Raw genomic sequence first — 72,089 nt, forward strand, 5'->3', positions numbered from 1 at the left:
ACCAAAAATCCCAGAAACTTACCAGAGCTGACCCTAAATGCGCATTTCTCGGGATTACGTTTCATATTATGCTTCCTTAGGATGTCAAAAGTTTCTTGCAGATGTTTAAGGTGATCACCTGCATTTAAATACTTAACGAGCATATTGTCTATATAAACTTCCATAGTTTTTCATATTTGTTTTTCAGATATCTTATTCACGAGCCGTTGATATGTGGCTCTGGAATTTTTCAACCCGAAGGGAATTACATTATAACAGTATGTACTGAAACTCGTAATAAATGAAGTCTTTTCTTGATTCTCCGAGTTTATCCTAATTTTATTGTACCCCGAATAAGAATCGAGGAAACTTATTAACTCATGCCCGACCGTAGCATCAATCATTTGATCGATGTTTGGCAGTGGGAACGAGTCTTTCGAGCACCTCTTATTTAAATCTTTATAATCTACACACATGCAAAATTTATTTTTCTTATTAGGAACTACTACTACATTAGCTAGCCAGTCTGGATATTTTACCTCTCTAATCGAACAGATATTAAGTAAGCGAGTTACCTCTTCCTTGACAAATTTATTCATGGCTTCGGCAATAGGGCATTTCTTTTGTCTTACCGGAGGTACGTTGTGATCCAAACTTAACTTGTGTATGGTTACCTCCGTCGAGATACCTGTCATATACGCATGCGACCATACAAAACAATCGGCATTAGATTTAAGAAATTTAATAAAACCAGACCTGAACTCGGGGTGCACTCCTGTACTCAAGTTCTTCTGTTGTGGATTTCGTTGCATCCATCTCTTCTGGAACCTAGAAATATCTCATCACCTGAAAAAATTCTGACGCTTCTACCCCCAGGCTAACTTCATCTAGTTCGGGAGCGGGTGCTGGTAATTGCTATGCCACGTGTTCCTTTCCTTTGCTATTAGAGATTGAAATTGCATTCGACTCCCTTACCGCCGGTTGGTCACCCCTTATCTGTTTAACTCCTTCAGGTGTTGGAAACTTCAAGAATTGATGATATGTTGATGGTACAACTTTCATCTCGTGCAACCACGGCCTTCCCTGGATAATGTTATATACCATATCACCATCTACCACTTCAAAAGGAGTTGTTTTCATTACTTCTTTAGCATTTGTGGGTATCAAAATTTCTCCTCGAGTTGCCACGCTCGCGAGGATGGATCCGGTGAGGAGTTTTGTGGCCGGAATGATGCTTCTGGTGAGTTTAGCTTGCTTTAATACTCTTCATTGTATGATATTGGTCGAACTTCCTGGATCCAATAGAACACATTAAATCTTAAAATCTAGCACATTTAAAGAAATTACTAGTGCGTCGTTGTGCGGTAGCAGCAATTCTTTTGTGTCCTCCTCCGTGAAAGTGATATTGTCTTCGGCGACTTCCTGGAGCCTTTTGCTATGGGTTACTGACACTTTTGTAATTATTGCTACCGAAAAGGTGACCCCGTTAATCACGTTTACCCCAAAGATCATGTTTATCATTTGGCGCGGGGGATCTTCTCCTTCTTTCGAGGGTTCTACGTTATCCTGGTTATGACTATAATTGTTCTTAGCTCGGTCACTCAAGAATTCTCTGAGATGACCATTCTTTAATAGTGTTGCCATTTCTTCCCCGAGGTGTCGGCAGTCCCTTATCCGGTAGCCATTCATCCCATGGTATTTACACCACAAGTTGGGATCCCTCTGCTGGGATTAGATCTCATTGGTTTTGGAAACCGTGCTCCTTTGATGTTTCTCATGGCTGACACCAACTCCACTATACTGACATTGAAATTGTATTATGACAAATTGGGGTAAGAAGGATCCCGCGCCCCCGACACTTCTTTATCCTGCAATGATCTATTGTTCCGACCGCGATCAGTCCTTTTTTTCGATCGCGAACCTGTCTGCTGACCGGAAGCCTCTACCGTGTCCTTCGGTCCGTTCATAGGGAAACAACCGCCCCCTCAAAGACTGTTTATCCGTATCGAGATCGTCTTTTGATTTTTCTCTGTTCTTCTCCCGTCCTTTTATCGATGATGGAAAACCAACCTGATCATCTTCGATCCTTATCTTTGATTCGTACCGGTTGTGGACATCCGCCCAAGTCGTTGCTTGAAACTCAAGCAGGATTTCCTTCAATTTCTCAGAAGCATCTGAATTTCTCGAATTCAGTCCCTTGGTGAATGCTTCAGCCGCCCATTCATCTGGTACAGACAGGAGCAACACTCTCTCCTTATGAAATCGGGTAACGAACTCTCGTAGAAACTCAGACTCTCCTTGTGAAATCCTCCTGTACTTTTCTGGCCCCGGCATGAGCCTTGATGAAAGAGTCTGCAAGCATCTCAAAGGAGTCTATGGAATGCTCGGGTAACAATGAATACCACTTTAAGGCTCCCCTCGTGAGAGTCTCTCCAAATTTCTTCACCAAAACAGATTCAATTTCGTGAGGAGCTCAATCATTTTTTTTCACCGCCGTCATATAGGTGGTAATATACTTCTAAGTGTCTGAAGTTCCGTCATACTTTGGCACATTAGGCATTATAAACCACTTCGGGATAAATTCTGGTGTTGCACTTGGCTTGTATGGCAATTGAGAACACTTCTTTGAGTACGGACCTTTCAACACTAGTGGTGCGCCTGGGATTTGGTCCTTGAGTGCATTCACTTCCCTCATAAACTGTAAGAGTTCATTCTTAAAGGGATCATTTTCATTATTGATGTCGGATTCGATCCCTCCGGTCCTATCGTAGACAACTTTGCCCCTCGGGGTGTTGTTGTCGACCCTCTGTGTGGTTTGATTCGTGGGAGCACCGGGAGGAATCAGATCTCGTCTATTCATATTATTTGAAGCCCCCGACAGTGCATGCTTCAACTCCATCATAACCTTATCATGTCGCATGATGTGGCCTAGAATGATCGCATGTTGTTCTTATAGGACCCTTATAGCGTCAACGACATGTTCCTCCTCAGCATCATCAGGAGCTGTAACGACTCGGCCGGTCGTTTTAAGTGCTGTAGCCCTGTTCCCCTATTTACTGCTCATTTTATGCTTATTGGTTGCTATGTGACTTTTTGGGGTAGTTGGTTTGATTCCAGGGATGTTTCGGAATAAGTTGACACACTTAGTCTCAAAGTTGGAAGCTTAAGTTAAAAAGGTTGACCGGATGTTGACTTGTGTGTAAACGACTAAAAATTAGAGTTTTGATGGTTTTGTTAGCTCCGTTGGGTGATTTTGGACTTAGAAGTGTGTCTGGATAGTGATTTCGAGGTCCGTAGTTGAATAAGGTTTGAAATGGCGAAAGTTGGAAAATTAGAAGTTTTGGAATTTAAAAGTTTGATCGAGAGTTTATTTGTGGTTACTGGGCTCTGATTGGGGTTCCGGGAGTTGTATAGGTCCGTTGTATTATTTTTGACTTGTGTGCAAAATTTAAGGTCAATCAGACTTGATTTGATAGGTTTCGGCATCGAATGTAGAAGCTGGATGTTCATAAGTCCATTAGGCTTGAATCGATGCGCGATTCGTGGTTATAGCATTGTTTGATGTGATTTGACGCTTCGAGCAACGCTTTGAGCAAGTTTGTATGATGATTTAGGACTTGTTGGTATGTTTGGTTGAGGTCTCGTGGGCCTCGAGTGGATTTCAGATGGTTAACGGAATGAAATTTTGACTTGGGAGACTGCTGAAGCTTGCTGGTGTGGAGTGTCTGGCTTCCTTCTATGCGATCGCGAGGATAGGTGCGCGATCGCGAAAGGGTGTTGGCCACTGATGGAATTATTCCTCTATGTGTTCAAGAGGGGGGTACGCGATTGCGTAGCTGGAGCAGTCAATGCATCGCGAACGCGTGGGAGGAGCCACATTCGCAAAGAGGAAAGGAAGAGGAGCTGGTCACATGCGTTTCTCTTTGCGAACGTGTGGGAATTCGCGTGTACTTGTACGCGTTCGTGTAGGGTCTGAGTTGGGCAACATAGGATTTGTCTTTCATGAACGCGAAGCATTTCCCGCGATCGCGAAGAAGGTAATCTGGGCAGACTTAAATATTTCAAAAATGAGGGTTTGAGCCTATTTCAAATATTTGATTTTGGGAGCTCGGTTAGAGGCGATTCTTGGAGAGATTTTCAAGGGAGTGATTGGGGTAAGTGATCCTTACTTAGTTTTGCTTAAATTACATGTTTATATCTTTGATTTTATCACTTAATTAATGATTTGGGTTGAAAAAATGGGGGAAAATGGAGGAAAGTCCTTAGGCCGAATTTTGGTATGGGTAGACTCGTGGTTGAATGGGTGTTCGGATGTTTTGACTTTTATCGGATTTCGAGACGTGGGCTTGGGGGTTGACGTTTTAGTTGAATTTTTGACTTTGGATTAAGAACTTAGTATTTTCATATGGAATTGATTTCTATAGATTGAGCTGATCGTATCGAATTGTTTGTGGCTAGATTCGAGGCATTCAGAGGTCGTTTCGCATGGCAAGGGCTTGTTGGAGTAGAGCTTTGCACAGTTTGAGGTAAGTAACACTTCTAAACTTACTTCTGAGGGTATGAAACCATGAATTACGTATTATGTGATTAGTGTTGAGGTGACGCACATGCTAGGTGACGAGCGGGTGGGCGTGCACCGTAAGAATTGTGACTTGGTCGATTACATGTAACTGTATAGTTTAAAAAATCTTGTTGTTACCCGTATTTTCACCATGTGTTAGAGCATTCAAGCTGCCAGTCGTGTTAGAAATCCTGCCCAGGCTACGTGTTGGTACTGTTGAGACCTACATAGGTCGTGTTACATGTTGAACTATTTTCTTAACCTGCGATTTTATACTCTGACATAGCTAGTATTTGCATATCATATCTTAGTCTCTATTGTCCTTTATTGATACATCATATCATCATTATTTGGGCTGATCATCATGATTCTTGTGAGCCCGAGAGACTGGGGAGATTAATGACTGAGTGAGGCTGAGGGTCTATTGTGAGTAATATTCATGGGATCGGGCTACACGTCATAGAAGTCTTTATTGATTCATGCCAGGATTTGGATTATTATAGCGCTTGGGTTGGATCGACTCCTCCGGAGTTTGCACATCCACAATGGACGCAGATACTAGCAATTAATTTACATTTGGGATGAGCTACCCTGGTTTTATTTGCATTTGGGCTAGACTCTCCTTCCCTATCTTTCAATTAATTATTTATTCAGTTCTACTTTCCAGATAGTGTACCAGACTATGTCATTATGTAGATGCTCATGTACTCAGCGACACCTCGGTTTTGGGAAAACTTTTGTATTGAGTTATGATATTCTATTCCGTTTTATGAGATTTTTATTTATTTAAACTATTTTAGTATATTTCAAAGTTGAAAGTGTTGGAAATGTCTGAGTATCGGCTTGCCTAGTGCCATGATAGGCTCCATCACGATAGGTTGGGTTTTGGGTCATGACAAGTTGGTATCAGAGCCTAGGTTACATAGGTCTCACGAGTAATAAGCAGGTTTTGGTAGAGTCTTGCGAATCGGTACAGAGACGTTTGTACTTATCTTCGAGAGGCTGCCGAACCCTTAAGAAACGTCACATTCTTGTATTCTTGTCGTGCGGATTTGTTGCTTCCCAAACTAAACTTCTGTTATTCTATTATCTCACAGATGGTGAGGACACGTGCTACCAGACGGGACGGACAACCACCAGTACAACCAGCTAGGGCCACGAGAGTCCGGGGTCACGGTAGGGGACGCGGTAGGGGCAGAGGTGTAGCTCGTACATCAGCTAGAGTAGTGCCTGCAGATCCACCAGTTGATCCAGCTCAGGGGCCTGTTCCAAATGTGGTTGAGTCAGTAGGGCCAGCTCAGGCACCAGCTATGCCTATTGTGATTCCAGGCCTTCAGGAGGCTTTGGCTCAGATTTTCACTCTGTTCACTAGCCTTGCTCAGGCGGTTTCTGTTCATATACCGCGCCAGCCAAATCTCAGTCCTAGGGAGGTTTTCAGACTCCCGCCGCTCGTACTCTAGAGCAGGTGATGTAGGGACTTCAGAAACCAGGGCTACTACCAGCCCAGTCGGTTGCAGTTGCTCAAGCCCTGGTGGGTCACCCGTTATGACTGATGATGAGCAGAGGAGACTAGAGAGATTTGGGAGGCTCCAGCCTCCATCATTCAGTGGGGATGAGTCAAAAGATGCCCAGGACTTCTTGGATAGGTGCCAGTATATTTCTCGCACGATGGGTATTCTGGAGATCAGTGGGGTCTCGTTCACTACTTTTCAGTTTACTAGGGCTGCCTTCAGATGGCGGGAGGCCTCTGAGAGGCGCAACCTAGTTGGTGTAGCACCATTTACATGGCATGAGTTCTCCGTTCTTTTCTTGGAAAAGTTTGTTCCACAGACTCGCAGGGAGTAGCTGTGCAGACAGTTCGAGCAGCTATGTTAGGATGGCATGTCTGTGACCCAGTATGAAATGAGGTTTTCAGAGTTGGCTCGTCACACAGTTTGGTTGGTTCCCACTGAGAAGGAGAGGATTAGGAGGTTCATTGATGGCCTCTACTATCAGTACTATTTTGTTATGACTAGGGAGAGTGTATTAGGTGCTACATTCGATGAGGTAGTTAATATTGCTCGGCGGATAAAGATGGTTCGTAGTCGGCAGCATGAGGATAGAGAGGCCAAGAGGCCTCGTGGTTCGGGTGGTTTTAGTGGTGTTCCTTCTAGGGGACAGTCCGACCACATGAGGGGTCGTCTTTATAGGCCCGCTCAGATGTCTTGTCCAGTTCATCGTGGCACATCATCTAGCCATGGTTCATACAATGCTAGACCGGGTCAATCATATCTCAGGTCTCTCCCAACTGAGAGTTCATCTCGTGCACCTTCAGTTCAAGGATCATCTGCACTAGGTTCTTCTGGTAGTTATTCTGGTTCTCCCGGTTCGCCTTAGTATTTGCCACCATTTTCCGATAGGGGATGTTTCGAGTGCGGAGAGTTGGGTCATGTGAAGAAGTTTTGTCCTCGCCTTTTGGGAGGTCCAACTCAGCAGAGGAGTCAGGCCACAACTTCAGCACCAGTTTCTTCACCACCCACCCACCCAAATTGGGGTGGGGCTCAGGAAGCTAACAGTCGCCCAAGAGGGGTAGGTCAATCAGGTGGCGGTTAGGCTCGATTCTATATTATTCCTGCCAGGCCAGATGTCATTGCTTCAGACATAGTGATAACAGGTATTGTCTCAGTATGCCACAGGGATGCTTCTATATTATTTGACCCTGGTTCTAGTTACTCGTATGTATCATCATATTTTGCTCGATACCTGGATATGACCTGTGAGTCCTTAGCTTCATCTGTTCATATATCTACACCAGTGGGTGATACTATTGTTGTGGACCGCGTATATCGGTCATGTGTAATAACTATTGGGGGATTTGAGACAAGAGTTGATCTCTTATTGCTTAGTATGGTTGATTTCGACGTGATCTTGGGTATGGATTGGTTGTCTCCATGTCATTCTATTCAGGATTGTCATGCTAAGACCGTGATATTGGCGATGCCAGGGTTTCCAAGGATCGAGTGGAGAGGTTCTCTAGATTATGTTCCCATCAGGGTGATTTCATATTTGAAGGCCAACGGATGGTTGGTAAGGGATGTTTGTCATATCTGGCCTTTGTGAGGGATGTTGGTGTTGATACCCCTACTATTGATTTTATTCCAGTGGTGCGAGACTTTCCAGATGTGTTTCCTGCAGACATACCAGGCATTCCACCCGACAGGGATATTGACTTTGGTATTGACTTGGTGTCGGGCACTCATCCCATTTCTATTCCTCTGTATCGTATGGCACCAGCTGAGTTGAAGGAATTGAAAGAGTAGCTTCAGGAACTTCTTGATAAGGGGTTTATTAGGCCTAGTGTGTCGCCTTAAGGTGCACCGATTCTGTTTGTGAAGAAGAAGGATGGTACTATGCGGATGTGCATCGACTACAGGCAGTTGAACAAAGTTACAATAAAGAACAAGTATCCTTTGCCGCGTATTCATGATCTATTTGACCAGCTTCAGGGAGCGAGGGTGTTCTCTAAGATTTATTTGAGGTCTGGATATCACCAGTTGAAGATTCGGGACTCGGATATTCTAAAGATGGCATTTAGGACCCGTTTTGGTCACTATGATTTCCTTGTGATGTCTTTTGGGTTGTCCAACGCCCCAGCATCATTCATGCATCTAATGAACAATGTATTTCAGCCATATCTTGACTCGTTTGTCATAGTATTCATTGATGATATCCTGGTGTACTCACGTAGTCAGGAGGAGCATGCTCCACATTTGAGGATTGTACTACAGCGGCTGAGGGAGGAGAAGCTTTATGCCAAGTTCTCCAAGTGTGAGTTTTGGCTTAGTTCTGTGGCATTCTTGGGGCACGTTGTATCCAATAAGGGGATTAAGGTGGACCCAAAGAAGATATAGGCGGTTCAAAGTTGGCCCAGACCATCCTCAGCCACAGAGATTCAGAGCTTTCTCGGCTTGGCCGGTTATTATTGTCGCTTCATGGAGGATTTCTCGTCTATTGCATCGCCTTTGACCAAATTGACCCATAAAGGTGCTCCTTTCAGGTGGTCGAATGAGTGTGAGAAGATCTTTCAGAAGCTCAAGACCGCCTTGACCACAGCTCCAGTTCTAGTTTTTCCTTCAGCGTCAGGCTCTTACACAGTGTATTGCGATGCTTCTTGGATTGGCATTGGGTGTGTCTTGATGCAGGGGGATAGAGTGATTGGTTATGCTTTGCGTCAGTTGAAGCCTCATAAGAAGAACTACCATGTTCATGATTTGGAGTTGACTGCCATCATTCATACATTAAAGATTTGAAGGCATTATCTCTACGATGTATCTTGTGAGGTATTTATGGATCATTGGAGTCTCCAGTACTTGTTCAAACAAAAGGATCTAAAAATGAGGCAGCAGAGATGGTTGGAGTTGCTAAAGGACTATGATATTACTATTTTGTATCATCCCGGGAAGGTCAATATGGTAGCCGATGCCTTGAGTAGAAAGGTGGTGAGTATGGGTAGCCTTGCATTCATTCCTGTTGGTGAAAGAGAGCTTGCAGTTGATGTTCAGGCCCTGGCCAATCAGTTCGTGAGATTAGATGTTTCGGAGCCTAGTCGGGTTCTAGCTTGTGTGGTTTCTCGGTCTTCCTTATATGATTGCATCAGAGAGCGCCAGTATGATGATCCCCATTTGCTTGTCCTTAAGGATACGGTTCAGCATGGTGATGCCAAGGATGTTACTATTGGGGATGATGGGGTGTTTGCAGGGTCAGATTTGTGTGGCTAATGATGGGCTACGTGAGTTGATTCTTGAGGAGGCCCACAATTCACGGTATTCCATTTATCTGGGTGCCGCGAAGATGTACCAGGACTTGAGGCAACACTACTGGTGGAGGAGGATGAAGAAGGATATAGTGGGGTTTGTAGCTCGGTGCCTAAATTTGTCAGCAGGTAAAGTATGAGCATCAGAGACCGGGCGGATTTTTTCAAAGGTTTGAGATTCCGGAGTGGAAATGGGAGCATATCACCATGAATTTTGTAGTTGGACTCCCACGGACTTCGAGGAAGTTTGATGCTATTTAGGATATTGTGGATCGGTTGACCAAGTCCGTGCACTTCATTCCAGTTGGGACTGATTATTCTTTAGAGCGGTTGGCGGATATTTACATCCGCGAGATTGTTCGCCTTCACGGTGTGCCGGTATCCATCATTTCAGATTGGGGTACGCAGTTTACGTTGCAGTTTTGGAGAGTCGTGCAGCGAGAGTTGGGCACACAGGTTGAGTTGAGTACAATATTTCATCCTCAAATGCAGGGGCAGTCCGAGCGCACTATTCAGATATTGGAGGATATGCTACGCGCTTGTGTCATAGATTTTGGGGGTTCTTGGGATCAGTTTCTGCCGCTCGCGGAGTTTGCTTACAACAATAGCTACCAATCGAGCATTCAGATGGCTCCGTATGAGGCTTTGTATGGGAGACTATGTCGGTCTCCGGAGGGATGGTTTAAGTCGGGTGAAGCTAAGCTATTGGGTACTGACTTGGTTCAGGATGCTTTGGACAAAGTTAAATTGATTCAGGATTGGCTTCACACGATGCAGTCTAGACAGAAGATTTACACCGATCGAAAGGTTCGTGATGTTTCTTAGATGGTTGGGGAGAAGGTAGTGCTCAAGGTTTCACCCATGAAGGGTTTTATGAGGTTTGGAAAGAAGGGCAAGCTGAGCCCTCGGTATATTGGGCCGTTTGAGGTGCTTCAGAGGATTGGAGAGGTGGCTTACAAGCTTGCGGTGATAGCAACACAAATCAACTATTGATTTAAACAGCAAGGCAACAGGAATACCGTAAATATTACTCAAACGAATAATAAACACAGGTACAACCAATTAATCAAGTCCTTTCAATATACATCTTTATCTATAAGTTTTTCAATAAAATTCTCTAGAATATAATCCTTTTCAATAAATATATTTCGAATATACTTCCTTCAAATAAATATCCTTCCATTACAATTCTTTCAAATAAATATCTTTCGAATATAATTCTTTCAATTAAATATCTTTCAAATATAATTCTTTCAAGTAAATATCTTTCAAATATACTTCTTTCAAGTAATTATCTTTCTAATATAATTCATTCAAATAAATATCTTTCTAATATAATTTTTTTCAAGTAAATATCCTTCCAATATAATTCTTTAAGTAATTATCTTTTAAATATACTTCTTTCAAATAAATATCTTTCCAATATAATTCTTTCAAGTAAATATCCTTCCAATATAATTCTTTAAATAAATATCTTTCAAATATACGTCTTTCAAGTAAATATCTTTCCAATATAATTTTTTCAAATAAAAGTCACCTTGTGACACCTCATTTAACTTTCCTAGCATGAGAAATATATTCAACATATCATATCAAATGGCACGGCAATACCTTCGTGCACTTGTCTCATTCTCACCCAATACATATATGTAGATCAAATCAATTGGCACGGTAACACCCTTCGTGTATTTATATCTTTCTCAGTGTGCATACATATAACAGTACCAACTAGGTGGGAGAAATGCCAAAAACAATAAAAAAAATAATGTGGAGGCACACAGGAATCAACAATGACTACAAGTCAAATAGAAAACATAGGTGCACAATAACATCTCAAGATAAAGGCATGAATGTACACACAACAAAACGATATCACAATATAATGTATGTCTCTCGTCCTTGCCTACACGGAAACACCCTTCATGCCATGAATATATTATAATATAAAAATAATTGCACAGCATCACCCTTCGTACTTTTACTCTCGTCCTCACCTGATAATATAAATGAAATAGTACGGTATCACCCTTCGTGCTTTTACACTCTCAATGGCACGGCATCACCCTTCGTGCTTTACACTTTCAAATGGCACGACATCACCCTTCGTGCTTTACACTCTCAAATGGCACGGCATTACCCTTCGTGCTTTACACTCTCAAATGGCACGGCATTACCCTTCGTGCTTTACACTCTCAAATGGTACGGTATCACCCTTCGTGCTTTACACTCTCCCTCATATGATAATATAATTCAAATGGCACGGCATCACCCTTCGTGTTTTTACTCTCAAATGGCACGTTATCACCCTTCGTGCTTTACACTCTTCCTTACCAAGCACATGTATATCATTAACAAGCAAGGTAGGAAGCATAAATAACATCAAGGAGAGTGTTTAAACCACAACACAATACAACAATTCCAATACTGTCAGGCATTTGACTAGAACTGGATCTGATCATAGGCCATTATTGATGAAGAATAGCAATAATAATGTTCACAGTATTAGCTACTTTAGATTTCTGAACTTCTGGACTCAACAACCTAGTTTTCATCATATTGTGAAGGAAGTTTGGGATACTCAAATACATGGTAATCCTATGTGGAGATTACAACAGAAATTAAAGAGTCTTAGCAGAAAATTGACTATATGGTCCAGAGAAGATATTGGTAATATATATGATCAGGTTGCTAAATGGGAACTTGAAGCTCAAATTGTGGAAGAAGCAGACATAATGCAGAATACAGATCAGAGTAGAGAGGACAACAACAAATGCCATGCTGAATATGTTAGATGGATCTCTATGCAAGAATCCCTATTGAAGCAAAAGTCTCAAATCAAATGGTTTGAGGAGGGAGATTGTAACACTAAATACTTTCATAGTGTTATTAGGGAAAGAAGAAGGAAATTGCAGATTCACATAATTAAGAACCGCAAAGGCAATTGGGTTACATCTGAGGAGAAGATCACTAAGGCTGCTATCAATCATTATCAAAAGTTGTTCAATTTACCTCACCATGAGATAAATTTGGACATTCTAGAATGTCTTCCTAACTCCATCACTAAACATGAAAATGAAATGCTCACTGCTATACTTGTGTAACGACCCGACTTGTCGTTTTAAGAATTAATGCCCCGTTCAGTGACTTAAGGTCTCGAGCAGCTTCGCAATATGTATTATGACCCGCGGGTGTAGTCGAGTTTGAATTACTGGACATTCAAAATTAAATTAAAAAAATAATCCTTATTTAGAAGCTTAAATAGAAAGAGTTGACCGGAGAGTCGACTTTTGAGAAAACAGCCCCGGAATAGAATTTTGATGATGTCAATAGCTTTGTATAGTGATTATGGATTAGGAGCATGTCCGGAAAATAATTTGGAGGTCTGTAGTGGAATTGGGCTTGAAATGGCAAAAGATGAATTTTTGGGAAGTTTGACTGGGAGGTTGACTTTTTGATATCGGGGTCGGAATCTGATTCTGAAAATTGGAATAACTTTGTTGTGCCATTTCTGACATGTGTGCAAAATTTTAGGTCATTCGGACGTGTTTGGGAGGTTTTGGCGTCATTTGTGGAATTCGGAAATTTCTAAGTTCATTAGGCTTGAATCCGTGTGTAATTCGTATTTTTGGTATTGTTGAAGGTGCTTTGAAGGTTTGACTAAGTTCGTATGATATTATGGGACGTGTTGGTATGTTTGGTTGAGGTCCCGAGGGCCTCAGGTGTGTTTCGGTTGTGTTTCGGATCATTTTGGGCTAATTTGGATGCTGATTTTCTGATATCTGGTGTTGTTCTTCGCATTCGCGAGGAGCCTCTCGTGTTCGCGAAGAAGGATTTGGCTTCTGGGAATTTGTTCTTCGCGTTCGGGAAGAAGGAAATCTCTGTTGCAATAGTCTGATTTTGGAGGCTCATATCTCATAATTTATAAGGAATTTGGAGATAAAAAATAAAATAAAAGTTGTAGCCCTTTGTGTCTAGTTTTCAGAAAGGTAAACCATTTGTCATTTGGAGTTGTGTACCCAAAGTTATAGTGGATGCACTACAGGCTGTCTGGGAAGAGTTTAGACATCTCTGTTGCACAGGGCTGACTTTGGAAACTTATATCTCGCAATCTATAAGGAATGAGGAGATGAGAAACGAATGAAAGTTATAGCCCTTTGAGTCTAGTTTCAAGAAAGTTAAATCATTTGTCATTTGGAGTTTGTTATAAAAGGTTATGACCATTATACTAGAAACTATTTGAGAAGAGTTTGAAAATGGTTGTTGGAGAATTTGTTCATCGCGAACGCGAGGGAAGGGTCGCAAACGCAAAGAACAAATCCCTGGGCAGCAGAATAAAGTCCTAATTCGTCTCATTCTTTCATTTTTGGACCAAGGAACTCGGGTGAGGCGATTTTTCGAGAGTTTTTCAAGGAAAACATACTAGGTAAAAACAAGAATATAAACTAAAATTGGTTAATACCCCACTTACTTCCCCATAATTGTTTCTTCTTTAACTCAGTAATACTATTTCTTCAATATTTGCATGCCTTGGTGGCTACATGAAACTAGAAATACTTACACAATTTATATTATTATATATATTGGCCATTAGACATGGCTGTTATTTTTAATTTTTCCCTCCCCTTTGATTCCCTTTGATCCCCTTTGTTGGCTGTTATTCCCAAACCCGTCTTAAAAGCTGGGTAAGCCAAGGGAACTTTGTATTGTTAAGAGATGTCTAGTACTTTCATCAATATGAAAGAGAAAACTTCTAGACTACCTGTATAATTATGGATTGGGGACGTTGAATAGTAAACTGTCCCAGGAATTTCTGGGAAGTAGCACTCTTGTTTACTCTCGAGTTATTAGGTCAATTGCTACTAAACGTGAAGTTTTTGATGGTTCAGACTTTTACACTGTTCTTCTCTTTTACTGCAATTCTTTTAATTCTTCGTTGCTTCTTAAGCTATAAGTATTTCTGCCGCTTTTAACTGGCCCCATTCCTCAACACGGAAACTAGCATGGTAAATTGAGAGATTTTCTTCTTTAGGTATACGTTACATGATTGCTACGTGTATTCTTTTATTTGTAGTGCTAAGTCCAATCCATTTAAAAGAATTCAACGAAAATTAAACAATAGTATTTTAAATTAAACAGTAGTTATAGTGCACAAGTAGGGCTCCTATAATTTATCCGATATTGACTTGGCAAAACATGGCTAAGCTTATTATGTGCCTGCCTAGTGAAAAGTGCAATATAGCAAGAGTTTGCCTCTATCAAATTAAATTACTTACAAGGCATTTCATGTAATTGCTGGTAAAAAGCGAAATTAATAAGCTGAAAGACTAAAATAATAAATAATCTTTTACAATATGTTAAATTGCATCTATAATAACGTAAAACCTTGATTACACTGGATATAAGTTAAATCCAAATTTTTGTACCATTTTGTTAAGAGTCAAAATCAGGAGACTTGGTATTCGGGGGCAGTTCTTTTTCGGTAATAAAAATGACTTGCTGTTAAAAAATTGTACATCATTAAAGATTTTGATCAAGATTCATCATTTCTATTTATTCTTTTTCATGATATATTAATTTTATTTTGAAAAATATGAAATAAGAGAAAGTTCTACTGATATTTCCGAGAATTAATAAAGAATTTACATATGTTCACATGTTATGGTCGGCCACAACAACTTGAGAATTAGGAAACATCCAAGCTGGTATTGAAAGTACTAAAGACAATTTCTAGTCGATGTATTTATAAAATTATTAAAAACTAATTAAGTGAAAGACTTGGAAACCCATAAAGTCTTCCAGTGTTGTCTTGCTCTTGGAAGTTGTTGTGAGCTAATTAAAAAAAAAGAAGAAACCAAAAATGGCACCTCTCCTAAAGAACACCATGCCTCATTTCACCCACCCACAACATCCAATAACAATATATGATGATGCCAATAACACTAAATATTTGTGCGAGGGTTGCATGATCCCTGGCTCAGGTAAAAGATATCACTGCCATGACTGCAACTTTAACCTGCATGAACACTGCGGAACATGTCCACCCAATCTTTCGTCTTTCATGCATCCCTACCATTCACTCAAGCTCGTTGAACACAATCACCTGCGCCAACGCTTCTGCAACGTCTGTCGAGACACAATCGAAGGCCTATCTTATAGGTGTGAGCTTTGTGAATTTGATGTCCATCCTTTGTGTACTCAGTTGCCTGAAACACTGCGCCATGCCCTACATAAGGTAACTAATCCCTCTGTCCTAGCAATTTTTGCTTCAGAAATATACTTTTTCATCAAATTGACTCTTACCGTACTTTTCGGATATTTTTTGAAACTAAATTTTAATTTTAAACTATAAGTTAATCTAATCCAATCTAACTTCGAAGATTAGTCAATTTGACTCTCAAAAAGTAAAAGGTGTAACATAAATTGGGATAGAAGAAGTAATTATGTATTTCAAATAAGTATTTGTTTATCGATCTGGCCCATTTTGACCAATTATATTGATTTTGAGAAGCCATTCAACAAGATCCCTTTCCACTTGCAAAACAATGTGAAATTGTGTTTCTCTTCCTTTCAACCTCTTTTTATGAGAAATTAAAGTTATTTTTCATGTTAGATGTTATTTTAGGATGCACCCGATTTTCGTGCCTTAAAGAACCTATTTCTTTAACCTCAAATTCTAGACACAAATAGAAAATAAAGTGCGAAAATTAAACAACACAATGATTTTTATATGAAAAATTTTCTTGTTCAAGAGAGTAAATATCATGACCTACCCTCGTAGGATTTGTCTCAAAACTTCACTAACTTCAAAGAACGTTTTTAGGTTACAACTCAATAATTAAAAGGATTAACTCTAGAACATTACCCCTACAATCAACCTAATTATAGTCACCCCTTTCTAAACTAACTCTATCTTAAAAGAACTCTTCAAAGTTGTTTACCAATATTAGATTTCTCTATAAGCAATACTATTTATAATTTGGAATAATTGACTCAACCTCAAAACAACTAAAGAACTGCATCAACTTCGTCGTCAGGAACAAGTTCTTCAGTCGAGCAGTTTGAATCCTTGAAAGCTCCTTCTTGCTATGATTTCTATTTGCCTAGCTTCAATAAATTATGTGTTTCTGTGAAATAAGAGTTGTCTTGAATAGCAGGAGTTGGGCTGCTTTATATAGGAGTGAAGTTGGCCGAATCCTTTTTCAATTTCAGCTCAAAATCCTAAAATAATTTAGTCACCTCTTAAGAAAAATAAATCCTAAAAAGATTTTATTTTATTTTCTTAAAAGATTCCTTTACGTGTTTTTCTTTCCATGCAAGTATTTCCATAATTGAAATTCCTGTTGACTACAAATTCTTTCAGCTAATATTTTCCTTGTTGCTCACAAAAGAATCTTCAAGGAATCTGACTATCAACGAAAATCAATTTTTCCAACTCAATTCTTCTTGTACTAGGAAATAACTCTAGCTTCTGATCAACAAACTTCAAACAACCTGATTTTTTGCAAACGTTTGTTAATTATCAAAACCAATTAAGCTTAGCTCAACATTAGAGAGAGGACAATTGTCTTGAAATTTTTTGTAATAGCTCACCAATTCAAAACAGTAATTCAGAATAACTTCCTTAATTTCTGACCAATTATATGTGAGCTCTTTAATACTCTTATGAAGCCAATTAAAATAACATTATGCATGCCAAACTCTATGATATATGTGGATGACAACGTACAAGTGTTGTATGATTATATTAATTAGACAGGAATTTTGATGATGATATTGTCATTAATTAAGCAGCATCCTTTAAGGCTTTTGGGCTCGTCTGAAGCTGGGATCTGTGCTGTTTGTAGTGGAGGATGTGAAGCTTCCTCATGGCGTTATAGGTGTCAACTATGTAAATTCGATATTCATATGGGTTGTGTGCCGATTCAATGTGAAAGGAAAATGACTACGTACGTTCCACCATCGGTATTCCCTCAGCAACAACATGCTTATGGGATCAGTAGTTCTCCATATTGGAATCCTAGTCCAAACTATTTTCCTGGTCCATCTAATATGCAACATTATAACTACATGCCACACCCACCGCTACACCTACAACATCATCATCAGGGGCAGGCTCAGACTTATTATGGTGGAGGAATAGGGCAAATAATGTTTGAGTTGGTGAAAGCACTTGTGGTTGGGGTGATGACTAACATGATATTTGGGGCTTGATGATATTACTTCACTTCATCCGTATGCAGCTATGGTAAGTGTAATGCTCCGTAACATCTTAAAATTCCATAAATCTGTCTTTTTGCTTTAGAACTCGTTGTTATAATGATACGACATGTTGGGAATTAAGTATATATGATGCTTAAATGTGATTATGAACGATGATTTGTGTGACGGGAATGAGTTGATTATGGTGGAGGCTAATACCATAGCAAAAATAACTAGGTGATAATTGATGTTTAGGAGTGGAAAGAGCCCATGCCCAAGGGCCAGGCTGTACCATGAGAGTGTATATGTGTTTACCCTCAAAGTCGGATCACAATTAAATTTGTAAGTAATTTTAAGGATACGCAGATTAATTTGATACAAAGCGATAAATTAAGTCAAATTGAATAAACAAAGATAAAAGGATTCAAACCACACGAAGAGGATAGTTCCAGCCTTAATAAAATATTCACCCTCGATCCGGGCTCGCTATAACTAACACTGATGAACAAGAGAAAGAGCTAATAACTGAGAAAATATTGTATATTATTTTGGAATGTGTGTTGCCCTCTTTAATGAATTATCAGACCCCCTTTATATAGTAGGGGAATCCTACTCTAGGTACAACTCTATAAAAGGTAAAAGAAATCCTCTAATTAACTGATTGTCGGTTCTTCACCGATACATGCTGAGATCCTCGCCATGATATCCGGTCAGTCACGGATATTGAGGCCTTCCGTTGGCCGTGCTCGATGGCCCGATAATGTTCTTCGAAGTCGTTCAAGGCTAAGACCGATTTCGAACCATGACCCCGAAATTCTTGAGGGCGGGCGTCATGCCCCCGAATTCTGACTCAATGAGACTTTTGCGTCGATTTCGTTTCCCTGTCATCATGTCTCGAGCTTGGATTATTTTGTAGGATACCGGGGTGTACCATGAACCCGGTTTTACCTGTATACAGATAGTCACCTCGTTTCTCGGACAGTAAATAACGAGAAATGACATGAGCTCCCTAATCTTACTTCGACACATCGCGGCAGAAACGACAAAACACTCGAAACGTCTCGTTTGCATGTCATAATGGCATTAAATGCATGTCAGCTGCCGGTCGGCCGTCCCTGGACGTGAAGCGTCGCTCAACTCTTATAAATACCTTCTCCTGTGTCCATTTTTCACTTTACACCAAATCTTCTACCTTCGTACCTTCAGTATTTTAATACCTTCTAGTATTTTTACTTCCGTTACTCACTTCAGTACTTTGCAAAAACTTTTACTTATCTCCTACTCAATCCAATCAAGTCTAATCTTTCAAATTTCAATCTTTCTCCATCTTTTCCAAGCTTTTTCTTTCGTAACAATGAAAAAAACCTCAAAATCTGTTCCTCAGAAGGATGCTCTTTCTTCTTTGAGACCGACCACTGAGGTCGATGACACCGTCCCCTATACGGTTGTTGATGAACCGGCGGAAGAGCCCCCCTTGAAGATGTTCATTCCCGGTGGCTGTTCGATAACTAACAACTTCAAGGTTGAGAAGCCTTCTTCTGGACAGGGTCGGCGTGAAGAGGCGTCGAGATACATCTGCTCAATTACCGAAGAGGTCCTCCCCACGGTCCGAAAAGACTACAACTAGGCCGACAAATACATAGTACCCCAAAGAGGCCATTACCACCCATGTCGAGCGATATCTAAGTGTTTACACTTATCTCTTTACATTGGGCCCGATAGACCCGGTCATCTTAAACTTCTGCAGGAGGTATAACATATGCCTTGGCCAGTTCCATCCATCCCCGTGGAGGATCGTGATCCTCCTCCGATTCTTTGTGAACAAAATCGATGGGTGCTCGTTTACCATCGATCATCTACTCTGCTTATATAGCCCCCGAATCTTCCAGAGGCGACTGATAAAGCTAGTACGCCGGGCTAGCAAAGCCCCGTTCTCGAGCATCAATAATGATCGGGATCAGTGTTGGCAAGGACATTTTGTTCGGGTGAGGACCTCCGACCCGGTACCTGCTGAGTGGAGGTCGTTCCCCGAAAGGTGGAACGCATCACATAAGTATTCCCTTTAAGCGTCAATTTTATGCTTTATCTTCCCTTTTCTTATCGGTGCTTGTTATGTTGTAGCCCTTGCTCGAGTTTCGAATGCTATCCCTCGGCTCAAGGAGAGCGGCGAGGGCATTGTGTCACAGATGCCCTACTTCGAGCGCTCATGTCGCAAACTTTCAAAAGGCCGTTGGGAGTCCCGTTCCCATGGTAAGGTTCCTTTGTCGAACAAGTCGTATTGAACTTTTTCTTCTAACATCTCACCCTTACCCCCTTACTTTATTTTGCAGGTTTGCCTAAGAACGTCGAGCTTAGGCCTCCGATCGGTGACAAGGACTTGCCTGTTGAGTCTCCTGCTCTGGGGCAGGCCGGAGAGAGGAAAAGAAGGAGGGCTCTAAGTTCCCCGAGCTCAGAGAAAAATAAACCAAGAAGAAGGCTAGTGCGCAAGCCAAAGGAAAGCACTAGCTCCCGAACACCAGCTTTGGACTTGCTCTATCGGCTTAGGGACGAGTCTGAGGGGGAAGAGACTTTTGTGGCTCGCGGGTCGTTGCCCCTGGAAGAGCAGGTGGCCGTTGAACCAGAGGCCCGCAGGGTTGATCTTCTTCAGGCTAGGGAGGTCGATGAGTAGGTCGGGGCTGAGGCTTCCCATGATGCGAGCAATGCCCCGAAAGAGGCACTTGGTGTGATAGATATCACAGAGTCACCCTCGTTTACCGAGTCTATGTACAACGAGGATCAAACGGTGAAAGAACGACCCAACGAGGGGGTCCACAGAGCAAACGATCCCCTCCGCTGATTATTTTATGGCGTGGATTCTACCGCCATGGAGGATTCCACCGGGTTAGGTGACTTAGAGGTACCGAAGAAAAGTTCGAATTCGGAGGCAGGTGGGCCAAACTCGAGCTCGAGACTGGTCAACCGGTTCCTTACCCCGATTGCGGATCCTGGTCGAAAGAGATCAATTATCATCACCGTTCCAGAGGATGCCCGGGTTATTTCCGCCCCTGTTGGGGTAGCTAGTTACCTTCGGTACCTGGTAACCGACGAAGATCATGCAAAAATGAACTATGTGGATGCGCCATGCCTATTAAATGAGGCACAACATGTGCTGAAACGGGTACGGTGTTGCTAAACCTTTTCATTATTCAGCTTTAGTTCTTGATTATTCTAATATTTCTTCTCATATTTGCAGGCCTCAATGCTTCACCATGAAACCTTCCTGAAGTATTAGGATGAGTTGAGCCAACTCGAGGCCGAAGTCAAAGAGCTTGCTGAGAAGAAAGACATGTACAAACTTCTCAACGAGCAACGTGAAGGAGAGGCTAAGAACCTTCTAGTCGAGTTGGACACGGCTTAGAAAGAACATGCCGACCTGGTGGAACATGTAAAAATCTTTAAAGTTCGTGATGATGAGCTAGACACGGTGACTACTTGTTAGAACCCGTTGGTCCAACAGAAGATTGATTGGATCGACCAACTCTGGGCCGAGATGGATGTAATTAAGGTCGAGGCCGAAGAGTAGAAGGGCAAGCTGGATCGCTTGGCCTCGAAAAAGTACACTGCCCGGGCGCAATTGACCTCAGCGGAGGCTCAACTTCGAGAGATGATGGAGAAAGCTGAGGCCCAGTCCCAAAAGGTTGAGGTGCTCTAGTCTCAACTGAGCTCGGTTGTTGCCGATCGGGATACCCTCGCTAAGGAGCTTAAAGCAGCCAAGTCAGTGGCTAAAATAACTAGGGCCTATGCCGATGAGATGGTGGCCCAGTACAAAGCTGATGTTGAGGCAGCCCAGGACCGCTTGAAAGATATCATTGAATATGTGAAGTGGCAGTCCCGAAGGGAGGCCATCGAGGACGTTTATTCCTGGGGTTTTAATTTATCAATCGAGATCAAAAATGCTAAGGGGTTTGAGTCTGAGGCCAAGAAGTTTGCATATATCGAGGACGAAGGAGACTCCGAAGGTTCTGGCGGATTTGGGGACGGAGAGGACCCTAATTGTCCTGGTGATGAGGCGGGCTCCGGCGAGGACCAGGCCACTTAGGTATTTTGTAGATGTTTTTGTACTTTTGTATTTTTTGTTGAGACCGTTTTGCCTTTGTAAAGATCTTTTAATATATATACAAGGCTTTTTCCCTTCGGCAATTTCCAAGCTTATTTCTTTTTGCTTTTCACTTTATGATTGCAAAGATTTCAGATGCCTTAGCACGTAATAATCAGGTCTTATTCGGAGGTTCGAACATTGTTCGTTTTCAATATTATATTTCTTAAGACTCGTGGGGGGCTTGGTATAACCGGAAGTTTTCCCCGTAATGTTTACTTAGAATGTTTTATAATTTTGCCGAGGGTAACATTCGAACCGGTTTAAAAAATTTTAACGCCTTGTGTTTTGATTATGGATCTCGGACGTCTCTGAACCATTCTAGGACAGAAGTAGAGTTTTAAGTTCGGATGTTTCCCAATGGTCTTATTCATTAATTTTCAACATAAAAATTTTCCGAAAAACTGCTCGGACTGTGTACGCAAATCGAGAGGGGTAAAAATGAGATTTTTCGAGTCATTCGGGCTTGCCCAAGATAACAGTCCATGAATAGGGATGGTCGTAGCCTTTAAAGTTCGGGCACTGCCTAATAGGTTTTGCGCCCCTGGGCTTCGATAGCCCACGCCGTCCGAGTTTGTATTTGGATGACAGTCCCCGAGTGAGAGTGATCTCTTGGAACCGGATAGAGGTGGCCCTTGGGCTCGATGTCTTAAGGGAACATAATGTAGTAATTTTTTAGAGACAAAGTATTTATCTGCAAGGTAGAAATTTCTTTCATTTCTGTGTGCAATATACAAAGTTTTAAATGTGTTCAAGCTTTTTGTTATGGCTTGGGTGGTCTATGTAGGCATAGTTCATTTGACCGTTTGGACCTTACAATAAATCCCATCCACCGAGCCTCGACTATTCGAGCACAAAGTTTCTTTCCTAATAAAATCATTGTCCGAGGGCGACGCCCCCACTATTCGAGGACAAACTTTAGAGAAACCTCGGATACTGTTGATGTTATCTTTGACAATGGTTCACAGATGGTCTTCAATTCTAAGTTAGCATGATCCACTGTTTTCTCGTTAAAAACCTTGTCGAAAAACCTATTTGGGACAAAACCAGTTCAAGAGAAAAAGAGCTCAACACGTGCTTTCAGACCTAAAAGTTGTATCATTCATTGACCGTTACTTGCAAGTGTTAGTCCGATATGTAAAAAAAAGAAATGAATGGGTTCGTAGCTTAGCAGTAGTATCATTTTAAGTGGGTTATGTTCCAATTGTCCGGTAGTCGTTCACCGTTTCGCGTTTGTACGATCCTTTGCCGGTGATCTCGATAATCCTATATGGGCCTTCCTAATTCGGTCCCAGCTTCCCTTCCTTCGGGTTCCGAGTGCTCAGCGTCACCCTTCTTAACACCAAGTCCCCGACACTGAAGTGTCGAGTGTTGGTTCTTCGATTGTAATACCTTTCGATCCGTTGCTTTTGGGCGGGCATTCGGATGATGGAGACCTCGCGCTTTTCGTCTAAGAATTCCAAGTTCGTACTCATGGCCTCGTCGTTTGACTCTTCGATTGCATATCGGACCCTGAGACTCGGTTCTCCTACTTCGACCGGTATAAGAGCTTCTTCACCGTAGATCAACGAGAATGGAGTGGCCCCGGTACTGGATTTTGAGGTTGTACGATATGCCCATAGGACTCCAGGAAAGATTTCCTTCCAATTTCCTTTGGCATCGGTCAACCTCCTTTTGTGGTTCTGGAGTATGGTTTTGTTCGTGGACTCTGCTTTCCTATTCCCATTAGGGTGATAGGGTGTCGATAGGATTCTTTTGATCTTATGGTCCTCGAAAAACTTGCTCACTTTGCTTCCGATGAACTGCTTCTCGTTATCGCACACGATCTCGGCCGGCATTCCTAACGGGCATATTATGTGGTCCTAGATGAAATCAATAACATCTTTCTTTCTGAATTTCTCAAATGCCTGGGCTTCCACCCACTAAGAAAAATAATCAGTCATAAATAAGATAAATTGAGCCTTACCGGGCGCCCAAGGCAAGGGACAATGATGTCCATCCCACATTTCATGAATGGCCAGTGTGACAAGACCGAATGTAGCGGCTCCCCGGGCTTGTAGATCATCGAAGCATGCCTCTGACACTCATCGCATTTTCATACGAACTCCTTTGCATCTTTTTCCATATCGATCTAGTAATAGCCGACTCTGATTATCTTATGAATTAATGACTCGGTGCCCGAATGGTTCCCATAGGTGCCCGAATGGTTTTCCCTCATGATATACTCAGTATCTCCCCGTACAAGACATATTACGAGTAGGCCATCGAACGTTCTACTGAATAAGGTAGCATCGTAGGACAAGCTGAACTGTGCCGCCTTTGTACGCAAAGCCCTTGATTCTTTAGGATCCGACCGTAGTTTTCCGGTCTTCAGATACTCCATATATTTATTTCTCCAGTACCAGGTTAGGCTTGTTGAGTTTATCTCAGCGTAACATTATTCCACTACCAACCTCATGAGTTGTACGACCGTCTCCGAGTTGAACTCATCGTCGTCGACAGACGATCCCAAGTTAGCAAGTGCATCAGGCTCACTGTTTTGATCCTAAGGTACATGTTGCAAAGTCCACTACTTGAACTAGTGTAGCGTTATATGCAGTTTATCCAGGTATCTTTGCATTCGATCCTTTCTGACTTCGAACGTCCCATTAACTTGGTTCACCACAAGGAGGGAGTCGTACTTAGCCTCGATCACCTCTGCCCCCAAGATTTTAGAAGTTCGAGACTTGCAATCATGGCCTCTTACTCGGCCACGTTGTTAGTAAATTTTATAGTCTTAATAGATTGTCTAACTATATTACCTATTAGTGGCTTCAATACGATGCCAAGTCCAGACCCCTTTGCATTCGAGGCACCGTTCATAAAGAGGGTCCAGATTCCCGAAAAAGTCTCCGAGTTCAACAACAACTCTCTTTCGACCTCAAGTATAAGGGCCGACGTAAAGTCGGCCACAAAGTCTACCAAATTTTGAGATTTGATGGCGATCCGGGGTCGATATTCAATTCGTACCCATTGATTTCCATGGCCCATTTGGCCAGTTGTCCTGAGAGCTCGAGTTTTGCATTATGTTCCTCAATGGGTAATTAGTTACAAGACATATGGGGTGGCATTGAAAGTATGGTTTTAGCTTCCTAGGGGATATTAGCAAAGTGAACGCCAATTGTTCTAGGTGAGGATACCTAATTTCGGCCTCGCCTAGAGTTCTGCTAACATAATAAATAGGAAATTGCATACCTTCTTCTTCCCGGACCAGGATTCCACTTACCGCCACCTCGGATATTGCTAAGTATAGATACAACTGTTCGTCTGCCTTCAAAGTGTGAAGCAAAGGTGGGCTCGAGAGGTACTATTTGAGTTCCTCCAAGGCTTGATGGAACTCCTGAGTCTATGAGAAGTTATTCTTCTTCTTCAACAGTGAGAAAACTCGATGGCTCTTGTCGGACGACCTCGAGATAAATCGACCGAAAGCGGTTATGCGTCCGGTTAACCTTTGTACGGCCTTGACGTTGTCCACTTCGGTAATGCTCTCTATGGCCTTGATTTTATCAGGATTGATTTCGATCCCCCGATTGGAAATCACGAATCCAAGAAATTTTCCGGATCCGGCTCCGAATGCACATTTTTCTGGGCTCAGCTTCATATTGTATTCCTTCAATATGTCGAAGGTTTCCTGCAAATGCTTTAAATGGTCCTCTGATCGCAGGGACTTAACCAGCATATCGTCAATATAAACCTCCATTGATTTTCCTATCTGTTCTTCGAACATCCGATTTAATAGGCGTTGGTAAATGGCACCGGCTTTTTTTTAGTCCGGATGGCATTACGTTATAGCAGTAGGTACCGTACTTAGTGATGTAGGACGTTTTTCCTGATCGCTCAGGTCCATCTGAATTTGATTATACCCGGAATAGGCATCGAGAAAACTGAGGATCTCGTGGCCGGCCGTCGTATCGATCATGCGATCGATGTTGGGCAAAGGGTAAAAGTCCTTGGGACATTCCTTATTCAAATCTTTATAGTCAACACACATTCTCATTTTATTCCCTTTTTAGGGACTACCACTACGTTTGCTAACCAATCCGGGTACTTAACCTCCCGAATGGACCCTATTTTAAGGAGTTTAAATACCTCGTCTTTGATGAATGCATGCTTGACTTTGGACTGAGGTCTCCTTTTTTGTCTGACTGGATGGAACTTCGGGTCCAGGCTCAGCTTGTGAGTAGTTATTTCTGGGGGGGGATCCCAATTATATCAAGGTGGGACCAAGCGAAACAATCCATATGAGCTCGGTACTTAACCTTGTGCCTAGGTATACCTTTCGATTGGCAAATACTCGATCAATATGACCTGCTCCAGTTCTTCGACCGTTTATTTGGTGGAATAGGAGTCATCGGGAGTTATAAAAGACCTGGGAATCCCGTAGTCATCATCTTCATTGGTCCCCTACTTCTCCGGTTGGGTCGGGGCCTGTGTAGGTAATTCCTATTTGGCTTATTCCTTGGAGACCGAACCAAGACCTTTTGTCATTTTAAGTGCGAATATCGGGACCACCTCGTCGACCACGAACATCTCCTTTGCGGCCGATATTTCTCCTTAAATTGTTTTTATCCCTCCTGGCATTGGTAATTTCAACACTTGGTTCAGATTCGAGGATACTGCCCTCATGTCGTGTATCCATGGCCTCCTGAACAGAGCATTGTACCTCATATATCCTTCGATTACATAGAACTTGGCTTCTTGAATGGTCCCGACGACGTTCACCGGTAATGGTATCTCCCCTTTAGTGGTCTCACATGCCATTTTGAATCTGTTTAGAACTCGGACTGCAAGCACGATTTGATCTTGCAGACCAAGCTGTTCCACGACCCTCGCTCTGATGATGTTGGCCGAGCTACCTGGATCAATCAACACACGCTTAACGTGATATTTATTTATGAGTACATATATTATCAGTGCATCGTTATGGAGATGCACGATCCCTTCAGCGTCCTCCTCTTTGAAAGACAAGGTTCCCTCTGGCACATAATCCCGAGTCCGTTTTCCCCTTGTGATGGATACTTTGGTGCGCTTTAGCATCGACCCCTGGGAATATCGACCCCACTGATGATCATGTTAATGACGTGTTGAGGTTCCTCCTGCTCGATCTGTTTATTAGAATCTCTTTTCCTGAAATAATTCTTGGCTCGATCGCTCAGGAACTCTTGGACATGTCCGTTGTTGAATAACCGGGATACTTCTTCTCTTAATTGTCGGCAATCCTCTGTTCTGTATCCGTGAGTGCCATGATATTTGCACATTAGGTTAGGATCCTTTTGAACTGGATCATACTGTAGAGGCCGGGGCCATTTAGTGTCTTTGATGCATCCGATGGCAGATACGATAGCGATGTTAAAGTTGTAATCCGATAACCTTGGCACTTCCTTAGTCCTGATGGACCTGTCGAAATTGTTTTTGCTCATGAGTCCCCAATTATTTTGACATCGATCACTCCTCGTTTCACTTCTCACAGGGATTCTCCCAGACCCACTACTTCTTCGATCTCCATTGTATGGTTGATACTAATCCATGTTTGATCTTAGTTCACGATCAACGTCTCTCTTAACTCCATCAACGACTCTGACGGGATAAACGGACCCGGAAGGGGCCCCAAGCTGATCATCTTCGACCTTGATTTTTGATTGATACCAGTTATGCATGTTGGCCCAAGTAACAACCGGATATTCTACCAGATTTTGTTTCAGCTGCTGTGAAGCCGATGAGCTTCGAACATTGAGTCCTTGGGTAAAAGCTTGAACGACCCAATTGTCCGCGATCGGAGGTAGGTCCATCCGTTCCATTTGAAACCAGGACACAAATTCTTTGAGCATCTCATTATCCCTCTATTTTACTTTGAAAATTTGACTTCCTAGTCTTGACCTTGATAGCCCGGACGTGTGCTTTTACGAAGGAATCTACAAGCATAGAAAACGAGTCAATAGAACTAAGAGTTAGGTTGTGATACCATATCACAACTCCCTTTCATAGAGTTTCTCCGAACCTTTTCAGCAGGACAGACTTGATCTCATCATCCTCTAAGTCATTCCCTTTGATGGCGCACGTGAAGGAGGTCACATGCTCATTTGGGTCGGTTGTTCCATTATACTTAGGAATCTCGGGCATGCAGAACTTCTTAGGGATCGTCTTCGGATCTGCGCTCGGAGGAAAAGGTTTTTCAACAAACTTCTTAGAATCCAGGCATTCTAATATCGGCGGTGCTCCAGGAATTTGGTCGACCATGGAATTGTAGGTTTTCACCTTTTTGTTATTGGCTTCGATTTTCTTATCTCCCGATTCTATCCGTTTTGTCAGCTCCTCGAGCATCTTTATGATCTTGGGGTTAGTACCCGATTAATTTTGATTCGGCCTTTCCGTGACCAGTTCATTTCTACGGGTGACTTTCCGGGATGGCTCGGGCTCAATTTTTCTTGGCGCAAAGCTTTAGTTCTGCAACTGGGCTATCGCTGCCTGTTGAGCCTGTTACATTTCGAAGATCACCGGCAAATTGATCCCATCAACTTCATCGATGTGCGTATTTTGGGTAATCGATCGGACTTCCTTGCGGACGTTGTTCTCAGGATCGGTAGGCAAATTTGCATTGATGGCCACATGCGAGCTAGCGTCGATCGGGTCCGCGGCTGGAACTTCGCCGAGATCGACGGGGGGCACCTCGTTACCGGGTGCTACATTGTTGTTCTCGCTATAGTGGCCAGATTCAGCATCCATGTTTAGAGGGGAAGACTGGGAGTTTGACATTTCAAACTTTAACCTAGAATCAAATATATTCCAACGAACAAGTGTAAAATAGGGTGTGTTATGGGAATTTGTATCAAATTGCCGTTATTATCCTTAGCCCCACGGTGGGTGCCAAACTGTTTACCCTAAAAATCGGATAACAATTAAATTTGTAAGTGATTTTAAGGATACACAGATTAATTTGATACAAAGAGATAAATTAAGTAAAATTGAATAAGCAAAGATAAATGGATTCAAACCACATGAGGAGGATAGTTCCAGCCTTAAAAAAATATTCACCCTCGATCCGGGCTCGCTATGACTAACACTGATGAACATTAGAAAGAGCTAATAATAGAGAAAATAATAGTATATTACTTTGGAATGTGTGTTGCCCCTTAATGAATTATCAGACCCCCTTTATATAGTAGGGGAATCCTACTCTAGGTACAACTCTATAAAAGGTAAAAAATTCTCTAATTAGCTGATTGTCGGTTCTTCACCGATACGTGCCGAGATCCCCGCCGTGATATCCGGCCGGTCACAGATATTAAGGCCTTCGTTTGGCCGTGCTCAGTTGCCCGACAATGTTCTTCGAAGTCATTCAAGGGTAAGACCGATTCCGAACCCTGACCCCGATATTCTCGAGGGCGGGCGTCATGCCCCCGAATTCTGACTCGTTGAGACTTTTGCCTCGATTTCGGTCCCCTGTCATCATGTCTCGATTTAGGCTTATTTTGTCGGAGACCGGGGTGTACTATGAGCCCGGTTTTACCCATATACAATAGGTACCGTGCCCATCACATAATTCTTTTAGATACTCAATTTCACACATGTTTCAAAAGTGAAGATTTCAGCCTTAAATGGGAATTTGGTTGACTTGGGCATGAACCCCAAGGACTTGATTGTCGTGTTAGATAAATATAGTGTAAATAAGTTACAGGACGATGGAAAAGGGATGGGTGAATCTTGATTCACCCTAATTCACTTGCATTTGTTTGGGTGGCTTACGGCCAAATCATTAATTAAGGAATTGATAGTGTTAAGATTCAAATAACATATATAGCTAGGCTATCTTGTGTGAAGATTCAACGTTATTTGGGACATTGTTGGATACGTGATTCTGATTACGCACTTATAATCAAAGATTTAGTTGATGTATTTAAGAAGTGTGATTATGATACTACGGTGCACTTTAAAAAAAAAAAAAAAAATACTTGTCCTACCTTTTGGAGAGAGTTCTATGAAACCTATTTGACATATATATATATATATATATATATATATATATATATATATATATATATATATATATATATATTTACGCAATTTACTTTACGATTTCAGATCCTGATTAGACCAGCCAAGCAATGTTGTTTAATAAGCAGCAACTTCCATCTCCAGTGGTGTGCGCACTTCTGTGTCCGGTGGCAGAATATTTGTTGCATGATCTCTTTCGTTTTGGGCTGCGCCCAATGGCTTCTTTATGTACTTTCAAACTTTTTAGAGGCTCAAAACCTTTCTCGATACTTGATTTGTTATGTTTGGAGTTTATGCTTAGCTATGTTGGTCATAGATTTGAGATGAACCATTTATCCTTTGTTCGGACATATGTACTGTTGTTTAAGGATCTATGTGTGAACATTGTCTTCTCCCTTTGAAATTATCGTGTGTTTGATACTTGTTGATTTGTTAGTGCCATGAAAGGCGACAGAGGAGGTGGGTGCTATCAGATGTCAATAAAGGCCCCCTAAGTTTGGGTCATGGCAGTAACTGTTCTAGGAAAATTTTTTGAATCGGATCCCAATCAATGGATTTAATTTATATTCATTGGTAGTATAATGAAATTTGTGCAATTTAATTTGCTGTAAAAAGCTACTTGTCTTATACTTTTAAGATTATTAATTTTGCTTTTTACACGTAAATACATAATATTCCTTTTAAGTGATATAATTGTGTTAAATTTTGTTATATGATTAAGATATAGAAATTAAACTCATTCTATATTACACTTTTTTGCCAGACATGTAGATTGGTAGCCGTTTTCTGTCAAGTCAATGTCGTAAAATATTGTCATCACATAATACATAACCCTAACTCCTTGTGCATTATGAAAATACACGAGGGGTGAATTGTAACCGATTAGTAAAACTTAGATGACTATTTAGGTGATGTTTTAACTTCAATACCGCACAAGAGGGGGGAGTGATTTGTGTGGTGTCTAATTTTTTCGTGTGGACAGATTATAGAAGGACCTGGTTCTTCTATGTGTTCCTTATCCTACTGTTGCGGAATAATAAATACAAAAATTAAAGAACACAAGAAATTTTACGTGGAAAACACCTGGCTCAAAAGGTGAAAAAATCACGACCTACTTCCCAGTAGGATTTTTTCAAAACTCTTCACTAAATCACTGAGCCAAAAACTGCATTTACAAAAGTAAATGTAGGATTAACTCTAATCCCGTTGTGGAACACGGCCTCTAACTGTTGCGACAACTTCAAGTTAACTCTAACTTGAATACTCTGAGTACCTATTACAATTGCCTCTAGATAAAGCTGAAAGGTACAATATGAAAACATCTACTACAATTGAACTAGAATAAAAGACAAACACTTGGAACTGGTTCTTCTATCTGGCTCAAGTAGCTTCAGGTTCGCACACTTGAATCACACACGAACTGCTTGCAAAATGCCTTGCTATTTTGTTCTCAATTCACGTTTAACTTCTGCTTTTGTGCGTTACTGTAGAATGAGAACTTCCTGCGATTTATAGAGTTAGTAGAGTAGAAAACAACTAGAGTTCTAATGCTACTCTTCCTTGGTGGAAGAGTTCTAGTTGATCTCAACCTCTAACTCTTCCCTTATCTTAGATAATGTTCTCGTTGGGTAAGGAGTCCTTCTCCTTATCATTTATGCAATCTTTTCGATCAGGAGATATGTATTATTATGCCAGATTTCGTTTATCTCCTGCATGTGCATCTCACGTGCTTTGAATCTGCCCCTGTCTATGCCTACCAGTGATGGACCTGGTTCATGCTTGAGCTTCCTTTGTCAATCTTCAAAACTAACCTTCACTTAGGCCAACAAATTCTCCATTTTTGATGATGACAAACTCTGTGATTTTCATAAGCTTAGGCCCTGTTTCAACTTAGCTCAACATCAACACAATGTTAGAAATATTTTTCCTTTTTATCACTTATTATCAAGGACCAGGTTCATTAGGTTATAAACATCACTGTTCAAAGTGTAAAGCACAACCTTTTTCCCCCTTTTGGCATCATCGAAAAGTTGCATAAAAAATATGAGATAACCAGATTTTAAAACTTACTCATGGCCACTGGGGCAACTTCAAATGCAATCATGGATTAATTATCATAGATCAAGCTAAGAATTTTAACCATCAAAGAAATATAAACAAACAGTTAGAGCAAAAAACAGTGAATTTCATTGATGATTGATGCGATTCTTCCACAAAACATAAAAAGAAATAAAAACACTGAAAACATAAGCAAACAAAAATCCCGAACTGGGTCACTGGTTGATCTACACTAGGCTAGGAGGCTCAAGGCTGGGAAGAACTAGGTGCTTGGTTTTTGGTTTGGAGGAGTTTTAGCATATCCTGAAGAATACCATCATTCTTCTCCTTTTCTCTTGCCAGCTCAGTTCTGAGAGCATCTCTCTCAGTCTCCACCTCTGCCAACCTCTTCTTCGGCCTCTCAATCTCAGCATCCTTAGCTCCACTTTCTTTCACCAAGGCTCACACCTTGCTATTCACTGGTACCTTCTTAGATGAACCAGGTTCTTTAGGAGTGGTATGGACTTCATAGTCATAAGCAAGCAACGTACTTGTCCCAAAATGATCCTTGCTTGTACCAACCTCCCTTTCTTCTTTGGATTATAACTTTCAGTCACCCTCTTCAGTAGGTCTGCGAGGGTTGTTCATCTATATTTTTCCCAAGTTGAACCAGCCCTTCAGCGGCTTCGCCAGACCCACTTCCCCCTATTGTGTTTACACTTTCCTCTACTCCAGCAGATTTTTCTCCCCAAATAACCATTGCATATGTGTCTTTGGTTAAACTCACAGGAGTGGGTGAAGAATCAACCATTTTTATATTTTTTCCCCTCACAACACTTCGAACACCCTTGCTCTCTTTTTCTTTTTTCTTTTTCATTTTTACCACCAATTTCTCCAGATTCTGTAGTTTTAACACCTGCTATAGACCCTACCAGCACAAACCTATTCTTCAAATTTGTATCAACTTCAGAAATTGACTCAGGAGTAACTTTAGGGCCAGAAGATACATGTTCGGTTTTAGAAGAAACTGTTTCTTCCCCCTCAGTAGCAGATTTAAATGAGTCTTTAGATTTCCTTGGGTGGGGATGAAGGATTTTCAGGAGTGTTAGCCATTTTTGTGCTTGGGTATGGGAGAGAAGAGAATTGGATTGTGTTTGGAAGATGAGAGTATTTAACGGCAGCTCATGATCAAAATATTATAATTTTAAATTATGCAGAGTGTAGAAAACATACCGTGTAATCTTGATGAACCAGGTTCTTTACTGATAATTCTCTTGTGTAAGTCTAAATTTGTCAAAATAGAGAAAATATCATTAGAGATTAATAAGTCATTTTAACACATGGCACAAGAGTTTACTATTGAAAGTATGAGACTGAGCAAAAATTAATCTAATTATGTACACAATTTTCATATTTTCTAACCAATTTTTTTTTTAATTTTTTTTTCGTTGTGAACTCTGAACTGATCCTTTTAAGTGATCTTAATCATCCATAATTCTAACATGTTCCTTTCAAAGTGATCTTTACTTAGGGCTTTTGTGAAGATGTCAGCTATTTGCTTGTCAATAGCACAAAATTCCACATTGATCAACCATTTTTCGTAGTTATCCCTCAAAAAGTGATGCCTAACATCTATGTGCTTAGTTCTCTTGTGATGAACCGGGTTCTTGATCATACTAATTGCACTAGTGTTATCATAAAAAATGAGGATACAACCAATATCAATTCCAAATTCCATTAATTGATGTTTAATCCATAACAATTGAGCACAACATGAGGTAGCAGCAACATACTCATCTTCAGCAGTAGATAAGGCCACTGTATTTCTCTTTTTGGTGGCCCAAGACACAAGACATGAGCCAAGACAGTGTGCCATACCTGAGGTGTTCTTTCTATCCACAAGAAAACCTGCATAACCAGCATCAGCATATCCCACAAGATTGAAATTACTACCTTTTGGATACCAAAGACAAAGATCAGTGGTGCCTTTTAGATATCTCAAAATTCTCTTGACAACAGTCAAGTGAGACTCCTTCGGATTTTCCTGAAATCTTGCACAAAGGCCTACATTGAAAACAATGTCAGGTCTACTATCAGTGAGATACAACAAAGAGCCAATCATTCTTCTATACAACTTCTGATCGACAGATGAACCAGGTTCATCTATATCCAACTTTGTAGTTGTTGCAATAGGAGTGCCAATTTCTTTGGAATCTTCTATTTTAAATCTTTTAAGCAACTCTTTTACATACTTCTGCTAATGGATCATAGTTCCATTTCGATTTTGTTTAATTTATAAGCCTAAAAAGAAATTAAGCTCACCCATCATGCTCATTTCAAATTCACTCTCCATTAGTTGAGCAAATTCTTTACTTAACTTATCAGTAGTTGCTCCAAAGATTATATCATCAACATATATCTGAACTACCAAGAGATCTTTACCTTTTTCTTTCAAGAACAAAGTATTGTCAATTTTACCTCTCTTGTAGTCATGATCAAGCAAAAACTTTGATAATCTTTCATACCATGCTCTTGGCGCCTGCTTGAGCCCATAAAGTGCTTTGTCAAGTTTGTCCACATGATCAGGACTCTCCTTGCTTTCAAACCCTGGAGGTTGCTTGACAAACACTTCTTCTTTTAGATAGCCATTGAGGAAGGCACTCTTGACATCCATCTGGTGAAGGGTGAATTCCATGTAAGCAACAAAGGCTATAAGGAGTCTTATTGCTTCCAACCTTGCAACTGGAGCAAAGGTTTCATCATAGTCTATGCCCTCCTCTTGGCTATATCCTTGAACCACCAATCTTGCCTTGTTCCTTGTAACTGTTCCATCCTCATCAAGCTTGTTTCTGAAGACCCATTTTGTGCCAATTACTGATCTGTCCAGGGGTCTTGGTACCAGATGCCAAACTTGACTCCTTTCAAATTGGTTGAGTTCATCTTGCATTGCATTTACCCAGTCCGCATCCTGCAAAGCCTCAGAAACATTTTTAGGTTCAATAAGAAATAAGAAAGCATCAAAATCACAAAGATTCTTTAATGAAGATTTGGTTTTGAATCCAGAGGTTTGATAAGTAATTATGTTCTCAATGGGATGAGAACTTTGATACTTGTAAGGTTTCACAACCAACTAGTTTCCCCTTGATGTTCATTCAATGCTTTGTTGCTGTGGAACAGGTTCAGGGACAAGTTCCATTGAAGTTTGAGAATTATTTCCTCTTTGTTCTATTTCCCATGTCATGTTGCCCGGGATGGATGAACCTGTTCCATCACCTGTTCCTTCCTCCAATGTAGCTTCAGTCTGGGCTGTGGTTTCATTTAAGTTTCTAACCAGCCCAATTGCTTCATCATCATGTTCCTGTCTCTCAGAAAGAATGTTAGTTTCATCAAAAATCACATGAACACTTTCTTCAACACACATAGTTCTTTTGTTATAGACTTTATAAGCTTTACTATGTGAAGAATATCCCAAGAATACTCCCTCATCACTTCTGGGATCAAACTTACCTAGGGAGTCTTTACCATTGTTGTGCACAAAGCACTTGCATCCAAATGACCTAAGATGGGATATATTTGGTTTTCTCCCTTTAAGTAACTCATAGGGAGTCTTCTCAACAAGAGGTCTAGTCATGCATCTGTTTATGATATAGCATGCAGTATTTACAACTTCTGCCCAGAAGCTATGAGGCAGTTTACTAGAAAGAAGCATGGTTCTAGCCATATCCTCAAGTGTCCTATTCTTTATTTCAACTACTCCATTTTGTTGTGGAGTTCTAGGAGCAGAAAAGTTATGATCTATGTCATACTCATCACAAAATTCAGCAAACTTAGCATTTTCAAATTCAGTGCCATGATCAGACCTAATTGATGCAAGTTGATTACCTAGTTGTTTCTGAGTTTTTCTAACAAAAGAAGTGAACATGTCAAATGCTTCATCTTTAGATATTAAGAACAATGTCCAGGTAAACCTATAGTAATCATCAACAAGCACCATCACATATCTCTTATCACCTCTGCTTAATGTTCTCATTGGACCACAGAGATCCATATGAACCAGTTCCATCGTTCTGGTGGTACTTACCACTTTCTTGCATTTAAAAGAGGATCTTACCTGCTTCCTCCTTGCACAAGCCTCACAAACTTTGTCTTCCTTGAACTTAATGTTAGGCAGTCCTATCACCAAGTCCTTAGAGACTAATTTGTTGAGTTGACTCAGACTTGCATGTCCAAGTCTCTTATGCCAAAGGAGGGGATCACTGTCCATCACACTTAAGCAAGTTAGTTCATTTTATGACAATGTGGACAGATCTACAATATATATATTGTTCACTTTTTTTTCCTGCAAAACAATCTTGTCAGTGGTAAGATTAATCACAAAACATTTAGTTGAGGTGAATGCTACCAAGTTACCTCTATCACACATTTGTGATACACTAATTAGATTGTGTTTCAGGCCGTCTATCAAATAGACATTCTCAATCGAGTGAGAGTCAGTCTTACCTACCTTACCAACCCTAATGATTTCACCTTTCTTCCCATTTCCAAAGGAGACATTACCTCCTTTGAGGTCTTTAAGTGAAAGAAACTGGTTCTTGCTTCCTGTCATGTGCTTTGAGCAGCCACTATCCATGTACTATATTTGGCTGCTCCCCTTCTCTTTGACCTGCAAAAGGAAATCAGGGGTTAGTCTTAGGAACCCAAACTAGTTTGGGTCCCTTTCTATAGGCAAAAGGATAATACAAATTCTTTTTAGCCTAACCTGGCAGCCTATTTTTCCCTTGACCAAACTTTTTATTCTTTTGACTAGCCTTTTCTTTTGCAGTGCATTCACTTTTATAGTGACCAGTCTTACCACAGTGTGTGCAAATTTTGTTCTTAGGAAGTGTGAGATACTTGCTAGGTGGCAGATTCCTAAAGCCAATTCCTCTTCTATTGCTACTATGATGTTCCTATAGCCATGACAGTACATCGGAGGACCTGTTCTATTTACAAGTTCTGTCTAGTTCATGCTTTACTTTGCCTAGATCCTCTTTCAAGATTCTTACCTGCTCATCCTTCTTATACAATGCATCTTTTAGTTTACCTACATTTTCTTCTAGAGTGATTTGTGTGCAATTAACTGTCTTCTTACTTGTTCCTAATTTTAGTTTTAGGTTTCAGATCTAAGTTCTAGGACATTTGATTCAAATGCATGAATCTGGTTCTTTAGTGCAGTATTTTCACTTACAGTCTCACTAACACTAAGTTCCAGGTTTTTACACTTTGCTTTTAAAATCACACATTCCTTAGACAGTTGTTTCTTTTTGTTATTTATATCCTCAGATTCATCAATAAAATCTAGAAGTAACTCAGATAGCCTTTCTTTAGATAAAAACTTAATCTTGTCTTTTAGATGGATAATACTTACTTTAGATTCCTTATCGGATTCTCCAATTGTCATAAGTGCTTGTTCATCTCCATCTTCATCATCTGAGTCCTCATCTGAGCTTTCTCCCCAAGCAGCAACTATAGCCTTTGTTGATCCTTTGTTTTTCTTGGGATGAACCTGTTCCTTCTTTCTGTTTCTTTGTTTAGTTCTTTCCTTCGTCCATTTAATTTCCCATTGAGGGCAGTTTTTGATGTGGTGATCAGTCTTCTCACACTTGTAGCAGCCCTCATTGGTTTGTTGTATCCTCCACTTCTTGAAGAACCCTTTCCTCTCATTAGGTACTTCTTGAAGTCCTTTGTGATCATAGCCATTTTATCTTCCTCTAGATCAGAACCTTCAGTAATTCTGAGTACCAGGCTCCTTTCCTTCTTGGCTACATCCATCTTTATGGTTTGCCTTCTAAGTTCATAAGCAGTGAGATTTCCAATTAGCTCATCCAAATTAAGAGTGACAATGTTCTTTGATTCCTGAATAACAATGATTTTGCTCTCCCATGAGACTGGCAGAACCCTTGTCAAAATCTTCTCAACTTTGTCTTCTTCAAGAATAACCCTTCCAAGAGACTTAAGTTCATTTGTTAGTGTGGTGAACCTTGTATACATCTCTTGGATGGTTTTCCCTTCCTTTATAGTGAAATTCTCATATTGAGAATATAGTAAAGTTCCTCTGGACCTCTTCACCTGAGGTGTTCCTTGATGAGCAACTTGCAAAGTGTCCCAAATTTCCTTAGCAGTAGTACAGCTTTGAATTCTACTGTACTCGTCCGGACCAAGTCCACACACAAGCCATTTCTTGGATTTAGCATTCTTCTCCCATTTTCTCAAGTCCTCAGCAGTGCAATCGGCTCTTGTTTTTGGCACATCTACTCCTTCAGCATTCTTCTTCATGGTAGCCAGGGGACCATCTGTAACTATGTCTCATAGCTCATAATCTTCTCTAATGATATGGTCTCTCATTTTGTTCTTCCACCAGGAGTAGTGCTGGCCATTGAAGAGTGGTGGCCTAGAAGTTAATTGTCCTTCCCAATTTTCAGGTGGTGCACTCATCTTGATCTTCTCCTAAGGTGCACTCACCTTGATCCTCAAGGATAACCTTCTCTGATACCAATTGATATTTTAACTTCAATACCACACAAGAGGGGGGGAGGGATGATTTGTGTGGTGTCCAATTTTTTCGCGTGCACAGATTATAGAAGGACCTGGTTCTTCTATGTGTTCCTTATCCTACTGTTGCAGAATAATAAATGCATAAATTAAAGAACGTAAGGATTTTTACATGAAAAACACATGGCTCAAAAGGTGAAAAAATCACGACCTACTTCCTAGTAGGATTTCCCCAAAACTCTTCACTAAATCACTAAGCCAAAAACTGCATTTATAAAATACTTTTGTAAACCTAGGATTAACTCTAATCCCGTTGTGGCACACAACCTCTAATTATTGCGACAACTTCAAGTTAACTCTAACTTGAATACTCTGAGTACCTATTACAATTACCTTTAGATAAAGCTGAAAGGTATAATATGAAAACACCTACTACAATTGAACTAGAATAAAAGACAGACACTTGGAATTGGTTCTTCTATCTGGTTCAAGTAGCTTCAGGTTCGCACACTTGAATCACACACGAACTTCTTGCAAAATGCCTTGCTATTTTGCTCTCAATTCACGTTTAACTTTTTCTTTTATGCGTTACTGTAGAATGAGAACTTCCTGCGATTTATAGAGTTAGTAGAGTAGAAAAAACTAGAGTTATAATGTTACTCTTCCTTGGTGGAAGAGTTCTAGTTGATCTCAACCTCTAACTCCTCCCTTATCTTGGATAATGTTCTCGTTGGGTAAGGAGTCCTTCTCCTTATCATTTATGCAATCTTTTCGATCAGGAAATATCTATTATTATGCCAGATTTCGTTTATCTCATGCATGTGCATCTCACGTGCTTTGAATCTGCCCGTGTCTATGCTTACCAGTGATGAACCTGGTTCATGCATGAGCTTCCTTTGTCAATCTTCAAAACTAACCTTCACTTAGGCCAACAGTAGGAAATTAGACGACTAAACTTCACACAAAAATTAATCGCAACAGAGATAAATTGAGCAAACAGAAAAGTAAAAGAGGCGCAGCAGTTTTTATACTGTTTCAGTACCGCTATGGTACCTACGTTCAGTTCTCTTGGGTTCCAAGAGTTCTCTTAGATCTTCAGTAAGCTTTTATAACAGTGATGATTTTAGTACATTCACCACCAACGCTATACATTAACAAGGTTTTTTTCTAGTGTTGACACAACTCTTGTTTTATTTTCTAACTCTTCCTAGCTTTTGCGACACCTGTAGACTCAAGAATACATTATTTGTACTAAGAAATAGAAGGGTGTAGAAACATATGTGAAGTGGCATAATCTTCTTTGCCCTTCTATTTCTTCTTTTATAGCCTGACGAGTCTTCTGATTCCTTGTCTCCTGGGATCACATAGCAGCAATGATTGGAGGCATTTCCTTATGAGGCATAGATATTTAAGAGTGAGACCCAAGGGTAGCCTCATGAATCTATCTTGGAAAGGGAAGCTAGATTCATTCTTAATCTTGATGAATTGGTTCCTCCGTTTATCCTTGATTAGAGCTTCTGCAGATTGTCCTTGATTTGCTCTCTAACCGTGATTTGCTCTCTAGCCGTGATTAGCTCTCTTTCCTTTCTTGTGCGCTTGAGTATCTTTAGCAAGTCTGATTGATTGATTTTCCTTCCTTATTCTTTGATTGATTGGTTTTCTCTCCATTTGATGCAAAGTTAGAAATACATAGCCGTTGGGTTCCTTTGATTTCCCATATGATTTTCTTTTCTTTCATCAATGTCGTTGCTCTTCGAATTTGCACACAATTAGATGTCATTAGTCAAGGCTCTTTTGATTATTGATCATTATTAAAATTCTAAACTTAACACATTGTAACTATAGTTCAATTTTCTTTGAATTCGTTTCACATGTGTTGGACTTAGCATTGCAAATAAACAAAATAGCATGTTTTATCTTACTATATATATATATATATATATATATATATATATATATATATATATATATATATATATATATATATATATATATATTTAAAAAAAAGAGGCCAATACATTAGTGAATGACCTGACAAGCACATAAGACTCGACTCAAGAAGAACCCAGTAGTTTTTTTTTTTGGGAAAAGGTCCAAAATTGCCCATCTACTATGGTATATTGTTTACTTCTGCCACCCGTTATGCTTTTCGTCCAAATCTATCACTATCGTTAACAAAGTTTGCATAATTGTCCCTAATTCTAACGGATCTACACTGTGGCAGCTGACCCACTCAATTTTCTCCATGTCAACTGCCAAGTTAGCGGGTCCCACCCAACCCCTCTAATATTCTTCATTTGAATAGTTGACCAAAAAAACTTCCCATTTCCCTATAGAATCTCCTTACGCCACCCCCTAAAAATGAAATCCTTTTCCAACACTTTTTTATTTTTTTCCATTCTTTCCCTTTACCTTTTTCCATTGCAGAGATTGTACCTCCACCAAAATGAAATCTAGTCTTCTTATCCCATTAACAAATGATCATTGCTGAAAAATTAGGGTTCATCAAAGGAATCACAATTGAAGACCTTCAATATGTCAACAATGGTGTTCTCTAATAATGGCTCTTGAAACCCACTACGGTATATTCTTTGGGTGTCTAAAAATTTCAAATTCCACTTAGATTAGTTGATTATTTATGGAGGAGATCGACCGGTTGTTGTCATTTTGAGCTTAATGTCGTGAATCAAACACTGATTTCGTGGATTTGAGTAAAAGATATTTGAACTCTATTTTTTTGGTCGTCGAAGTTCAAAGCTGGAAAAAGACTCAAGATCCTGAAATTTCTTGCTTCTTTTATACTAAAATCTAGTGGAGAAAACATATTTTGGATCTTAAAAAGGAAAGAATAACACTGGTGTTCAAAAATTTGAAAAATAAATAGCAATCACCATTGAAGGAGCTGTAAAAGAGCTCGAAAACATAAGATGGGTATTCTGATTTGTTGAAGTTTGAGCTAAGTGTTTTGGAGTTTGCTGGGAATATTCATGTAGAGAAGTTGTGGACGATCTGAGTCTGTTTGGTTAAAAAATTTATTTGGATCGAAATATTTGAAGTAAAGATGAAGAAGCATGGAGGAAAAAGAAGAAGAAGCGGCCCTTTTTGGGATTTTTTTTTTAATTTGCTGATTTAGTAAATAAGTGTAATAAATAAAATATATTTTTAAATAGTGACATAGACTCTTACGTGACACTTTAATAAATGCAATAACTAAGATATTATTAAAAGTGGTAATATGGACTCTACATTGGTATTTTATTTGGTGGAACCTATTGACTTGGCAGCTGACATGGAGAAAATTGAGGGGGTCAGTTGTCACGGTGTAGATCCGTTAGGGTTAGGGGCAATTATGCAAACTTTGTTAATGATAGGGATAAATTTGGACGAAAAGTATAACGGGTGGCAGAAGTAAGTAAACAATATACAAAGTAGGGGAGCAATTTTAGACCTTTTCCTTTTTTATTTTTTATTTTTTTACATAAAGCTTAGATATTCACTTGTTGCAATTCACTTGTAAGATTGAGATGTGTCCTCAATAACTTCTTTCAACTTGAGGTTACTGGTCTTCCTTTCTATCAACATATTTGCAATGAGTAAAGAATATAATTCAAGATGCAATCTAGATATTCCTGCTGCAAACACCGTAAAACTCCAACAGGGACAGTTCAAAAACATTAATGGCCTGAAGCCAAATCTTATCAAAGGTATCAATTAAATTTAATAAAACTAGCTCCTGTGTGCGGCACGGTACATCTCGTGCATCACACATGCATCTTGTGTCAATTAATAGATACTAAGTAGTACTTTTTAAAATCACTTATATAGTTAACACTTATGCGTGAGACATAAAACAAAATTAAAAGGAAAAAAGTGCAAATTAAAATTGATAAAGGTGATATATATAACGATAATAAATTTTTAGGGCCTAAAACTTTGCTAAGTCTAAAGCTAAGTTTAAAGCTAAGTGCTTCACTTACTTGACGGTTGAGCCGGCCCTGAACTCCAAATTTTGTTGAACATGCTTCTGTTTGGTTATTCCTATTGCATGTAACAGTCAATCTTACGTATCTAAAGGTGGAAATTTCTCAATTTTCCACTCAAATTTTCGTTGGATTAAGGCCAAGTTAACGGTGGCAGAAAAGTTTAGCGCTTAAGAAACAATGAAGAGTTCTAAAAGAATCAAAAGAGAAGAGCTCGAAGAGATAAAGGAAGCCAACTCTGTGGGACTAATTACATGCAATTTATGGATGATAAGCTGAATTAATAACTTAAAGAATAAGACTAGTAATTAATGTAGGAAATGACACCGAAAAATAACGATAATAATACTGCAATGATATTATTTGACACAGATTGGCTTGAGTTGTGCTAGGCACATTCCTAAGAAACTATTTCAGCATTGTGAAATGCTTTCCCAGGATTAAACAAGCCCATCTCTATTTATTTAGAGGATACAGAAATCAGCAAAGTTAAATAATACACCAGCAAATCTTAAGGAATAATTAGAATAGGAATTTCTTAAAAAAAAAATAAAGTTTTTCTCTATTTTTCAGTGGCTAGCTATGAATAATAGCTAATGATTAATGGAGATTACTAAAGCTTTGGTTGGAAAGCATACTGACCAAAACGTGTAAGAAGGAAAGGGAAGAAAGGGAATATTTCTGATAATCTTTTCAAGTGTATTGGACACTTACACACTTGTCCACACATATGCCACTTGTTATTTAGCATGACAATTGGTTAAGTTTCATTGAAGATATTGCCACATGGACATATGATTTCATGCAAGAAGCCACATACTATTCCAAAGTATCTTTTGAAATAAATTAATTTATCACCAATCCCCACATCAAAAGATATTTTAGGAATGTAGGAGTAATGAATATGAGAGTAAGATTTTCTGGATTTGTATGGTCCAAATGTAATAGGTTTGGTGTCTTCTGGAATATGAATGTCACGACCCAAAAATTCCACCACAGGCGTCGTGATGGCACCTAATCTCTAAGAACAGGTAAGCCGATTTCAATTACATTTTTGGAGCCAATTTTTTTAATTAAATAAGTAACCAAAACTAACAACGGAACAAATATGAATGTACAACCTCCCAAGACTGGTAGTACTGAGTCACGAACTCTAACTGAATACATGGAATGATCACGAGGACCGAATATACAATACTGTTTGATTAAAACTAACAGTACAATGAAATGAAAAGACTCCAAGAGACTGTGACGACCAAGCAACTCTACCTTGAATCCTTACGATCCCGCTTTAACTCTTCTCAAGTCCGATGTCTCCAATACCTGGCTCTGCACAAAAATGTGTAGAAGTGTAGTATGAGTACACCACTGTCGGTACCCAGTAAGTATCAAGACTAACCTCAATGGAGCAGAGACGAGGTACAGTCAAGACACTCACTAGTCTAATAACCTGTGCAATATAATATACAAAATAATAGGAGACAAATAATAATAATAATAATAATAATAATAATAATAATAATAATAATAATAATAATAATAATAATAATAATAATAATAATAATAATAATAATAATAATAATAAGGGCAGGATAAAACAACCAGTGATATGCACAACAGACAACAAGAATATCATTAATATTACTCAATAATTAATAAACACAATTACACCTAATTAAATCAAGTCCTTCAAATAAATGTCTTTCACATATAATTCTTCCAGATAACTCTCTTTCAAATATAATTTTCTCAAATAATTATTTTTCAAATATAATTCTATCAATAAATCTTTTCAAATATAATTTCCTCAAATAAATATCTTTCAAATACAATTCTTTCATATAATACTTTCTAAGCAAAAATCCTTTCAAATAAATATTTTGAATATAATTCTTTCAATTAAAAAGTCACCATGTGACACCTCATTTCATAATCTTAAAAATACGGGTCTCCCCCTTTTTCATATTTCTACGGCACCTCGTGCCCATAATTAAATCATCATATTTCTTCGGCACCTCGTGCCCTCATTTCATATCTCAACTTCACGGATAATTCACATGCCAAGTATCATTATCATTTTCACGGCACCTCGTGCCCATATTTTATTTTATAAACCGCCTGGCAATAGCCACAGGCTCTCAATTTCAACATAAATCAGATTGTTATCAATTTACCAACAACAAGACAAATTGCACAAGGTATAAAAGTAAACACAAGAAAATCACAACATCATGTGAGCACCTAATTTTTCCCCTAATATAAAATTACTCCTAAAAAAATCCAAATAATAGCTTTAAATTATTTTTCTATATTTTTACTTAGTTTGCTTTGTACGTATTCATGTTTGATGCATTTTTAAGTTTCATTTTAAATCCTAAAGAAAAATACAAAAAATATTTTGATTTTTTTTAAAAAATAAATAAATAAAAAATAATTGCATAATCAATTGCATTTGTAAAACACTAAAATACAAAAAAATACATTAGTAACACTACATGCATTCTTAAGCTAGTTGATTAATTAGGTCATTAGTCAATTAGTGAGTAAAATATATATAATAGTTTAGTCACATAAATTGGTTTAGTCAAGCCCATCCCTTTAGAAGCCCAATTTTCATGATCCGCCTGGCCCAACCGAACCCCCTCTCTTTAAGGGATCCTAATTTCCCTTCCGCAGAGAAGACAAGAGACAATTCCCCCCTTTAGAAAACCCTAGCCGCCTCCTAGATCCCCTCTCTAATCTCACCCTCCTCTACTCATCTTCTCACACACGGATATTCACACACTAGCAGAGATAAAGTTTGGAATTAAAAAAATCAGAAAATTCAAAAAGAGTTCCAAAAACCAAAACAAAAACAGAAACAAAAGAGGGATTTCAAGACTATTTTCTAATTCTGCTTCGTTACTTCATAATTTCCGTGAATCCGAGTGCTATTTGAGCTATGGAACTGCTATCCACTGTTGTTTTGTTGTTCTTGTTCTGTTGATTCGCTTGTTCTGCTTTTATTTAGCTATTCGGAAATCTACACATTGTTGTTGAGGTATGAACTTGATTCAGATCATGTAATTATTGATTGGGTGCTATAATACCATGAATTTGCAGTAATTTTCTCTATTTCATGTGTTCGAAATGTATTCCAATATCACCTGCCAACTTGATTTAATTATGAATTGTATTCCAATATCACCTGCCAACTTGATTTAATTATGAATTGCTTTGATGCATGAAATTAGTATAGATCCATGTAAAAAAGGGGTATTTTTATATAAGTATTCCTATTGTAATTAATTTGTGCGCAAGATGAACATGACTGTAATTTATAAAATATTTATGTGCGAAGCCATGAACTGATGAATGGATTTCTTTTAATATTTTTGATCTATTGCATTCTAGTGTAAATTTGGACGAGTGTTATCACGTTAATTATAGCCACGTGGAAAGATTTGGCGCAACAAGGTTTTGCTTCGCTCATGTCCTTGCTCTGTGGGGCTTAAGGATAAATCGGCTCATCCAATTCGACCAAGGCTCAAATCGAGCCCAATGAGTAGAGTTAACTGCTATAAAAGAGCAACTGTTGCATTTTATTACACCTGTCTTCTGCTGTAAATGTCTGTTTTGATCAAGATAGAGTAACGTTTTATTTTACTCGAATGTTTAGCCAACCTGGATTCTCTTTGAATTAACTGAAGTAACGAGGAGTCCAAATGTAGACTTGCTTTAGGCGTGATTCATAAATAAATTATTGTGATTATGAGTACGGTTCCGGTGACTTAATCATGATACATAAACTCCAAATTTGAGTGCGCGTTTCACGTGACTCGACTTTACAACTTCAAATAATAATAAAAATAAGAATGTCGTAAATCGCGGGTGCATTTCATGTGGCGCGGTTTGCGACGTGTGCCAAAACGAAAAGTGTACGACATCGTGACTTGTTCCTGAAATAATTCCATAAATAATTAAAAGCGGTTAAAAAGTAAAAATGCACAATAGGCTTTAAATATGTAATAAATCAGATAATTGGGCCAAGTATTAATTGTTAAGCGACCGTGCTAAAACCACGGAACCCGAGAGTGCCTCACACCTTCTCCCGGGTTAACAGAATTCCTTACCCGGTCTTCTGTGTTCGCGGATCATAAATAGAGTCAAATTTTCTCGATTTGAAATTTAAAATAAACCGGTGACTTGGGACACCAGAAAATTATTCCAAGTGGCGACTCTGATAAATAAATAATCTCATTTCGATTAATGTCACTTAATTGGAAAAACTCTCTTATTCCCTATCCCCTCGGAAAAAAGGAGGTGTGACAGCTCTGGCGACTCTGTTGGGGACAAGAACCCAGAATCTCTGGTTCAGGGTTCAGAATTCGAGCTTAGATATCTGTTATGCTTGGCTTTCATGATTGTTTGATATTATTTGTTTGAGCCTAATGTGCTAATTGCCTCTCTTTACCGCTTTGATATTGTTGTGAACTGTATATAAACTATTACGAAAACCTTTCTTCTCTCTGAGTCTTCTAAATTTTCTGGGAAGCATGCGTTTCGCGTGGCTTCTTTTCTGTTAGAGTCATATCCTAATTTTAGAACGAGGTTCAAACAAGTTGCAAAGCCGGTGAAGCTTCTGTATTCCCGGTACGCTGCCCCCCTCGGCTCGAGTTGCAACGCCTGGTTTTGACAATCCCGGTATTCAAAAATAAAACCCCGTTACTCTGTCAAAATTTCAAGAATAAAAAGAGAAAATTATTTCGAAACAAATCATATTTTTCTGTGCATCAAAATGGCAGAACTACGCGGGTCTGATTCTCACCGGATGTGAGATACGTAGGCAAACCTCATCGGTTTCGGCCCACAATTTTCAAAAAATCCAAAAATATTTTCCTTTACCTCCTCTTTAGAAAGTCTTTCATTTAGACCACAATTTTCAAACAATCCAAAAATATTTTACTTTACTCCTCTTTTGAAAGTCTTTCTTTTAGACCACAATTTTCAAAAAATCCAAAAATATTTTTCTTTATCTCCTCTTTAGAAAGTCTTTTTTTAGACCACAATTTTCAAAAAGTCCAAAAATATTTTCGTTTAATTCCTTTAGGAGTTTTTTTTTTAGAAAATCCAAAAAAAATAAAAAAAATAAGAAAATTTTTAAACCAAAAAAATATTTTATTTGTAGGAGTCTTTTATTAGAAAAATAAAACAAATGAAATAAAAATCCAAAAAAAAAATATTTTCTACATTTGTTTTAGAAAGTCTTTCTACCAAAAATCCAAAAAAAAAAAAAAAACATCAAAAGCCAAAAAATATTTTTTCTTTCTTATATAGAAGTCCTTTCGGAAAAAATTAGAAAAAAAAATCAAAAATCAAATTCCAAAAATATTTTCTTTCTTCTTTATAAATTTTTCATTAGAAAACTAAAAAAAAAAATCAAAGTCCAAAAAGAATTAGTTTATTTACTTTATTTCTGATCTTCCCGAACTACGCAAGATCTGATTCATGTTCCTACATGATACGTAGGCAACACACATCAGGTTCGATCGACCATAAAATAAAGTGTTAAAAAAATGATGATGATAATAATAAGGACCGACTGAGTCCATTCTAACGTGTCTCTTATTTTGAATCACAGATGAAAGTTTGAGGTGGTCTGTTTGTGGTAAGCTGGCAACACAAAATCCAAAGAAAAAATGTCATTCACAACTGACATTGAAGCTGTTACGAGTGGTCAAGAGACTCGGGGTCAGAGGGTTCAACAAGAGTCTACTGTGGTTGAGGAAAATAGAATATCGAAACAGCAAATGACTGAAATGTGTCAAGCATCGGCCAATGGTCAAGGACCACCCCTTTCTCATGTTTTCCAAAAATTCACACCCATCTCGACTATTACCACTACTGTCTCATTGTCTGATCGATCCTATCCATTTGGCTTCAGTCTTTATCCCAACTGTACGACTATAACTGGAACTTCTGTTGCGCGCTCCCAAAGTGTGCCATTGACAACCAATCAGACAATCACTGCTGTTATGCCTATTTGCACTATCCCACAACCAACAATGGTACAAAAGAAAAGTCATGAGTCACAATTTGCTACCCAACAAGAACAATACCATTCTCCTGAGTACCACTCGTACCTATTTGATCTTCCTTCAAAGATTGAGAAGCCTACCCGAAAGATGACACAAGAAGAAATGACCCAAAGAGTGAAAAGCTTAGAACAAAAATTGAAAAACATGCAAGGGTCGGCATGTCAGAAGAGTATTGCCTTCAAGGATCTATATATGTTCCCCAGTGTTCGTTTGCCACTTGGTTTTAAGACTCCCAAATTTGAACAGTATGATGGACATGGAGACCCCATAGCCCACTTGAAAAGGTATTGCAATCAGCTAAGAGGTGTGGAGGGAATAAAAGAACTAGTAATGGCTTATTTCGGGGAAAGCCTGACAGGGGTAGCCTCTAAATGGTTTATGGATCAAGAAACCTCTCACTGGCATGTCTGGGATGACATGGCCCAGGCCTTTGTCAAACAGTTCCAATACAACATCGATATCGCCTCAGACCGCAATTCCCTTCCAAACCTGAAGAAGAAACCAACTGAAAGTTTCAGAGAATATGCCATTAAATGGAGAGAGCAAGCGGCTAGAGTTAAGCCACCCATGGATGACCACGAGCTAATCACTGTCTTCCTTCAGGATCAAGAGCTAGATTATTTTCAAATCATGATGTTCGCAGTGGGCAAATCCTTCTCGGAAGCAATCAAAATTAGGGAAATGGTTGAGAAAGGCCTTAAGACAGGCAAAATTATAAGTCAAGCAGTTCTCAAAGCTGCAACTCAGGCTGTGCAGATTGCATCTGATAATATTAGTGACACGAATGAGAAGGATGAAGAAACCATGATGACAATAAGGTCGAGAAGAGGTCCTAGGAGAACATCTCGAAGGTATGAGCAGCCTCATCAGGTTTCCGATGATTCCCCTGAGCACTACTATCCACCTCAGAACCCACAATACTCTATTGCTCCACTACAGTATGTTGTCCAGCCACCAAGACACCCCAGAAGGCGAGCACCAGCACCGCAAAATCTCCACCAGCCTCCATAAAATTTTCAAGTGCTCTATAACCCACATCCAAGACAGGGGTATAGAGGGGAACAAAGGATGAAAGATAACTTTATACCAATAGGAGAGTCCTATGCAAGTGTGTTTGAGAAATTAAAGCATTATGACATGATTGCACCTATTCCTCCAAATTATGTGGACCCACGTGCAAGAAGCTTTGACCCTTCTAAAAGGTGTGAATACCATTCCAATTTCCAGGGGCACAATGCTGAAAGTTGTCGGGATTTGAAAAGAGAAATAGAAAGGATGATCCTGGAAAACCTGATTGTGATCCAAGATAATGACACCCAGAATATTACGCAGAATCCTTTACATGCACATGATGATGAACACTTTGTGGGGATGATGTGTGGTGATATGGAGTATGAGAATCCTCTCGGGAACTTGCCGACTGAAATTGGAGAAGGCCATGGTGATTCTGATGAGCAAATTTGTGGCTAAATGTTAAGCTTAGCAATTGAAAAGTCATTCCCTCCTCACTAGGAAGGAATCTTGGTAGCTTGTTTTGATGTTTTTTCTATTATCTGGGTTATTCCAGGGTGTGATCCAGATTTTGTTTATTTTATTGAGTCAAACCCTTCTATCCCTCTATTTTGTTTGTGTGAGTCTTGTCTGTCCATTTGGTTGCTATTTTCATTAGCCGGGTTATTTTAGGGTTGTAACTCAGATTTTAGGTTGTTTGTCTTGTTGTTTACTCAATGAAAAATAGTTTTTCCTTTTGTGTCATTTCATGCTTAGTTCTTTTCCCGCTAGTTTTAGTGATATGATATGCATGCGGAATTTTTGGCCAGATCTTAGAAAACTGATTTAAGCTTGAATTGGATAAATGAGAAAAAGGAACTTTTGAGGATGAATAAAGAGTTGAAACACTTTGGAATTAAGCTCGAATAAAATGACCCGTGGAGATTAATGATCTTTACCTTCAAATCATTGTGAAGGTCGGGTTTTGAGGAAGAATCAATTGAAGTTTATTGGAAAGTTTGACATTAATGGGTGAAAAGTGTCTTCCGACCACGACACACCAAGAAGATAGACATGCTCATCAATGTTGTGATCATGAAAGGATACTATAATTGGCATTCTCGAGGCTAGGAGGCCCTTTTTGTGCCATCCAAACACTTTATACCCTTTGTTACCCCTTTTGAGCCTGTGTTATTTTCTTTGACCATCCTCTTTTGGAATTAAGTTTAGAGTCAAAAGTTCAAAAAAATGAAAAGAAAAGTCCATGCCCCAAGAGACCAAACTGGGGCAACTCTTAGAAAGTACAAGTAAAACAAAAAAAATAGAATAGTCAAAGGTCCATGTCCCAGAAAATAGAAGTTGGGCAACTTGTTCTGAAAAAAAAAAAGAGAAAAAAAAAAGGAAAAAAAGAAAAAAAGAGCAGAAAGAAAGATGAAAAATGATAATATTAGGTCAGATGTTTGAACTACGTTAGACCTGATTCCTTAAAAAAAAGGATACGTAGGCAGCCTTACACGGTTCGGTCCAACCAAATAAATAATAAAAAAAATCCAAAAATCCCAGTATATAAAACTGGGGCATGAGTTTGTTTTAGTTTTTTTTAAAGAGTCGATTCCGAGAGTTGTAAGTGTACAACCCATCATATTGAGTCTACTTGGAGCCTTGTGATGTCCCTTATTTCCAACCCTATCCAAAAACCTTCCGAATAAAGACCTCATAATCAGCTTTCAAGAATGCCAAGAGACGCATGCAATGAGCAACAGTTGTCACATGACATAGAACACCATCAAGTTTCTCACACAAGAAAGCAAAGAAAAAGGAAAATAAAAAAAAATGAGAGAGTCTTACTAGTGAAAACCCTCACGGGCACTGTAAGGCGACGGTAAGTAGAGATAAATAAATGAGAGAGACTTGTTGAAAATCTCTCGGGGCACCAATAGTCGAAAGTGAGTTGTGAAGTTGATGTAAAGGATTGGTACGAGCAAGCCCGACTTCAAAGGTCATAAGAATAGTAAAAGGAAAGATAGGTCAGTTTGATAGATCAGACCGTTAAGTCCAAAATGCATGTCATGATCATTAAGGCTAGTTACCGCAAAATAAAAAGAAAAAAAAAAAGAAAAAGAAAAAAAAACTCTTCCTTCTGTCCTTCCGACAGGGGCATTTCTTGTTAATACTTGTTTCTTTGCATCATTGTGCCCCTTCACTCTGAGTCAGTCCTTGTCAAAACAAGCAAGAAAAGATTTCAAAATATGCTACCAGCTTTTCAGTTGCACAAAGTAAATTTGGCAAGCACAGTCAGGTGTTACAGTCAACATGTCTTGAGGATTCATGCAAAGGCTTCCCCCCAAAATACCCTTGTCATCCTACTTGGCTAAAGCAAGCAAAGATAACCTCGAGGTTAATCAGGGGATCGGGCTCTCTGTAGTACTGAACAAGAACTATGAAGTGTGCACATCATGCAAAAGACACTTACCAGCTGTGATTCTCTCTGACAGACAAATTGCTCAAAAAGAAGAAAGACATTCAAGACATAGAAAAGGTCACCTAAGCAAAGATCTCCAGTTGGGATAAGGCTGATTGAGCCACAAATACAAATGGTACTGGGTGTGAAACGATCAGGGTTGATGTAAAGCAAAAAGTCTCTTGAAACCGACTCAAGCTGATTGAGCAAAAGCCAAGGTGCCCAAGACTCAAGGCCACAAACCGACCACCACTTTTAAAACTGACAAAATTTCCTTTGTTTGAAACAGGAACAAAACAGTGCAAGGAAAGTGGTTCAAAAGAAAAAAAAGAGAAGAGAAGAGCCGTCATAGGGAAGTTTCTCAAATCTTTACCTTTATTTGTCTTGCCAGTGTGCATAAAATATTGCCATTGCTCTTCACATTTTTTCTCCTAGGATAAACGTCTTAGTCTGATGAATCTTTCTCCTAAGATAATAAAAAAGAGACCTAGTCTGATGAATCTTTCTTCTAAGATAGATAACCTAGTCTGATAAACTTTCTCCTAGGATCAAAATATTAGTCTAATGAATTTTTCTCCTAAGATATAGAAATCTTAGTCTGATTAATCTTTCTCCTAAGATAACAAAAAAAAAAAAACCTAGTCCGATGAATTTTTTCCTAGGATACAAAGTCTTAGTCTGATGAATTTTCTCCTCGGATCGAAGTCTTAGTCTGATGAACTTTCTCCTAGGATAGACGTCTTAGTCTGATGAATCTTTCTCCTAAGACTAAAACCTAGTCTGATGAAATTTCTCCTAGGATAATAATTTTTTTTTTTTAAAAAGGGAAGTCTGGATTTAAAAAAAGAAAGGTTAATTTCTAGTTTTCTTAAGTTATCAATCTTTAGTTTTCTTGAAATCAGGGTCCCGCCTGGAGAATAGGGTCAGTTTTTGGTTTAGTCGAGCTTAGTTTATAGTTTTCCGCAAGCTCAATCTCAATTCTAAGAGACTCACTTCCTAGTTTGGATTTTTTAGATTTTTATTTCTTTAGGAGACGCACTTCTTAAATTGAGATTCACCCTTAGGAGATGCACAACCTAGTCTGGGTCTTTCAGGATATACTTTTAGGAGACGCACTTCCTAAATTGAGATTTCACCCATAGGAGATGCACTTCCTAGTTTGGTTCATTCAAGCTTCATCCCTAGGAGATGCACATCCTAGTCGAGTCTTTAATTTTACTCTCATCATTGCATCATTCATCAATAGCATATGTGATTTATAGTTCTGCTAACAACTAACAAATCTTCCTAGTGCAAACTGGGGCAGAAAAGTTTCTTCTGTTTTGTCTATTTTGTTGTAGTATCAGGCACCCACCTGGAAAACGAGGGAATTCATTTCAAGTTTTTAAGTCAGCAGGCGCCCACCTGAAGAATGAGGGAATTTATTTCAAGTTTTAAGTCAGCATTAGGCGCCCACCTGGAGAATGAGGGAATTCATTTCAAGTTTAAGTCATGAGGCGCACACCTAGAGAACGAGAGAATTCTTTTCAGGTTTTAAGTCAGCATCAGGCGCCCACCTGGAGAATGAGGGAATTCATTTCAAGTGTTAAGTCAACATCAGGCACTCACCTGGAAAACGAGGGAATTCATTTCAAGTTTTTAAGTCAGTAGGCGCCCACCTGGAGAATGAGGGAATTTATTGCAAGTATTAAGTCAATAGCAGGCGCCCACCTGGAGAATGAGGGAATTCATTTCAAGTTTTAAGTCAGCATCAGGCACCCACCTGGAAAACTAGGGAATTCATTTTAAATTTTAAGTAAGCAGGCACCCACCTGGAGAATGAGAGAATTTATTTCAAGTTTTAAGTGAACAGCAGGCGCCCACCTGGAGAATGAGGGAATTCATTTCAAGTGTTAAGTAAGCATCAGACGCCCACCTGGAGAATGAGGGAATTCATTTCAAGTGTTAAGTCAACATCAGGCACCCACCTAGAAAACGAGGAAATTTATTTCAAGTGTTTAAGTCAGCAGGCGCCTACCTGGAGAATGAAGGAATTTATTTCAAGTTTTAAGTCATCAGGCACCCACCTGGAGAACGAGGGAATTTATTTCATGTTTTAAGTCAACATCAGGCGCCCACCTGGAGAACGAGGGAATTCATTGCAAGTGTTAAGTCAACATCAGGCACCCACCTAGAAAACGAGGGAATTCATTTTAAGTTTTTAAAGTCAGCAGGCGCCCACCTGGAGAATGAGGGAATTTATTTTAAGTTTTAAGTCATCAGGCGCCCACCTGGCGAATGAGGAAATTTATTTCAAGTTTTAAGTCAGCATCAGGCGCCCACCTGGAGAAATAGGAATTCATTTTAAGTTTTAAGTTAGCGGCAGGCGCCCACCTGGAGAATGAGGGAATTTGTTTCTATTTTCTAGTCATTAGCAGGCGCCCACCTGGAGACCGAGGGAATTCATTTCAAATTTTAAGTCAGTTGCAGGTGCCACCTGAAGAACGAGGGAAGTCATTTTAGAATTCCATTCAAGTTAGAAGTACAGAAGATCGCCTCAAGAATGCAAGTCGACAGTCTGGGATGACCAAAAGAAGAAGTCTCAATCCAGAATAAAAGAAAAAAAATGAAGTGAATTCAAAATGCAGAAGCAGATGAAAAGATATGGGCTGCTCAAGACATAATTGAAGTCGCAAGCTTTGCATGTCCCATCTTGATCCGAAAAGGCGAAGAAGAATGAACTACCACCTGCATCTAGCAAGCATCGAGGTTCAGATCAGAGTCTGTATGAAGAACCAGCCAAAACTCAAGATCAAGCTTCAAAAGACTCATAGATAGGAATCTTGTAACTCGTAACTGATAGGCTTAGTTAGTCTTTTTCATTTTGACTTTGGTGTAATAAGGAGCTCAGCAAGCAGTAAATAGCAGCAACAACAGTGAAATCATAGCTTCTCGGTAGTCCCAGCTACCTAAACTTCTAGAACTACACTGACCTGATTCCTTTATAGCCAAGGATATGTAGGCAACCTCCGAAGCAAGGTTCGGTCAAACTTTTCAAAAATAAACGCTTCCCATGGAGTATCCAAACGGGCAAAAATTTCTCGTAATTGCTCACTTTATCTTTGCCCGAAAACTCTTCATGTTTCTGAGCAAAGAGGGACAGCTGTGAGCACCTAATTTTTGCCCTAATATAAAATTACTCCTAAAAAATCCAAAAAATAGCTTTAAATTATTTTTCTATATTTTTACTTAGTTTGCTTTGTACGTATTCATGTTTGATCCATTTTTAAGTTTCATTTTAAATCCTAAAGAAAAATACAAAAAATATTTTGAATTTTTGTTTTTTTAAAAAGAAATTTTTTAATTGCATAATCAATTGCATTTGTAAAACACTAAAATACCAAAAAATACATTAGTAACTCTACATGCATTCTTAAGCTAGTTAATTAATTAGGTTATTAGTCAATTAGTGAGTAAAATATATATAATAGTTTAGCTACACAAATTGGTTTAGTCAAGCCCATCCCTTTAGAAGCTCAATTTTCATGACCCGCCTGGCCCAACCGAACCCCCTCTCTTTAAGGGACCCTAATTTCCCTTCCACAGAGAAGACAGGAGACGGATCCCCCCTTTAGAAAACCCTAGCCGCCTCCTAGATCCCCTCTCTAATCTCACCCTCCTCTACTCATCTTCTCACACACGGATATTCACACACTAGGAGAGATAAATTTTGGAATTAAAAAATCAAAAAATTCAAAAAGAGTTCCAAAAACCAAAACAAAAACAGAAACAAAAGAGGGATTTCAAGACTATTTTCTAATTCTGCTTCGTTACTTCATAATTTCCGGGAATCCGAGTGCTATTTGAGCTATGGAACTGCTATCCACTGTTGTTTTGTTGTTCATGTTCTGTTGATTCGCCTATTCTGCTTTTATTTAGCTATTCGGAAATCTACACATTGTTGTTGAGGTATGAACTTGATTCAGATCATGTAATTATTGATTGGGTGATATAATACCATGAATTTGCAGTAATTTTCTCTATTTCATGTGTTCGAAATGTATTCCAATATCACCTGCCAACTTGATTTAATTATGAATTGCTTTGATGCATGAAATTAGTATAGATCCATGTAGAAAAGGGGTATTTTTGCATAAGTATTCCTATTGTAATTAATTTGTGCGCAAGATGAACATGACTGTAATTTATAAAATATTTATGTGCGTAGCCATGAACTGATGAATGGATTTCTTTTACTATTTTTGATCTATTGCATTCTAGTGTTAATTTGGACGAGTGTTATCACGTTAATTATAGCCACGTGGAAAGATTTGACGCAACAAGGTTTTGCTTTGCTCATGTCCTTACTCTGTGGGGCTTAAGGATAAATCGGCTCATCCAATTCGACCAAGGTTCAAATCGAGCCCAATGAGTGGAGTTAACTGCTATAAAAGAGCAACTGTAGCATTTTATTACACCCGTCTTCTACTGTAAATGTCTGTTTTGATCAAGATAGAGTAATGTTTTATTTTACTCGAATGTTTAGCCAACCTGGATTCTCTTTGAATTAACTGAAGTAACGAGGAGTCCAAATGAAGACTTGCATTGATTTTCCATAGCTACATAAGAGCAAGAACATTTGGAACCTGTTTGTTCCTTATCAATTTAACCAATAACCTCACACTGCCTCTCCAATCAAAATCTCCCATAACTCACTCACTCTTTACATTTAATCGGGAATGTTAGGAAATAATAAATCATGAACATCGTAGCTTGCTTTAGGCGCGATTCATAAATAAATCATTGTGACTATGGGTACGGTTCCCGTGGCTTAGTCATGATACATAAACCCCAAACTCGAGTGCACGTTTCACGTGACTCGACTTTACAACTTCAAATAATAACAAAAATAAGCATGTCGTAAATCGCGGGTGCATTTTATGTGGCGCGGTTTGCTACGTGTGCCAAAACGACAAATGTACGACATCGTGACTTGTTCATGAAATAATTTCATAAATAATTAAAAGCGGTTAAAAAGTAAAAATGCACAATAGGCTTTAAATATGTAATAAATCAGATAATTGGGCCAAGTATTAATTGTTAAGCGACTGTGCTAAAACCACGGAACCCGGGAGTGCCTCACACCTTTTCCCGGGTTAACAGAATTCCTTACCCGGTCTTCTGTGTTCGCGGACCATAAATAGAGTCAAATTTCCTCGATTTGGGATTTAAAATAAACCGGTGACTTGGGACACCATAAATTATTCCATGTGGCGACTCTGATAAATAAATAATCCCATTTCGATTAATGTGACTTAATTGGAAAAACTCTCTTATTCCCTATCCCCTCGAAAAAAAGGAGGTGTGACAGCTCTGGCGACTCTGCTGGGGACAAGAACCCAGAATCTCTGGTTCAGGGTTCAGAATTCGAGCTTAGATAACTGTTATGCTTGGCTTTCATGATTGTTTGATATTACTTGTTTGAGCCTAATGTGCTAATTGCCTCTCTTTACCGCTTTGATATTGTTGTGAACTGTATATAAACTGTTACGAAAACCTTTCTTCTCTCTGAGTCTTCTAAATTTTTTGGGAAGCGTGCGCTTCGCGTGGCTTCTTTTCTGTTAAGGTCATATCCTAATTTTAGAACGAGATTCAGACAAGTTGCAAAGCCGGTGAAACTTCTGTATTCCCGGTACGCTGCTCCCCTCGGCTCGAATTGTCCGCTCGGGTAAGTCAGGTCTAGAACAATACACCCAGGATTTAAACTTAGAATAACACAGCCTCATGTCGGATCCCTATTAGGTACGTTTGCTTGCATCAAGTGCATTTGACTTAGGGGACTCAACATAGAGGTTCGGTCCGTTTAGGATAGGTGTACCCAAAATTAAAGGACCATCCTGATGCATTCTTTACGTGCTACTTGTGCATTAATTTGCTTGGCTTGTATGTTGACCGGCTTCTTGAGTTAGAAAAAAAAATCAAAAAAAAAACAATAGAAGAGAAAAATCAAAGAGTGAGGTAGGATAGAAAAATGCCTGGTTTTGACAATCCCGGTATTCAAAAATAAAACCCCGTTATTCTGTCAAAATTTCAAGAATAAAAAGAGAAAATTATTTCGAAACAAATCATATTTTTCTGTGCATCAAAATGGCAGAACTACGCGGGTCTGATTCTCACCGGATGTGATATACATAGGCAAACCTCATCGGTTCCGACCCACAATTTTCAAAAAATCCAAAAATATTTTCCTTTACCTCCTCTTTAGAAAGTCTTTCATTTAGACCACAATTTTCAAACAATCCAAAAATATTTTCCTTTACCTCCTCTTTAGAAAGTCTTTCTTTTAGACCACAATTTTCAAAAAATCCAAAAATATTTTCCTTTATCTCCTCTTTAGAAAGTCTTTATTTTAGACCACAATTTTCAAAAAATCCAAAAATATTTTCCTTTAATTCCTTCTTTAAGAGTTTTTTTTAGAAAATCCCAAAAAAATAAGAAAATTTTTAAACCCAAAATATATTTTATTTGTAGGAGTCTTTTATTAGAAAAGAAAACAAATGAAATAAAAATCCAAAAAAGAAAAAATTTTCTACATTTTTTTAGAAAGTCTTTCTCCTAAAAATTCAAAAAAAATAAAACATCAAAAGCCAAAAAATATATTTTCTTTCTTTTATAGAAGTCCTTTCGGAAAAAATTAGAAAAAAAAATAAAGGAAAAAATTAGAAAAAAAAATTAAAAATCAAATTCCAAAAATATTTTCTTTCTTCTTTATAAGTCTTTCTTTCGAAAAAAAAAATCAAAATCCAAAAAGAGTTAGTTTATTTACTTTATTTCTGATCTTCCCGAACTACGCAAGATCTGATTCATGTTCCCACATGATACGTAGGCAACACACATCAGGTTCGATCGACTATAAAAAAAAGTGTTAAAAAATAATGATGATGATAATAATAAGGACCGACTGAGTCCATTCTAACGTGTCTCTTATTTTGAATCATAGAAGAAAGTTTGAGGTGGTCTGTTTGTGGCAAGCTGGCAACACAAAATCCAAAGAAAAAATGTCATTCCAAACTGACATTGAAGCTGTTACGAGTGGTCAAGAGACTCGGGGTCAGAGGGTTCAACAAGAGTCTACTGTGGTTGAGGAAAATAGAATACCGAAACAGCAAATGACTGAAATATGTCAAGCATCGGCCAATGGTCAAGGACCACCCCTTTCTCATGTTTTCTCAAAATTCACACCCATCTCGACTATTACCACTACTGTCTCATTGTCTGATCGATCCTATCCATTTGGGTTCAGTCTTTATCCCAACTGTACGACTACAACTGGAACTTCTGTTGCGCGCTCCCAAAGTGTGCCATTGACATCCAATCGGACAATCACTACTGTTATGCCTGTTTTTACTATCCCACAGCCAACAATGGTACAAAAGAAAAGTCATGAGTCACAATTTGCTACCCAACAAAAACAATACCATTCTCCTGAGTACCACTCGTACCTATTGATCTTCCTTCAAAGATTGAGAAGCCTACCCGAAAGATGACACAAGAAGAAATGACCGAAAGAGTGAAAAGCTTAGAACAAAAGTTGAAAAACATGCAAGGGTCGGCATGTCAGAAGAGTATTGCCTTCAAGGATCTATGTATGTTCCCCGGTGTTTGTTTGCCACTTGGTTTCAAGAATCCCAAATTTGAACAGTATGATGGACATGGAGACCCCATAGCCCACCTGAAAAGGTATTGCAATCAGCTAAGAGGTGTGGAGGGAATAAAAGAACTAGTAATGGCTTATTTCGGGGAAAGCCTGACAGGGGTAGCCTCTGAATGATTTATGGATCAAGAAATCTCTCACTGGCATGTCTGGGATGACATGGCCCAGGCCTTTGTCAAACAGTTCCAATACAACATCGATATCGCCCCAGACCGCAATTTCCTTCCAAACCTAAAGAAGAAACCAACTGAAAGTTTCAGGGAATATGCCATTAAATGGAGAGAGCAAGCGGCTAGAGTTAAGCCACCCATGGATGACCACGAGCTAATCACTGTCTTCCTTCAGGCTCAAGAGTCAGATTATTTTCAAAACATAATGTTCGTAGTGGGCAAATCCTTCTCGAAAGCAATCAAAATTGGGGAAATGGTTAAGAATGGCCTTAAGACAGGCAAAATTATAAGTCAAGCAGTTCTCAAAGCTGCAACTCAGGCTGTCCAGATTGAATCTGATAATTTTAGTGACACGAATGAGAAGGATGAAGAAACCATGATGACAATAAGGTCGAGAAGAGGTCCTAGGAGAACATCTCGAAGGTATGAGCAGCCTCATCAAGTTTCCGATGATTCCCCTGAGCACTACTATCCACCTCAGAACCCACAATACTCTATTGCTCCACTTCAGTATGTTGTCCAGCCACCAAGACACCCCAGAAGGCGAGCACCAGCACCGAAAAATCTCCACCAGCCTCCACAAAATTTTCAAGTGCCCTATAACCCACATCCAAGCCAGGGGTATAGAGGGGAACAAAGGTTGAAAGATAACTTTACACCAATAGGAGAGTCCTATGCAAGTGTGTTTGGGAAATTAAAGCATTATGACATGATTGCACCTATTCCTCCAAATCATGTGGACCCACGTGCAAGAAGCTTTGACCCTTCTAAAAGGTGTGAATACCATTCCAATTTCCAGGGGCACAATGTTGAAAGTTGTCGGAATTTGAAAAGAGAGATAGAAAGGATGATCCAGGAAAAACTGATTGTGATCCAAGATAATGACACCCAGAATATTACGCAGAATCCTTTACATGCACATGATGATGAACACTTTGTGGGGATGATGTGTGGTGATATGGAGTATGAGAATCCTCTCTGGAACTTGCCGACTGAAATTAGAGACGGCCATGGTGATTCTGATGAGCAAATTTGTGGCTAAATGTCAAGCTTAGCAATTGAAAAGTCATTCCCTCCTCACTAGGAAGGAATCTTGGTAGCTTGTTTTGATGTTTTTTCTATTATCTGGGTTATTCCATGGTGTGATCCATATTTTATTTGTTTTATTGAGTCAAACTCTTCTATCCCTCTATTTTGTTTGTGTGAGTCTTGTCTGTCCGTTTTGTTGCTATTTTCATTAGCCGGGTTATTTTAGGATTGTAACTCGGATTTTAGGTTATTTGTCTTGTTGTTTACTCAATGAAATACAGTTTGTCCTTTTGTGTCATTCCATGCTTAGTTCTTTTCCCGCTAGTTTTAGTGATATGACATGCATGGCGGAATTTTTGGCTAGATCTTAGAAAACTGATTTAAGCTTGAATTGGATAAATGAGAAAAAGGAACTTTTGAGGATGAATAAAGAGTTGAAACACTTTGGAATTAAGCTCGAATAAAATGACCCGTGGAGGTTAATGATCTTTACCTTCAAATCATTGTGAAGGTCGGGTTTTGAGGAAGAATCAATTGAAGTTTATTGGAAAGTTTGACATTAATGGGTGAAAAGTGTCTTCCGACCACGACACACCAAGAAGATAGACATGCTCATCAATGTTGTGATCACGAAAGGATACTATAATTGGCATTCTCGAGGCTAGGAGGCCCTTTTTCTGCTATCCAAACACTTTATACCCTTTGTTACCCCTTTTGAGCCTGTGTTATTTTCTTTGACCATCCTCTTTTAGAATTAAGTTTAGAGTCAAAAGTTCAAAAAAAAAAATGAAAAGAAAAGTCCATGCCCCAAGAGAACAAACTGGGGCAACTCTTAGAAAGTACAAGTAAAACAAAAAAAATAGAATAGTCAAAGGTCCATGTCCCAGAAAATAGAAGTTGGGCAACTTGTTTTGAAAAAAAAAAAGAGAAAAAAAAGGGAAAAAAAGAGCAGAAATAAAGATGAAAAAATAATAATATTAGGTCAGATGTTTGAACTACGTTAGACCTGATTCCTTAAAAAAAAGGATACGTAGGCTGCTTTATACGGTTCGGTCCAACCAAATAATTAAATAAATAAATAAATCCAAAAATCACCAGTATATAAAACTGGGGCATGAGTTTGTTTTAGTTTTTTTTAAAGAGTCGATTCCGAGAGTTGTAAGTGTACAACCCATCATATTGAGTCTACTTGGAGCCTTGTGATGTCCCTTATTTCCAACCCTATCCAAAAACCTTCCAAATAAAGACCTCATAATTAGCTTTCAAGAATGCCAAGAGACGCATGCAATGAGCAATAGTTGTCACACGACATAGAACACCGTCAAGTTGCTCACACAAGAAAGCAAAGAAAAAGGAAAATAAAAGAAAAATAAGAGAGTCTTACTAGTGAAAACCCTCACGGGCACTGTAAGGCGACGGTAAGTAGAGATAAATAAATGGGAGAGGCTTGTTGAAAATCTCTCGGGGCACCACTAGTCGAAAGTGAGTTGTGAAGCTGATGTAAAGGATTGGCACGAGCAAGCCCGACTTCAAAGGTCATAAGAATAGTAAAAGGAAAGATAGGTCAGTTTGATAGATCAGACCGTTAAGTCCAAAATGCATGTCATGATCATTAAGGCTAGTAACCGCAAAATAAAAAGGAAAAAAAAAGAAAAAGAAAAAAAAAACTCTTCCTTCTGTCATTCCGACAGGGGCATTTCTTGTTAATACTTGTTTCTTTGCATCATTGTGCCCCTTCACTCTGAGTCAGTCCTTGTCAAAACAAGCAAGAAAAGATTTCAAAATATGCTACCAGCTTTTCAGTTGCACAAAATAAATTTGGCCAGCACAGTCAGGGGTTACAGTCAATATGCCTTGAGGATTCATGCAAAGGCTTCCCCCCAAAATACCCTTGTCATCCTACTTGGCTAAAGCAAGCAAAGATAACCTCGAGGTTAATCAGGGGGTCGAGCTCTCTGTAGTACTGAACAAGAACTATGAAATGTGCACATCATGCAAAAGACACTTACCAGTTGTGATTCTCTCTGACAGACGAATTGCTCAAAAAGCAGAAAGACATTCAAGACATAGAAAAGGTCACCTAAGCAAAGATCTCCAGTTGGGATAAGGCTGATTGAGCCACAAATACAAATGGTACTGGGTGTGAAACGATCAGGGTTGATGTAAAGCAAAAAGTCTCTTGAAACCGACTCAAGCTGATTGAGCAAAAGCCAAGGTGCCCAAGACTCAAGGCCACAAACCGACCACCACTTTTAAAACTGACAAAATTTCCTTTGTTTGAAACAGGAACAAAACAGTGCAAGGAAAGTGGTTCAAAAGAAAAAAAAAAAGAGAAGAGAAGAGCCGTCAAAGAGAAGTTTCTCAAATCTTTGCATTTATTTGTCTTGCTAGTGTGCATAAAATATTGCCATTGCTCTTCACATTTTTTCTCCTAGGATAAACATCTTAGTCTGATGAATCTAGTGTGCATAAAATATTGCCATTGCTCTTCACATTTTTTCTCCTAGGATAAACATCTTAGTCTGATGAATCTTTCTCCTAAGATAATAAAAAAGAGACCTAGTCTGATGAATCTTTCTCCTAAGATAGATAACCTAGTCTGATGAACTTTCTCCTAGGATCAAAATCTTAGTCTGATGAATTTTTCTCCTAAGATATAGAAATCTTAGTCTGATTAATCTTTCTCCTAAGATAACAAAAAAAAAACCTAGTCCGATGAATTGTCTCCTAGGATACAAAGTCATAGTCTGATGAATTTTCTCCTCGGATCGAAGTCTTAGTCTGATGAACTTTTTCCTAGGATAGACGTCTTAGTCTGATGAATCTTTATCCTAAGACTAAAACCTAGTCTGATGAATTTTCTCCTAGGATAATAATTTTTTTTTAAACAAAAAGGGAAGTCTGGATTTAAAAAAAGAAAGGATAATTTCTAGTTTTCTTAAGTTATCAATCTTTAGTTTTCTTGAAATCAGGGGTCCCGCCTGGAGAATAGGGTCAGTTTTTAGTTTAGTCGAGCTTAGTTTATAGTTTTCCGCAAGCTCAATCTCAATTCTAGGAGACGCATTTCCTAGTTTGGGATTTTCAGATTTTTATTTCTTTAGGAGACGCACTTCTTAAATTGAGATTCACCCTTAGGAGATGCACAACCTAGTCTGGGTCTTTCAGGATATACTTTTAGGAGACGCACTTCCTAAATTGAGATTTCACCCTTAGGAGATGCACTTCCTAGTTTGGTTCATTCAAGCTTCATCCCTAGGAGATGCACATCCTAGCCGAGTCTTTAATTTTACTCTTATCATTGCATCATTCATCAATAGCATAGGTGATTTATAGTTCTGCTAACAACTCACAAATCTTCCTAGTGCAAACTGGGGCAGAAAAGTTTCTTCTATTTTGTCTATTTTGTTGTAGTATCAGGCACCCACCTGGAAAACGAGGAAATTCATTTCAAGTTTTTAAGTCAGCAGGTGCCCACCTGAAGAATGAGGGAATTTATTTCAAGTTTTAAGTCAGCATTAGGCGCCCACCTGGAGAATGAGGGAATTCATTTCAAGTTTAAGTCATGAGGCGCACACCTAGAGAACGAGAGAATTCTTTTCAGGTTTTAAGTCAGCATCAGGCGCCCACCTGGAGAATGAGGGAATTCATTTCAAGTGTTAAGTCAACATCAGGCACTCACCTGGAAAACGAGGGAATTCATTTCAAGTTTTTAAGTCAGCAGGCGCCCACCTGGAGAATGAGGGAATTTATTGCAAGTATTAAGTCAACAGCAGGCGCCCACCTGGAGAATGAGGGAATTCATTTCCAGTTTTAATTCAGCATCAAGCACCCACCTGGAAAACTAGGGAATTCATTTCAAGTTTTAAGTAAGCAGGCGCCCACCTGGAGAATGAGGGAATTTATTTCAAGTTTTAAGTCAACAGCAAGCGCCCACCTGGAGAATGTGGGAATTCATTTCAAGTATTAAGTCATCATCAGGCGCCCACCTGGAGAATGAGGGAATTTATTTCAAGTTTTAAGTCATCATGCGCCCACCTGGAGAACGAGGGAATTTATTTCATGTTTTAAGTCAACATCAGGCGCCCACCTGGAGAATGAGGGAATTCATTACAAGTGTTAAGTCAACATCAGGCACTCACCTAGAAAACGAGGGAATTCATTTTAAGTTTTTAAAGTCAGCAAGCGCCCACCTGGAGAATGAGGGAATTCATTTCAAGTGTTAAGTCAGCATCAGACGCCCACCTGAAAAATGAAGGAATTCATTACAAGTGTTAAGTCAACATCAGGCACCCACCTGGAAAACGAGGGAATTTATTTCAAGTTTTTAAATCAGCATCAGACGCCCACCTGAAAAATGAAGGAATTCATTACAAGTGTTAAGTCAACATCAGGCACCCACCTGGAAAACGAGGGAATTTATTTCAAGTTTTTAAGTCAGCAGGTACCCACCTGGAGAATGAGGGAATTTATTTCAAGTTTTAAGTCATCAGTCGCCCACCTGGAGAATGAGGGAATTCATTTCAAGTGTTAAGTCAACATCAGGCATCCACCAGGAAAACGAGGGAATTCATTTTAAGTTTTTAAAGTCAGCAGGCGCCCACCTGAAGAATGAGGGAATTTATTTTAAGTTTTAAGTCATCAGGCGCCCACCTAGAGAACGAGAGAATTTATTTTAAGTTTTAAATCAGCATCAGGCGCCCAACTGGAGAACGAGGAAATTCATTTCAAGTTTTAAGTTAGCGGAGGCGCCCACCTGGAGAATGAGGAAATTTGTTTCAATTTTCAAGTCATTAGCAGGCGCCCACCTGGAGAACGAGGGAATTTATTTCAAATTTCAAGTCAGTTGCAGGCGCCCACCTGAAGAACGAGGGAAGTCATTTCAGAATTCAATTCAAGTTAGAAGTACAGAAGATCGCCTCACGAATGCAAGTCGACAGTCCGAGAATACTAAAAGAAGAAGTCTCAATCCAGAATAAAAGAAAAAAAAAAAAGAAGTGAATTCAAAATACAAAAGCAGATGAAAAGATATGGGCTGCTCAAGACATGATTGAAGTCGCAAGCTTTGCATGTCCCATCTTGATCCGAAAAGGCGAAGAAGAATGAACTACCACCTGCAGCTAGCAAGCATCGAGATTCAGATCAGAGTCTGCATGATGAACCAGCCAAAACTCAAGATCAAGCTTCAAAAGACTCATAGATAGGAATCTTGTAACTCGTAACTGATAGGCTTAGTTAGTCTTTTTCATTTTGACTTTTGTGTAATAAGGAACTCAGCAAGCAGTAAACAACAGCAACAACAGTGAAATCATAGCTTCTCGGTAGTCTCAGCTACCTAAACTTCCAGAACTACACTGACCCGATTCCTTTATAGCCAAGGATATGTAGGCAACCTCCGAAGCAAGGTTCAGTCAAACTTTTCAAAAAAAAAAAACGCTTCCCATGGAGTATCCAAACGGGCAAAAATTGCTCGTAATTGCTCACTTTATCTTTGCCCGAAAACTCTTCATGTTTCCGAGCAAAGAGGGGCAGCTGTGAGCACCTAATTTTTGCCCTAATATAAAATTACTCCTAAAAAATCCAAAAAATAGCTTTAAATTATTTTTCTATATTTTTACTTAGTTTGCTTTGTACGTATTCATGTTTGATACATTTTTAAGTTGTATTTTAAATCCTAAAGAAAAATACAAAAAATATTTTGAATTTTTTTTTTAAATATTTTTTTAATTGCATAATCAATTGCATTTGTAAAACACTAAAATACCAAAAAATACAGTAGTAACTCTACATGCATTCTTAAGCTAGTTAATTAATTAGGTCATTAGTGAATTAGTGAGTAAAATATATATAATAGTTTAGCCACACAAATTGGTTTAGTCAAGCCCATCCCTTTATAAGCCCAATTTTCATGACCCGCCTGGCCCAACCGAACCCCCTCTCTTTAAGGGATCCTAATTTCCCTTCCGCAGAGAAGACAAGAGACAATTCCCCCCTTTAGAAAACCCTAGCCGCCTCCTAGATCCCCTCTCTAATCTCACCCTCCTCTACTCATCTTCTCACACACGGATATTCACACACTAGCAGAGATAAAGTTTGGAATTAAAAAAATCAGAAAATTCAAAAAGAGTTCCAAAAACCAAAACAAAAACAGAAACAAAAGAGGGATTTCAAGACTATTTTCTAATTCTGCTTCGTTACTTCATAATTTCCGTGAATCCGAGTGCTATTTGAGCTATGGAACTGCTATCCACTGTTGTTTTGTTGTTCTTGTTCTGTTGATTCGCTTGTTCTGCTTTTATTTAGCTATTCGGAAATCAACACATTGTTGTTGAGGTATGAACTTGATTCAGATCATGTAATTATTGATTGGGTGCTATAATACCATGAATTTGCAGTAATTTTCTCTATTTCATGTGTTCGAAATGTATTCCAATATCACCTGCCAAATTGATTTAATTATGAATTGCTTTGATGCATGAAATTAGTATAGATCCATGTAGAAAAGGGGTATTTTTGCATAAGTATTCCTATTGTAATTAATTTGTGCGCAAGATGAACATGACTGTAATTTATAAAATATTTATGTGCGTAGCCATGAACTGATGAATGGATTTCTTTTACTATTTTTGATCTATTGCATTCTAGTGTTAATTTGGACGAGTGTTATCACGTTAATTATAGCCACGTGGAAAGATTTGACGCAACAAGGTTTTGCTTTGCTCATGTCCTTACTCTGTGGGGCTTAAGGATAAATCGGCTCATCCAATTCGACCAAGGTTCAAATCGAGCCCAATGAGTGGAGTTAACTGCTATAAAAGAGCAACTGTAGCATTTTATTACACCCGTCTTCTACTGTAAATGTCTGTTTTGATCAAGATAGAGTAATGTTTTATTTTACTCGAATGTTTAGCCAACCTGGATTCTCTTTGAATTAACTGAAGTAACGAGGAGTCCAAATGAAGACTTGCATTGATTTTCCATAGCTACATAAGAGCAAGAACATTTGGAACCTGTTTGTTCCTTATCAATTTAACCAATAACCTCACACTGCCTCTCCAATCAAAATCTCCCATAACTCACTCACTCTTTACATTTAATCGGGAATGTTAGGAAATAATAAATCATGAACATCGTAGCTTGCTTTAGGCGTGATTCATAAATAAATCATTGTGACTATGGGTACGGTTCCCGTGGCTTAGTCATGATACATAAACCCCAAACTCGAGTGCACGTTTCACGTGACTCGACTTTACAACTTCAAATAATAACAAAAATAAGCATGTCGTAAATCGCGAGTGCATTTTATGTGGCACGGTTTGCGACGTGTGCCAAAACGACAAATGTACGACATCGTGACTTGTTCATGAAATAATTTCATAAATAATTAAAAGCGGTTAAAAAGTAAAAATGCACAATAGGCTTTAAATATATAATAAATCAGATAATTGGGCCAAGTATTAATTGTTAAGCGACTGTGCTAAAACCACGGAACCCGGGAGTGCCTCACACCTTCTCCCGGGTTAACAGAATTCCTTATCCGGTTTTCTGTGTTCGCGGACCATAAATAGAGTCAAATTTCCTCGATTTGGAATTTAAAATAAACCGGTGACTTGGGACACCATAAATTATTACATGTGGCGACTCTGATAAATAAATAATCCCATTTCGATTAATGTGACTTAATTGGAAAAACTCCCTTATTCCCTATCCCCTCGGAAAAAAGGAGGTGTGACACATCACATGAAAATTATCAACACCACAACCCCACATCATCACATATCGTTCCTGACAATAGCCACCCTTATCACTCCTATTTTCACCCTTATCGCTCCGCTCAGACAATACCAATAGCCACCCTTATCGCTCCTATTGCCACCCTTATCGCTCCACCCAGACAATATTCCAACAAACACAACAGTGAAATGCCACCCTTATAACTACATAATATCAACGGTGAAATGCCACCCTTATCTCCCCAAAATAACAATTCACACAACACAACAATTTATACGGGAAATTATCACAGCAACATAACAAAATCAATTCATATTACAATTTGCCCAATGGCCACAACCAAATTCCAAATCTACAACCAAGTCAATTAATTTCACAACAAATAGCCAAAAGCGCCACACAATGTGTACAACACCTAAAAATAATCAATAGAGATAGAAATTACTCAACATAAAGTAAAGTATTCATTAAATTTAAATTTTTAATAATTATATAAACGCCTCTTCTTAAGCTCATTTAATTAATTATTTGCAAAGGAAAAATCCATAATGAAATTAAATTTCAATAATTATCAAACCAATAAATTTACGGAATTAGATAAATAATCAAGTAACAATCACATCAAATTGTCATATAACAACAGATTCAACAACAACAAGGATTTAGGCACGACAATTAGATGATTAAATATATACCAACAATTACCCAATTTACCATACAATATGCTCAGGACTTTAACTCAATATAATTTACACATATAAGCCGAGTACGTACTCTTCACCTTGCGTACACGGCTTTTTACATTTCATAAATGGCACACACGATGCCTAAGGGGTAATTTCTTCACTCGAGGTTAAGCAAGACACTTACCTTTTTGAAGTTAGGCCGATATTCCAAAATAGCCTTCTTGCTTGAATTGACCTCCGGACAGCTCAAATCTATCCAAATTAATTGTATAACTTCATTAAAATTCATCGAAAATAATTCCGGATAATAATACGTCGACTTAAACATTTATTTCAAAAGGTCAACAAAAGTCAATGCGGGTCCCGCCCCTCGGAACTCAACATAATTTTCGTGAAATCCGAACACCCATTCCGATACGAGTTCAACCATACCAATTTTATCGAATTCCAATAACAAATCGACCTCCAAATCTTAAATTTAAACCAAGAGGGTTTTCTAAAATTTTCAACCCAATTCACTAATTTAGTGATAAAAACAACAATAGATTCATGTAATTTAACCAAAATCAAGTTAGGAATTCTTACCCCAATGTTTTCCTTGAAAAACTCTCGAAACATCGCCTCACCCGAGCTTCCTTGGTCCAAAAATGGAAGAATGACACGAATTTGGACTTTATTATACTGTCCAGGGGTTTGTTCTTCGCGTTCGCGAGACTCCACTCGCATTCGCGATAAACAAATTCTTCAAAATTCATTTTCAAACTCTTCTCAGATAGACTCTAGTATAATGGTCATAACATTTTGTACAAAACTCCAAATGATGAATGGTTTGACTTTCTGAAAATTAGATTCCAAGGGCTATAACTTTCATTTGTTGATTATCTCCCAAATCCTTATAGATTACGAGATATAATCTTCCAAAGTCAGCCCTGTACAACAGAGATTTCCAAACTCTTTCCGGACAGCCTATAGTATATCCACCATAACCTTTCGTACACAACTCCAAATAATAAATAGTTTACCTTTATGAAAACTAGACACAAAGAGTTACAACTTTTATTTTTGGATTATCTCCAAATTCCTTATAGATTGCGAGATATCAGCCTCTAAAGTCAGACGATGAACAACCAAAGTTCCTTCTTCGCGAACGCGAGAACCTCTTCGCGAACACGAAGAACAAAGTCCTAACAGAAAAATCCTTCATCGCGAACGCGAGAGACTCCTCGCGAACGCGAAGAACAACACCAGAACCAGCAACCAGCAGCATCAAAACACCCAAACTTGGTCCGGAACCACCCCGAATCAAATCCTAGGCCCCCGAGACCCCGTCCAATCGTACCAACTAGTCCCAACATATAACACGAACCTGATCGAGGCCTCAAATCACATCAAACAACATCAAAGCCACGAATCATACCCCAATTCAAGCCTAATGAACTTTAAAATTTCTAATTCTATATCTTGTACCGAAACACATCAAACCAATCTGGAATGACTTTAAATTTTGCACACAAGTCATAATTAACATAACGAAGCTATTTCAATTTCCAGAATCAGATTCCGGCCCCGATATCAAAAAGTCAACCCCCTGGTCAAACTTTCCAAATATTCATCTTTCGCCATTTCAAGCCAAATTTCTCTACGGACCTCCAAATAATTTTTCGGACTCGCTCCTAAGTCCATAATCACCATACGGAGCTATTGACATCATCAAAATTCTATTCCGGAGTCATCTTCACACAATTCCGACTACGGTAAAAATCCTAAGACTTAAGCTTCCGTTTTGGGGACCAAATGTCCTAAATCACTCCAAATAATCCGATAACTTAATTCAACCACGCACGCAAGTCAATACACATAATAAGAAGCTGCTCAGGGCCTTATGCCACCAGGCGGGTCTTAAATTCTTAAAACGACAAGTCGGGTCGTTACAATGAACCAAACTTAGATCAATAAAATTTAACTCACAGAATTACTGGTGAAATATAATATTTCTATGAACCAATAATTCTTATTGTAAGTCAGAGATTTTATCAATCACATTTTGACCCCAGGTAATTTTACTGTTCAACGCGGTTTTGCGCCCAATAGGCCATGTGCGTGCTTGGTTATTCATGAGAGCTCTAGAAAGTAGGCCAAAATCTCATAGGAGCGGCCCCACTCCACTCTTATATAGGTGAATTCATCAAGTGTATACTGCTTTTAAATACACCATCCATAATGACTATGAATTTCGTTAAGAGATATTACTCATCCTCTCAATTAGTAGCAGTCAAGCACTCTCTTTTAGTGCTTCAGTGCCAATATCGACTTGTTATTTCCCATATGAACCTACTTCATGGGATCTCCAATCACATAAGTTGGGTTACCATCTCTATTGACAACATGTCGGCCTTAACCCTATCTCTTTTGAGGTTTGAAGAAATAATTTTCTTCCCACAGGTTTAGTCAGAGGATCGGCCAAATTAACTTCTGACTTCACATAATCAATAAAAATTATTCCATCTCTCAGTAGCTGCTTTATGACATCATGTCTCAATTTTATGTGTCTACTTTTACAATTATAAGATTTGTTCTTTGCTATAGCTATTGCCATTTGGCAATCACAATGTATAGACACAAAATGCAATATGTCCTTTATTAAAGGGATATTAGCTAAGAAATTTCTTAGCCACTTAGCCTTAGAACTAGCTAACTCCAGAGCTACAAACTCTGATTTTATAGTCGATCTAGCAATGATCATCTGTTTAGCTGATTTCCACGATATTGCACCACCACCAAGGGTGAATACATAACCACTAGTGGATTTTGTCTCATCTAAATCAGAGATCCAGTTTGCATCATTGTACCCTTCTAAGGTAGAAGAAAATTCACTATATAGGATACCATAATTCACGATTCCTCTCAAATATTTCATTAGTCTATCTAATGCAAACCAATGATCTCTGTTGGGATTATGAGTATATCTACTCAGTCTACACACAGCATAGGCTATGTCAGGCCTTGT

General features: G+C 38.9%; 2 protein-coding genes and 2 long non-coding RNA genes across 5 annotated transcripts; 2 read left to right on the forward strand and 2 right to left on the reverse strand.

The window, feature by feature from the left end:
* The first annotated feature begins 15,294 nt into the window (after nt 1-15,294).
* On the forward strand, nt 15,295-30,100 carry LOC104103310 (uncharacterized). The gene is made up of 3 exons (XR_011409916.1): nt 15,295-15,564; nt 17,124-17,577; nt 29,785-30,100. It is a non-coding gene; the product is annotated as an uncharacterized lncRNA (long non-coding RNA).
* A 6,783-nt stretch (nt 30,101-36,883) lies between these two features.
* LOC138896178 (uncharacterized) lies at nt 36,884-38,049 on the reverse strand. Its single transcript, XM_070180964.1, has 3 exons — nt 37,714-38,049; nt 37,375-37,629; nt 36,884-37,315 (listed from the first exon to the last, which is right to left on the reverse strand). Exons 1-3 carry the CDS (start codon nt 38,047-38,049, stop codon nt 36,884-36,886), a joined length of 1,023 nt encoding a protein of 340 aa, XP_070037065.1.
* A 6,830-nt stretch (nt 38,050-44,879) lies between these two features.
* On the forward strand, nt 44,880-56,022 carry LOC104120055 (uncharacterized). Of its 2 annotated transcripts, XM_070181822.1 has the most exons (3): nt 44,880-45,285; nt 45,639-47,767; nt 47,866-56,022. In XM_070181822.1, exon 3 carries the CDS (start codon nt 47,924-47,926, stop codon nt 49,331-49,333), a length of 1,410 nt encoding a protein of 469 aa, XP_070037923.1. In that variant the 5' UTR covers nt 44,880-45,285; nt 45,639-47,767; nt 47,866-47,923; the 3' UTR covers nt 49,334-56,022. The 2 variants fall into 2 exon arrangements, with proteins under 2 accessions (XP_070037923.1, XP_009630024.2); XM_009631729.4 differs by lacking the exon at nt 45,639-47,767.
* LOC138896558 (uncharacterized) lies at nt 45,129-45,632 on the reverse strand. Its single transcript, XR_011409917.1, has 2 exons — nt 45,433-45,632; nt 45,129-45,391 (listed from the first exon to the last, which is right to left on the reverse strand). It is a non-coding gene; the product is annotated as an uncharacterized lncRNA (long non-coding RNA).
* Nucleotides 56,023-72,089: the final 16,067 nt, after the last annotated feature.

This window comes from Nicotiana tomentosiformis, chromosome 7 (genome assembly GCF_000390325.3).
Source record: "Nicotiana tomentosiformis chromosome 7, ASM39032v3, whole genome shotgun sequence".
In the NCBI taxonomy this organism is placed as follows: Eukaryota; Viridiplantae; Streptophyta; class Magnoliopsida; order Solanales; family Solanaceae; genus Nicotiana; species Nicotiana tomentosiformis.

Coding starts and splice junctions, on each gene's coding strand:
- LOC138896178 (XM_070180964.1), bottom strand. CDS start 38,049: ATGAAGAAGAATGCTGAAGGAGTAGATGTGCCAAAAACAAGAGCCGAT. Junction 37,630..37,713: donor AACTTAAGTCTCTTGGAAGG/GTTATTCTTGAA, acceptor ATTGTTATTCAG/GAATCAAAGAACATTGTCAC. Junction 37,316..37,374: donor CAATGAGGGCTGCTACAAGT/GTGAGAAGACTG, acceptor AAATGGACGAAG/GAAAGAACTAAACAAAGAAA.
- LOC104120055 (XM_070181822.1), top strand. CDS start 47,924: ATGTCATTCACAACTGACATTGAAGCTGTTACGAGTGGTCAAGAGACT.